At 46.0% G+C, this 70,315-nt stretch overlaps 4 protein-coding genes across 5 annotated transcripts; 2 read left to right on the plus strand and 2 right to left on the minus strand.

The window, feature by feature from the left end:
- Positions 1-14,643: 14,643 nt before the first annotated feature.
- TMEM221 (transmembrane protein 221) lies at positions 14,644-24,071 on the plus strand. Its single transcript, XM_066636199.1, has 3 exons — positions 14,644-15,011; positions 20,881-20,966; positions 22,111-24,071. Exons 1-3 carry the CDS (start codon positions 14,719-14,721, stop codon positions 22,629-22,631), a joined length of 900 nt encoding a protein of 299 aa, XP_066492296.1. The 5' UTR covers positions 14,644-14,718; the 3' UTR covers positions 22,632-24,071.
- A 2,531-nt stretch (positions 24,072-26,602) lies between these two features.
- On the minus strand, positions 26,603-30,067 carry BORCS8 (BLOC-1 related complex subunit 8). Its single transcript, XM_066635439.1, has 4 exons — positions 29,944-30,067; positions 28,453-28,565; positions 27,360-27,424; positions 26,603-26,919 (listed from the first exon to the last, which is right to left on the minus strand). The coding sequence occupies exons 1-4, from the start codon at positions 29,978-29,980 to the stop codon at positions 26,814-26,816; spliced, it is 321 nt and encodes a 106-aa protein (XP_066491536.1). The 5' UTR covers positions 29,981-30,067; the 3' UTR covers positions 26,603-26,813.
- Positions 30,068-32,038: 1,971 nt separating this feature from the next.
- On the plus strand, positions 32,039-41,068 carry RFXANK (regulatory factor X associated ankyrin containing protein). 2 transcript variants are annotated; one of them, XM_066635437.1, is made up of 9 exons: positions 32,039-32,274; positions 33,821-34,051; positions 34,555-34,638; positions 35,561-35,626; positions 36,316-36,416; positions 36,507-36,632; positions 37,072-37,138; positions 37,868-37,948; positions 39,614-41,068. In XM_066635437.1, exons 2-9 carry the CDS (start codon positions 33,901-33,903, stop codon positions 39,670-39,672), a joined length of 735 nt encoding a protein of 244 aa, XP_066491534.1. In that variant the 5' UTR covers positions 32,039-32,274; positions 33,821-33,900; the 3' UTR covers positions 39,673-41,068. The 2 variants fall into 2 exon arrangements, with proteins under 2 accessions (XP_066491534.1, XP_066491535.1); XM_066635438.1 differs by having other exon boundaries at positions 33,821-34,027.
- NR2C2AP (nuclear receptor 2C2 associated protein) lies at positions 40,251-50,298 on the minus strand. The gene is made up of 6 exons (XM_066635440.1): positions 50,195-50,298; positions 48,119-48,259; positions 47,421-47,511; positions 46,410-46,515; positions 44,955-45,022; positions 40,251-41,537 (listed from the first exon to the last, which is right to left on the minus strand). The coding sequence occupies exons 2-6, from the start codon at positions 48,157-48,159 to the stop codon at positions 41,421-41,423; spliced, it is 423 nt and encodes a 140-aa protein (XP_066491537.1). The 5' UTR covers positions 48,160-48,259; positions 50,195-50,298; the 3' UTR covers positions 40,251-41,420.
- Positions 50,299-70,315: the final 20,017 nt, after the last annotated feature.

Below are 70,315 nucleotides of genomic sequence, written 5' to 3' on the forward strand. Positions count from 1 at the left end.
AGAGCTCTAGACCACCACTCCACATGTATTTTATTCTGTTCCCCTCTTCTTTTTCCAATTTAGGGAATTGGTTGAGCAAAGGTTGATGCTTTATCAGCTTTTGGGGGAGGGGGGAGAAGAATCAATTGGCACACTGCCTTAGGTACCAGGAAGTCTTGGGATGGCCCTAAGGCTTAATATTATTTTGTATAAAAAGATCACCAGGAACCTTCCAGCGCTTTCAAGACTAACAGATTTATGGATGCAGAATCTTCCATGGACTACAATCTACTTCAGGGCCAGCATGAGACCTCCTGGTGCCTGAGGCAGCCACCTCCATCCTTACTAGGTGATATGCCAGTCTCTGCTCCAGTGGTATAGTTAAGAGATCTGGCACCCAAGGGCACAAAATTTTTTAACACCCCTCTGGGCATTAACTCCCCTAAGGCCGGATGCCCATAGTACCCCTGGGGGGTATCTGGGAGGTGGTCTGAGGCACAGGGTGGCCATACATGGCATCACCATGCTTCAGAAGGACTCAGAAGTCCTCCTGGACTCAAAGTGCCTTTCTAAGGCCTCTAGAAGATGTGAGGATGCGGGGCAGCCACACACGGCTTCCCCACGCCTCGGACTACCCTCCAGACACCTGCTTGTCTTGGGATCTGCCATTGGAGGGTGCAGCTTGGGACCCTCTCAAGGCGTAGTACCCAGGGCAATTTACCCCTTCCCACCTTAGCTGTGCCACTGCTCTGCTTGCAAGTGGGGAGGGGAAAAGAGGTGGAGGCCCCCTGCCAACCTGCTGCCTAAGGCGACTGCTTGATTTGGCCTCATCAATGGGCCAGCCCCAAGCCACCATCTGATATCTCTCAATTGGCTCAAAGTGATTACTAACTCACTTTCTAACATTACCCTCTGATGCAGCACTGAACCGAAGAGTGTTCTAAAAAAGACCACCAAACCTGAGCTGGTAACAGGGCCCACATTTCGAATGATTCCACCTGAATGTAGCCACCCTGTTGAAGCCAAGCAAGTCTCAGGCTGCAATCCTAACCACACTTTCCTGAGACTAAGCCCCATTGAACAAAAGAGGGCTTACTTCTGAGTAGACCTGGTTAGGGTTTTGCCCTCGGTCTTGTTTGTGCGCCAGACCTCCTGGGAAACCCCATGTAAGCCACAATGAATTTGACAGAAGCAAGCAGGATACAAACGAAAATGCACACAATAAACAAACCTGCTTAAAACCAATCAGCGATTGGTAAGGTTCAGAAATGCCACTGGCTTCATGCTCTGGGTCTCAATTGATGTCATTTGGTGGCTGTGCAGGGAAGTGAAATTAACAAGACTTTAAAAACAGCATAGTGCTTTCGTGCAAGGGAGGCGGGTGCGCACCAGTGTGGAAAATGTGCTGTACCAGGTTAGCAGGTAGGAATGCTGGGCATTGTTTTTGCGACACTAACCAATTAGTTAATGGTTGGTTAGGAGTTTTAACAACTCCCTGATGGTCCTGAAGGGGAGTACTGTATCTATGAGGGGCACCACCAGCACTTAAGTACTGTATTTCAGCCTGAGAGGAGGGGCTGAGGTAATCCTCCCCTCATTAAATCAGTGAGCAAGACAAAGGACAGCCTAGCCTGGCAATTCTGGAAAAGGCTATGACTGAGATGGGATTTGATCTGAGAGAGGCTGCAGTGGAAGCCAAGCGAAGGAATTGACAGCCAGCAGCTGCAGACCTGCTTAGGTGGCCCATGTAGCAGGTCCATGTAGCAGATATCGTTTGCTAGAACAACTCCTGTAAACGATATCTGCTGCCTAACTCAATCCAAATGCTCAAACCTGTACATTTGTAAATAAAGCAAATATTGCCGACCCCATATGACTACAGGGGTTTTTCCCTCTAAAACAGGGGTCTCCAAACCCTGGCCCAGGGGCCAGATGCGGCCTGCAGAAAGCCTCTATCTGGCCTGCTGCCAGCCCCTGATCCCCTGAGTGGCTCTGGCCCAGTTGACCAAACACAACCAGAGCTGTGCTTGTGGGGTGGGGGAATGGGGGTCCATTTAAGTGTGTGCTTTATTTCTTGGGCTGTGTTGGTGCTTGGAAAAATTCTGGACATTGGAGTCCATTCATTCATTCATCTAAGTTCCATCTCTAACGTATTTAAATTTTATATTTAATATTTTTTCTGGCCCTTGACACTGTGCCAGATATTTGATGCAGCCCTTTGGCCAAAACGTTTAGAGACCTCTGCTCTAAAAGAAGCCCGAGCCCAACAAGGTGACCTTGGAATGTCTCGCCATTCAGGGAAGCGGGGCATGAGTGTGTTACAAAACCTTAAAAATACCTTTGAAAAAGCACATGCTCTGACATGGTGTCTTTACTGTTGTGAAGGGAGAAAGCACATTTTCTGATGCTCTGGAGGAGGGGGGTGACCTTTAAGGAGTTTGTGGTGCATCCTCAGGTGCCGCACCAAGAGAACACTCAGCTTCCTACAATTTAGGTCAAAATCCAACAACTTTTGAGCCATTTTTCAGTCTTGTTGATTTGAATAAAAGAGAAGCAAGCCTTTTCCTTCTCTTGTTTATGTCAATGGGAATTTAAAAGACTTAATTTGGGCTACACTGTGCATCCTGAATAAAAGGGAAACATAAAATTGGAGATCCGGGTGACAAGTCACATTTCTGTGTTACTCTCTCCTCAAACTCAGGATGGTAACTTTCATTTCCAGCATTTCCAGTGTTTCAAGAAATCTCCCTCGGGAATGGGCAGGGTGTCTAAGGCCAGAGGAAAATAATAGCAACAGCACAGTCCTGACCTGCAGGCTTCCAGTCTAACAGACAAGCATTATATCCTTATTTCGACAGATCTCTGAGAATGTGCAGAGTGCCTTGCTAGTGACAAAAAGAACAATTTCGTTCAGATGGCTGCAGACTTTCGCACTTTGTTCCTCTGGTTTTTCTGCAATGGTTTTGCTTCTTTCATTTTTGGATTGTACAATTTTAATCTTGCCTTTAGCCTGTGAGCCACTGTGACATTTTTGTGTGAACAGAATCCATTTTGAAATCATCATCCATGAATAAAAATTTATTTCATTTATTTAAAATATTTAAATATTTTTATAATAGAAAATGCTTAAAATATTGTCATTCATACAATAACACAAAGCAATAATGTCCCAACAATAATCATCACCATGAACAATGTTACCCCCTTCACTCACTCACTCACACACACACACACACACACACAGAGATCTTTTGGATAGACCTCTGAGTGACTGCTGGAGTCACATCCTTGGAGAATGAGACATTTGAATCCCCTGGAGAAAGGTTTGTGTTTACAGGAGCTGGAAGGGAAACTGATGCAACCCAGCGCCTCCGGTTACATGAGGGATGATGGCAGAGAACCAAGTGGGCTGGCGAAAGCCTAGCAGAGATGGACATGTCTCATTATCCGAGCCTGGGTGCCACCCGTCTTATTATGATGCCAGCTTCTTTAGATGGAGCATGGAGTTTGGCATACTACCTGCCTACTGAGATGGACGGATAGATATGCAAAAAAGGGGGCAGACAGGCGGTTAGCCAGGCAGATAAGTAGAAAGGAAGGAAGGAATTAACAGACAGGAAAATGAGGATAGGAATAGAAAATAACATAGAAAGTAAAATACCCTCTGACAATTGACAATAGGGCCAGCTAAACAAACTCCAATAATCAGCTAAGAGCCCAATCCTATGCTTGTCTACTCGGAAGTAAGTCCCATTAGAGTCAATGAGGGTTACTCCCAGGAAAGTGTAGATAGGATTGGGCTGTAAATGCCTAACAGTTTTGGAACCATATTACATTTTTTGTTGAGTCTTTCATATTATTTGCTGGATTCAGGTTTTAGAACCATGTCGGCTCGGTGCCACGGTGCCAAAACATTTCCAGCAGTGCAATCCATGCCTTGAATGCATTGTACTGTATTGCATGTCTCCATTGCATGATAATCCAGCAGTGGACTGCCTTTGTCCATGGAGGCTCCATTTTGCAATCAGAGATAATGGAATTTGATAAGAGTTCTCCTCCACAAGAAGAACTCTGCTGGTTCACAGTGAAAATTCACGGAGGCCAAAATTCTGTTTCCCATAGCTGGATGCTTCAATGAAGCCCACAACCAGGGTATGAACACAGCGGTGTAGTTAAGGGATCTCGCACCTGGGGGTAAAAAAAATTGCTAAACCCCCCTCCAAGGGGCCAGATGCCCAGAATACCCCCTGGGGACATCCGGGAGGTGGCCTGAGGCATGGGGGGGCCTCCCTGGGCTTCAGAAAGCATGCCAGGGACCTTAGAAAGGCACTTCCTGTTTTTGTGAAAATCACAGAAGGTGTGAAGTGCCTAAGGCCTTGAGCTGGCCTTCTAAAGTCTTCCAAGGAACTGGGAGGTCACATGTGGCCTCTTTGGGCCCCAGGAGGTCTCCAAAAGGGACCCCCCATGCGTGGTACCCATGGCAATTGACCTCCCCAGCCCTTGCTTAGCTACGCCACTGTATTCACACAATAGCTACTGTTTGTCCCCAGCATCTGGGCTCTGGAGCTTCCACTTGGCTTGTCATGACCAATATCCATGGATAGACCAATCTTCCAGAAATTGATCTAATCCCTTTTTAAACCCATCAATGCTAATTACTTTTTAAATAGACTTTTTCACAGTATCCATTTGGGTCTGTGGCACCTCCACCCCTGCAGAATTTCTCCCTACAGGAACAAACTATCAGGCTGCCATCGGGCCTTAGGAGGCCCTCCTCTTAGCAGTATGTCCTCCGACAAGACAAAGTCGCATCTTTCCTGGGACTGGGACTATGGATAAATCTTCCAATGTAGAGATGGCTGCATGGATGTGCAATTAACAGGGTGTTAATGAACTAATCCTAATTGCTTAATTGCTAATCTTGATTGCTCCCAGAGAGAGGGAGAAAGGCAAAGAACCACTTCTGGTGCATTTGTGGGCCATGATATGATAGAGTTATGAGCCCTTGGCACTTGTTCCAAACAATTCTATACTTCAGAATCAGAAGTTGATCTTTAGCTTCCATTTGCATTGCCAAAGAGGCTAGCAGTAACTCTAGTGGCCAGCATATACTGACCACAACAGTTACAGCTAGCCTCTTCAGCAAAAACAAAACAAAAACAAAGTACTGTATATTCAAAACAAAAACGCTCTAAACCCTTGAACCCCCTCTATGTCTTTAATCAAATCTTTAGCACCACACATACACTGTCCCAGCCTTGCTCATGCCCCCTTTTCAAGGAAACAGTTCTGAAGTTGCATTATACAATTTATTATTAAAGGAAAGCATCCCTGAGCATGTACAGAGTGCTTTCCCCTCCCCCCCAAGTATAAGAAAAGACCCAGACTAAAATGAGTTTATCCATTATTGAACTAGCCAGCCAGATGTCGCTTTGAAGGCCACGAGGAAAGCATAAATGAAACAGTCCTTTTCATTTGTCCTTCAGAACCTGGTATTCAGTAGACTGCCTCTGCACATGGAGGCTCCATCTAGCTACTATTTATGGATACACCTGTCTTTTCTGAATTAATATTATTTGTTTGTTGCATGGATGTTCTAGACTTCTTCCAAGGAGCTCAGCGTGCCTTATGTAGTTCATCTTTCTCTTTTTCCTCCCAGCGACAACATTGGGAATTACATCAGATTGAGAAGTAGTGACAGGTAGTGTGTCACCTAGTCACCTTCATGCTGAGGGAGGATTTGAACTTTGGTCTCCCAAGTGCTGCTCTTGTGCTCTAACGATTACACTCCACCAGCTCAACATTTGTCTTCTTCATATTCTGCCTTTCCTCCAAGGAGCTGAGGGCATGTGTGATTCTCTCCCACTCCCTATTTCATCTTCTGGGAGAGAGCTTTTTTACGACTGTTTTTTCCAACAGCACATGTGAGCATCATTAAATTAAAGAAAGAGAAAGAGGGGTACAAATCAGCTGGAAGAAAAATTCAGAAATGTACAAACAGAACAATGGTGGATCTTTAATGCTCTGGCAGAGCCATCCAAGCTGCTGACTGAGGGCCCAACCCTATCCAACTTTCCAGCACCAATGCAGCCGCAATGCAGCCCTGAGGTAAGGGAACAAATGTTCCCATATCTTGAGGATGCCTCTGTGATTGCCTCCCCACCACAGGATGCAGCGTACACCCCATTGGCACGGCTGCGCTGGCATTGGAAAATTGGATAGGACTGGGCCCTGAAAGCCCAATCCTGTGCATGTCTACTCAGAAGTTAGTCCCATTATAGTCAATGAGGCTTACTCCCAGGTAAGTGTGAATAGGATTGCTGCCTGAGGTGAGTAGACTGACAGGGCACCCACCTTCCCCAGCTGCTCCTCCTCCCACCCCCTAGAGTGGAAAAGGAAGAGGGAGCAGAATGCAAGAGGGAGTGATATAGGCTATAGCAAGACTCTCTAGCCCACTACTCTCCTCTCTTCCACACTTCCTCTTCATCTCCATTCCCCTTTATCTTTCCTAATTCAGGGAGTAGGAGGGGGGAGATGGGCGCATCACCAGGTAAGAGGGACATCATTTGACATGCTACTTCAGGTGTAGCAACAATACAACAGAGATGAACGAGATGCTGAATGAGCTGAATAAAGTAAGCAAAGCTATTGGCTTGGAGATGAATATGAAGAAAACTCAGACGATGACCAACCAATGGTGTGACAACGGCAGTGTGCAACTCTGTGGTGCCGCCCTGAATAAAGTTGACAGCCACATCTACTTGAGACATGAAGTGAACATGGCCAATGATCTAATGATTGAGATCGGGAGATGAAGGAAAGCTGCATGGGCTGTCATGGGATCAATCCGAGAAGTCACCAGTCAGATCCAGGATCCGCAACTGAGAGCCTACCTGTTTGACTCCATAGTACTTCTGGCTTTTTGCTATGCCACAGAAACGTGGGCCGATAACAAGACCATAGTTACTGCCATGCGAACCACCCACCGGGCACTTGAAAGATGCCTCCTCAGGATGAACCACCGAAACCGCTGATGACCAATGGCAACATGGTCTCAGAAATCAAGGCATCCGGCAAGAATCCAAGATCCGTGAGCCGCTCAAGTACCTGGCTTCTGCAAAGCACAGATGGTCATGACATGTCATCCACCGAACAGACAACCGATGGAGCACCAGAATCACGCACTGGATCCCATACCATGTCAAAAGAACCTGTGGCCGACCAGCTACTCACTGTTCAGATACCTTTTCCAGGTCATTTAAACAACAGGGACTGCTGCACTGGACAACAGTCGCACTAGACCAAAAAACATGGAGCGAGTGTGGGCCACATTGGAAAGATTGCCAATGAGGATGGACCATCAATGTATCCATGTATGTACTTCAGGTGTCAGGAGGAACTTGGGGCATCCTGTGCACTGGTTCCATTACAGAAACAAGACCAAGTAATCTGGAACTCCAAAATCCTGGAAAGGAATTTGGAGGAGGATTTCAGAAGCATCCCCATAATTAAAAGCATCATTTTGCCACTGATTCCCTGGCCTTGCTGCACTTTTAATGCATTTCACTGCGGTAGGAGGTCTGTTTGCTGCCAGTGTCTGTTGTTGAGAGCTCAGGAAAAGGTCTGGCTCCCTCTTGAGGCTATTTCAATCCCGCATCATTGAACTAAATGACTGCAAGAATCCCACACCTGGGATCAGAGTAATTTGTTCTATTTAACGCAGTGGTGAAAATTAGCAGGCATTGTCAAGTAGAGAAAACCATGTCACTGGAGTGTGATGTATTCTGCTACAATCCAAACACCAAGGAACAGGTGGACAGTTTGAAGATAATGTTGAATTACTTCACTCATACTTTTTGGCATGCAGGATATGACAGTGGAGTAATGCTTGGTCTCATTAGGAGATAAGGAAGCAGGTCCAGATCTACAAGATCAAGTGAGGTGATCCATTGCAAGCGAGAGGGCTTGGAGGTTCCCGGAACAGAGGCATTATGCAATCAGGACATATGAGGAGCCCTGCTGGATCAGACCAGAGGTCAATCTAATCCAGCCAGCACCCTTTTTCAACACTGGCCACAAGCAGGGCAGAAAGGGAATGGCCTTTTCCTGTTGTTCGTCACCAGGATGGTTAGCCCAGTCCTAAGCAGCCGTGGGCCATGTGGTATAGCAGTGCCATAAATGGCCACTACTGTATCTTGCAAGGCCAGAGCAGCTGCCAGAGGCTACTCAGGAAAAGGGAACATTGGTTGCCTTACCCCGTGTAGAACTCTGCTGGCCCTAATGGGTCTCCTACACCAGCTCTTGAGTGTAGGTCCAAGGCCTACACTTGAGCCTGTGTAGGGCTCCATGGCTCTTGAGTGGGCAAGGGATTTGATGGCAGCCTCCACTTCCACTCCGCCCCCCTCCTGGGCCTGATCTGCCATCTAGCCCTCGCACCACCCAGTTTCATCCCCTTCCTCAACCCTCCCCTGCCCTGAAAAGCCTTCCCACTGCCCAGCAGGGGAACTCACCACCTGGCGCTCCTCACCTACATCCTCCCAGCGCAGTGCTGACTGGCGTGGGCTTCTCTGCCTGCACTGGGTGACTTCCACCGGAGTCAGAGTGCCTTACGGCACTATTGTGACACCCATTGCCTGCATTGGGGCTGGAGTGCTGGTGCTATGCCCAATAGGATTGGGCTCTTAGTAGCCAGTGGTAGACTGCTTCTGAACATGGAGGTTCCATTCTAATGTCATGGCTGTCAATATCCTCCATGAATTTTGTCTTGGTCATTTGTTAAATGGTCACCACCAGAGCCTTTGTAACATCACATCACATCATTTTGTGACAGGGTGTTCCATAAATACTGACATACTGACATGTTTTATGATGAAGTATACAGTATTATTTTGTCCACCGCCAATTCATTGATGAACTGTTTCATTGGGCAACCCTTTTAAAACAGTGGGTAACACATCCCTCATATGTTATGTATATGTATTTTATGCCCCTTATGTTCATCCATACAGTTTTTATCACTTAAAATCTGCTGGCGCTTTTATTTCATTTGCCATTTGATGTTATAGTTTCCAAATTTAAAAATCATGATTAAAAAAAACACAATGTTGCTATATCCATTCTGTCAATAATAAATAAATAAATAAATAAATAAATAAATAAATAAATAAAATGCTTTTACCACTGGTAAAAAGGTGGATTTCTGAGCTCATCCACCAAAAACTCCTTTGCAAGGATTTGGGAGTAAAAGTAATTTCACAACACCTCAGTTGGGGTCTAGGAAGAGAAAGAATAAATTTTGCAGAATGTTGAAGGTGACGTAAGAGAAGCATCGTTGACCTTGGAATGTAAACTCATCCCACTATTTTCTTTGGTCAAATAGCCTTTGCAGGTTTTACACAAACTCACTACACCTGTTTGACCAGATACAGGATGAAAGAAATGTATGCTTATATCCAATGCTGCCTCTCCCAAGCCACTTTCAGCTTTCAGATGTCTGGAAACCACATCCCAGTGATATGGGAACTGCCAGTCCCACGAGGCTAGATGGCATCAGGATCCCAGACGGAAGAACTTGCCAAAGAAAACATTCCTCTTCAAAATTAGACCCTTACTCTTGGTTTTCCTTGGGCTGCAGCGGAAAGAGACTGACTGGCAGCACCCACACAAAAGTCACTGCAGGCATCTACTGGTCACTGGTTGCTGGTCACTGGGAGGTCACTGGCTCTCACAGGGGTGTGGGGGGGAAGGCTGTTGTGATGCCAGCCCGGTGACAGCAATGCTTTATGGGAGACAGTCACCACAGATGTCTTCTTCAATCTGAACTGAAGACATGATACTTTTGTTAGTCATCCCTCAGGATCAGCACCCTGGAGAATTGGTCCACTCATCTAAAGAACAAATTGGGCATGCACATGGTGCTATCCACATACTCTAGAACAGCGATTTTCAACCATTGTGCCATGGCACACTGATGCGCCACAGATGGTCCGCAGGTCTGTCACAGGGCTTTGCGGAAGGTCATTTATTAATAGGGCAATTGCAGGATTTGAGCTCCCTACCAGCAGCATGGTGTGCATTGTCAATGGTCAAAAACTGACGGTGTGCCCTGACCTTTTCCATGTCTTGTCAGTGTGCCATGAGATGAAAAAAATTGAAAATCACTGCTCTAGAAAGGCAGTGTGTTCTAGTGGTTAGAGTGTCAGAGTGGGTAACCTTGAACCAGTTGCTCCCTCTCAGGTTTGTTGTGAGCATAAAAGGGGGGAAGATCACGTATGCCACCCTGTGCTCCTTGAAAAAAGGTGGCATTTTAGTATAAACAACAATTAATTTACTTCCTGATAAATTGGCAGTTGTCATTCCCAGAAATGAGTTTCGCCCCCATCCTCTGAATAAAAAGGACTAGATTAAATGGTTGCATAGAAAAATTTTAAAGTGGGGAGGTGACTTCCTGAAGCCATTGCATTTATATAGCACGTTCCCAATGCTCAAAACAATTTCACATTGATTATTATATATTGTAATTGTCTTATAAAAGTGTATTATCTTGTAATATAGTACTTACAACAACTCTATAAGAAACAATTATTATTCTGGACATAATGCCAGCAGGATGAAGACACAGGACTGAGATTGTAGGGGAGTGTCTTGCCAATCCTGTGGCACAGGCAAGGGCATTTTTCTAGTCTACCCATTAATGTAAACATTACTGGCCGTCCTTGCAGGGTTGTTGTGAAGACTTCGGAAGGTGCTGATGCCGCTTGGTGGTTAGCAGGCCTGAGTGACGCACTGGAAGTTGTCATGACAAATCTCAACTTTGTTCTCAGCATGGCAGGAAGAGACTCTAGTTCAGCCATCAGCTTTCATCTTCAAATTGTAACATGCAGTGAATCACACTGGTCTCCCTTATAGGGGTGTTATAAAGGTTGCCAAAGTAACATCAGTGCCTCAAGCCCTTTAACAAACCGTTAAATACTAGACACAATATTAATGATAGTAAAGTATTACAAATGATTAACCCTGGGCTTTGGTTGTTTCCTGAGATCTGCCACTAAAAGGAATGTGTGGTACTTATCTCTGCTGCCCTCTTGCTCGCAGCCACTGGGCAATGGGAATCTGGTGTTCATGGAGTCAAAGAGCATTAATGAACCTCCTCTCCTCTCTCAGGAGGCACCAAAGCACATTCGGGTCAGTGTTGCTGGAGTGGTGTTTCTGAAGGTAACGGCTGGTTCTACCTCTAAATGACACAGGTGAAAACAGTGATTAATTCATAGCGGATCTCAGCCTGACAGGCTTTGGACACGTCGCGGTTAAGACTGTGAAAATTGGTTTTGTTATTAACGCCCCAGGCAGTTGGGAGCCAAGCTGAACAGAGGGAGGCAGGAGAAACGGTGAGAATGCTAAAGCCAAGAACCCTGCACAGGCCTGCACAAACATCTGTATAGTACATGCACCGATTGGTATGACTGTGCGTTTAGGCATCTACTGGATACAGAGCTGGCCCATCCATGAGGCCAACTAAGGGCCCAATCCTATCCAACTTTCCAGCACCGGTGCAACTGCAATACAGCCCCGAGGTAAGGGAACAAATGTTCCCATACCTTGAGGAGGCCTCTGAGACTGCCACCCCACCACAAGATGCAGTGCATGTCCCATTGTCACAGCCCTGCACATGCTGGATCTTGTCTGATCTCAGAAGCTAAGCAGGGTCAGACCTGGTTAGTACTTGGATGGGAGACCGTGTGGGAATACCAGGTGCTGTAGGCTTATACCATAGTCTTTCGAGACTGAAGGCTGCCAACCACTGGCACTAGAGAATTGGATAGGACTGGGCCCTAAAGCAGTTGCCATAGGAGGCCAATTCGTGGGGGGCTCCGGTCTCTGTCCAGTGACCTGCCTCCAGTGCTCTTCCTCCTTCTTGGACTCAAAAAGGGGTAGAAAGAGGAAGAGGAGATGCAGAGGGAGGATAGTGCTGAGCTAGAACACTGGTGTCTTGGAGAGCAGAGGCTGGTACATCAACAAGTAAAGGGGGTTAGCATTTGACCTCCACTGAGTAAGGGATTTCAGCATTCCATTAGCATGGGGTTCAGTATTTGACTCTGATCAGTACGGGGGGGGGGGGGGGTCAGCACACTGCCTCAGATGTCAGGTGGTTTTAGGCTGGCCCTGACTGGATGTTTTAGACATTCTTCTTAACCAGATGTATTGCTGGAGCCTGCAATTCAGACACCCCTGCTCTTCTTCCCAAACTGAATGGATGCATTTTGAATCCCCTATTGTTTTATTTCCCAGTTTGGTACACAGCACTGCCTATGTGGCATTTGCCACTGATTTCAATTCCTTCTGTTTATTTGTACCTTTCCCCACTCCTTTACATCACTAATGCATGCCCCCCCCCCCGAAATCTTGAGGCGATTGTACATTTGGTTGAAACAAGATTCTTTTTGTGTTGTATTTAACCCAAGCGCAGAAGCTCATGCACACATCGCGAAAGCACATCAGGCTCTATAAGAACCTTGGTAAAGACATGATACAGTTGCATCAAGATTTCTTGATACACCATTTTCTTGTGTATGTGTACACTGATGAGACTGCACATCAATTGGTACACTGCTCACCCCCAAGTTGGATCCAATCCTTGCATTAACCTGATTCATAGCAGTTTTTCAAACACCAGTTGTGGGTAAGGACACCAAATCCAGCCACTATTGTACTGGTCCATCTGTAAAACCATGTTTAGCTAGGAAACTGCCATTTGGAAATGCTAGTAAGTTCATCTCAGGCACCATCCCTTGTTATTTGGCCACAACGGATTGTCTAAGTAAACAGTGCAAGACTAGGCATGTCTACTCAGAGGTAAGCTGCATTGTGTCCAATGGGGCTTTTTTCCAGGCAATTGTGTACAGGTATACGATTGCAGTCGGTCTTGAGCAGATTTCCCTGGAAAGGCATGCAGGAATATTTTCATAATATAAATGCATATAAATATAAATGGTCATGCTGTCTCTAATGACCTCTCTGTGGAACTGGGCTGGCCCATCCATGAGGCCCATCCAAGCCTGCCTCTATCTCTCTTCCTGCTCCCTAGATCTGAAAAGGAAGGAGGGAAAGGTGGGAAAGGAAAGGAGAGTAGTGGGTTAGGGCAGGGGCGTAAAACTCATTCATATAGAGCAGAGGTCTCCAAATGTTTAAGCCAGAGGGCCACATAAAATATCTGGCATGGTGTTGAGGGTTGGAAAAATAAATAAATTTTAAATATAAATTTAAATAAATACATTAGAAAGCCTAAGGTCTTCAGATTGCCCCAAAACATCACTTCTGATTTTTCAGGAAAGCCAGGAAGTGATGTTTTTAGGCCTTTAGAAGGCATTCTGAGGGGAGGCACATGGCCTCCCTGGCCCTCAGAACACCCTCCAGATACAACTGGAACACAGCTCTGGTCACATTTGGTTGAGCGGGCCAGATGCTTGCAGGGACCAGAGGCTTGCTGCGGGCTGCATAGAGGCTTGTCACAGGCCACATCTGGCCCCGGGCCTGGGTTTGGAGACCCCTGATATAGAGGGCTGAATGGGATTCAGAGTGCCTGCTGAGGACTGGGAGTGATGTCATTAAGCAGGGAGTGATGCCATCAAACAAGTGATGACCAGAAATAAGCACTTTGATTCTCACCTAGTAACTCATGATTAGCCGCAAATGTCAACGGAGAAAATATGTAAATCTTGATCATATTTTTGAGATGTGGCAGAGCCCGATTATCACGTGGGCCAGAAAATGAGCTTCTGCGGGCCTGACATCTTACATATCCCTGGGTGCGGGCATTCGAGTTTTAGTCCTACCGTTTAGGACTACCGCCGTCTACCGATTCACTGCAGATTTGCTGATTACATTTGTGATTTATTTTGCACAATCGTTTCCGTCGCATTTTTGTAAGCTGCCTAGGATGTTATTTGAACAACAGAAAAGGGAGGGGGGCAGACATGTGGATAAAAAAAAAGAAAGGCTTGTCAGTGACCTTGTCAGTGTTTGAAGTTGTTGCTGTTGTTTAGTGGCACAGCTAGAGGAGGGGCAAAGCACTAAGTTTTGCAGGGAGCCTCACTGTGGCATGAAAGCAGCCCCCTTCCCTTTGAAACAGGGGCCATTCCGTTTTGCTCCCCTTGCCTGGAATGGCTCTGAGGGGGAAGAGAAGGGGCTGCTTGCACGCTGCGATGAGACTCCCTGCAAAACTTAGCGCTTTGCCCCCCCCCCCCAGGTAGTCCACTGCTGTTTGGTGCTGAGTAGCTGGGGAAAAAAATGGTTGGCAACCTTCAGTCTCAAAAGACTGTGGTATAAGCCTAAAGCACCCAGTATTCCCAGGCGGTCTCCCATCCAAGTACTAACCAGGCCTGATACTGCTTAGCTTTCAAGATCAGACGAGATCAGGCACATGCAGGGTAGCAGTTGCTATCAGCATCAGAGGGAAAGGCGGAATATAAACCAGTAAAAGAAAAAAAGAAAGAAAGCCAAGCCAAGTCAAGCCAGCCACTTGCTTCGGATCCCTCTTTAGGATGGGCAAGCAGAGAGGACCCAGAAGAGCAGGGGGGCGGACTCGCCCCCTCCCCACCAGCCCAGGCTCCCAGCCGGGTCCCTCCCACTCTCCGCCTCGCCATCTCCAAGGCAGCGCGCTCTGGGGCGAGTTTGGCCGGACTCTCCGCGGCGGCTGCTCAGCGCGGGCCCCGCTCGCCCCTCCTCTGCGCAGCAGCGACCATGCCCTCCTCGTACGGCCAGCGCGCCCTGGGCGCCCTGGTGCTGCTGGGCAGCGTGTCCGGCTTGATGGCCGTGCTGGCCTCCATGCTCATCTTCCAGGTCCAGGCGGGCAGCCGGGCAGGAGCGGCGGCGGGCGCGGCGGGAGGAGGGCTCCCCGAGGGGGCCGGCCGGGTGCTGCTGCCCGCCTCGGCCGTGCTGGCTTCCCTCTGCCTGGTGCTCAGCCTCAGCTGCCTCCTGTTGAGTCTGCTGCACGGCTACTGTGGCGCGGAGAGGTGCGCTCCGGGGCCAGACAGGTGGGTACTGGGGGCCCCTGCAGGCCGGGAGGGAGGCACACCTGCGGGGGAGGTGCGTGGTCTATACCACCACCAACCCCCACAGTGGCGTAGCCGGGGGGTGCAAAGCACTAACAAACCCCACTGCAAAACAAAGGCTGCAATCCTAACCACACTTTCCTGAGAGTCAGCCCCATTGAACCAAATACGACTTCCTTCTGTGTAGACCTGGTTAGGCTTGTGCCCTTAGTGCTTTGCACGCTGCGGTAAGGCTCTCTGCAAAACTTAGTGCTTTGCCCCCCTCTAGCTACGCCACTGCCCCCCATAAGAAGATTTAAAGTCGAAAAAGCCTACTTCTCCACGATCTCATTTCCTGTCACTATTTCACCTTTCCTCCAAGGAGCTCAAAGGGGCATAGTTGGATCCCCCCCCCATTTTATCCTCACAGCAACTCTGTAAGGGAGGGAGGGAGGTGAGGCCCTGACTCAGGGGGAAGAGCCTCTCTTTGGTCTGTGGAAGGTCCTACTAGGTTTGTTTCCTGGCACACTGAGTTGAAATGATCTCAGGAAAGACCCCTGAAGTGCTGCTACCAGCCAGAGCAGTCCGTCCAGGGCTATATGGACCAATAGTCTGGCTCGGCATTTAGCAGCGTCCTGTGCTTGGGGTCCTCCTGAGCTCAGAGGTGGAGCACCTGTTTTGCATCTGGAAGGTCCCCAGTTGCAAAACCGCGCAGGAAATACCCTTGAAGTCTTGGAGAGTTGGTGTAGGTGGAGAATGGTCTGACTCAGTGTAAATCTCAAGGGTCCAGAGCTCAGTGGGGCTTCAGAGATTTTCTCAAAGGTCCAGAGCTCAGTGGGGGGGAGATCTGCTTTGCATGCAGAAGGACCCAGGTTCAAAAAAGGAATCTCCCTGCACTCAGACATGCCCTCACATCCAGATTGCCTTTTTTTCCTTCTTACTGTGTTTATCCATGTGCATATATGCATGGGTAATGTGGGGGGAGAGGGCAAAGAGGTACACATGAATGGCAACAAGCAGTAAACACAGGTGGCAGGACCAGAAAAATATGTGACAGCGGCACAGATAAGGCAATGTGCAAACTTTTTAGTGGAGAGGACTTTGAAAGGAAAATAAGAGTGTACTGGACTGTATTTCACATTAATGTTTGTGGCCTGAACATGAACAGAAATGAGTCCAAGAGGAACTACCCTCTCCCTTTTTCTCAATGCTTGTGATGAATTAAGAAAAGTATTCTGAAGATGTGCAGAGTACCTTTCCTTACTATGGACATCCAGCTATGGGAGCAGAGGTGGCATCAGGGCTCTGTAAGGTAGTGCATTGATCAAGGGTCCATACACCTGGCTAGGTCAAACCATGAACCCACAGTACCAATGTGCCGTGGGGGGGGGGGTGTTTCAGGGCAGGGCCCTCACCTCAGGCCCTCAGCACTGAATGGTGCTGGCACTGAATAGGGGTGAGGGCAAGCAAAGTCTTTGTGGGAGCACTTAGCCCTTTGCTCTCTCTTGGGCTACCCATGGGTAAATGGGGCTTCCTGCAATTCCAGACTTGGGCTCCTTCCTATTCACACTTTCCTGAGAGTAAGTCCCATTGAAGGCAATGAGACTTACTTCTGAATAGACAAGCATAGACTTGTGCTCTTAGTTTTAGCAACTCTTTTCTTTGAGCCAGAAATGAGGATTGGAAAGTAGCGCAGAGCAAACCAGAGGAACAATAAAAGTATGGCATGGAGGAAATTGGCAGCCCAATCCTATCCACACTTTCTTGGGAGTAAGCCCCATTGACTCCAATGGGACTTACTCCTGAGTAGACATTCATAGGATTGGGCTGTAACTTACCACCACTAGCCAAACTGGGTTGGATTGTTCTTCTTTTGGATCATTTATAGCTAAGTCATATAGATGTGCTGGTGCCCTCTGGGTCAGCTATATATAAAAATCTTTTTTAAGTTCTTTTTTAAATGTATAAAAATGTAGATTGTTTTAAATAGTTTGTGCAACAAATTATGGTGTTGGTTTTTTTTAAATGAGGGGCTTTATATAGCTCAGCTTTATATAGCTAAGCTTATATATATAGCTTAGAACTTCACCAAGTCTAAAACCGGCACTGGGTCTGCAATGTGGGCATCCACCTTCAGCCAGGACCCTGGTCTCCAAATCATTAACAAATGCGATGCCCCGTTTCCTATGTGCAATGACCCACTGCATGCCTTTGCATCACTTGAAAACGCCACTTCCATGTACCAAGTGACAAATGGCTGAGCAGCTCCTGGTCTTGGTTAAGAGGAACACACTTTGGCAAATCTCAATCCCATTTTAGGCTGGCTCACAGAAGTGGAAAAGAAAAGCCCATGTGACTTCATGCCTGGAATGTCAACAAGACTTCCTGTCCAGTGCTTGTCACATGCCTCATCATAGTCACCTTTATAATGACCCTGTACTACAACCATCTGAGCTTGATGTCACCAGCAAGGTCAGAAGCAGCTTGCCTCTAATACCTGATGCCAGGGTTTATGTTGTAGGGCCATTAACAGAACCTCCAAGGTTAGGAGCAGCTTGCCTCCGAATACCACATGCTGGGCACAAGTAGTGGGAAAGCATCAGTAAAGGCAGTCTACCTTTGAATGTTAAGTGCTAGGGACAGATGAGAGAACAACCATTGCCTTCACATCTGAGTTTCCTAGAAGAATCTGGCTGGCCACAATTGAAAATAAAACTCCAGCAAGACTGTTCTTCACTCCAACTGTCCCTGTCCACAGGGGGCCATCCCTATTTTCCAGCTTTAAAGGCTACTTACCAAAACTTCATGAAGGAAGACTGGCCTTTCAGCAGCTAACAGTCACAAAAGCAAAAAGTGAAACTTCCATGGAAAGGGGTAGTCTGCCTTACAGAATGCAGAGGACAAATGACAGGGGAGGATTGTTGGCTACATGTCTGTGGGCTTCCCATGAGGCACCTATGTGGGTCAGGAGACTGGACTAGATGGATATTGTCTGATCCAACAAGGCAATTTCTTATGTTCACATAATACAGATTGATGGAGGATAGATCTGTCAGTGGTTACCAGTAATGATAGCTTCATGGAACATCCATGGTCAGAGGCAGTCTGCCTCCAAATGCTGTGTGCTGGGGACAAACAACAGAGGAGGGCTATTGCCTTCATGGCCCACTTGTGGGCATCCTGAAAGCATCCGGTGGACCCCTGCTGGCAACAGGGTGTTGAATTAGATCTACTTTGGATCTGATCTAACAGACCAGGGACAGCAATCTTTTTACTTCCTTTCATAGAACTCCAGTTCCTGTTATGGGAGAACTATTTTATTCATGTTTCATAGGCATTTTATTAGTAAAAGGAATAAATCCATTTCGGGCCCAAATCCTAACCCACTTTCCAGCACTGGCATAGCAGTGCCAATGGGACGTGTGCTGCATCCTGTAGCTGGCTGGCACTCACCAATGGTTGGTTGGCAACCTTCAGACTTGAAAGACTGGTATAAGCCTACAGCACCCAGTATAAAAGTCTCCTCAAAGTAAGGGAATGTTTGTTCCCTTACCTTGGAGTTGCATTGCCCTTATGCCGGTGCTGGAAAGTGGGTTAGGATTGTGCCCTAGATTGCTTCTCTTAATTCTAGTTTTCTTTTAATCCTGTTTTGCTAATCCCCATCTCACCAACCTGCACAGAAGCCTCTAGAATCAGTCTGAATACACTTAAGATTGTAAACTCCTTGGTGCGGTGATCTATCATTCCCCTCCCCTTTTATTCAGGGGTTAGTTTGCAGGAGGAGAAAAATTTGCAATCCCATATCGGGGCAATTCAAGGTCCTATGAAACTTGACCTTAGGCCAATTCACTCTTGCAGCTTTATCTACCTCATTGGGTTATTGTAAGGATAACACGGGAGAGAGAAAATAGTATACCCTGTACATGTACAATATACTATGCCTTGGAAGATGCATCTGACAAAATGCAACAAATAAAGTCATGCAGTTGAATCACATTTGCACCAGTGTTCTGACTTTACCTAATTTATTCCGAGTTCCTCATGGCCATGAACTGTCAGCCTCACTCACTGAAATACTTACTCTCTTAAGTGCTGAGCTTCAAGCTGGTGCTGCCCACACCCTTCCAAGCCTTTCTGCAGCCATAAGGTCTAGAACTGTTGGGTTACAGCCCAGACTCTCAGTTGCTTTGCATTTTGGACTTCACCACAGTCATCCAGTACTGCTAACATGCCGCTCCAAAGCTCTGTCAAAGTTCCTGTTATGATTTAAAATTCCTCGACCATGAGCAAGAGCAGAATCCAGCACTCTGGGTTTTGCTTTGTTTTTGGAGGGAGGATGAAGGCTCATTAACGCCCCATCTCACGTATTGCATCTTTCCCACGTTGTTGCTGTCATTCTGAATTACTGCTTCAATTCCCCTTTCCCCCTTTTCTCAAATGCTCTGAATTTTGGCAAACAAAGTTGGTGCTCACCCACTTTAATCCCCCCTCCCTCTCCCCCTCTTTTTGCAGTTGGCAAAACAAAGCCCCTTCTATTCTCGGGGACAATGAAAGGAAAAAGCAAAGCAGTGCATCCAAAAATTTCTCTGTGTGAGCTGGCAGCTCCCTGCGAAGATATTTTAAAAACACAGTTGAACCGCAGGCTAGCCTGCCCCGCTGCACCGAATGTCCCACATCACTGTCTGACCAAGATGTGGTGCTCGCTTGGTGCTTGAAGGAGAGCCAGGGTAAAAACTACTTTAGCCAAAGTACAGTTTTCAGGTTTATTAACACAGGTGGGCGTTATCATGAAGTAACGAACAACTCACCGTCATCTGTCTGGCCACTATTTATTTTGCTTTTTATTGGGGTTCTGCAGGGACTTGTTCACACATTAGTGTTCGTCCCTTGATTGCCTGCAAGATCATGTGAAGGTTTGCATGCATGAATAGGCTCTGACAGGTAAACACTGTTGAGAATATAAGTAGTGCCTGATATGCGAAGCTGATCAATAAGCACACATTTGGTGGCCTGGTTACCAACTACAGGCTAGGGATGAGGAGGCTGGCCCAATTCCATTTTTTAATTGATCTAGAACAGCAATTTTCAACCTTTTTCATCTCACAGCGCACTGACAAGGCTCTAAAATTGTCAAGGCACACTATGAATTTTTTGGCAGTTGGTAAGACACACCACACTGCCTGTAGGGGGCTCACATCCCCCAATGGCCCTACTAATAAACGACCCTCCCCCAAACTCTTGTGGCACACCTGTGAACCATTCACGGCACACCCATGTACCACAGCACACTGGCTGAAAACTGCGCATCTAGAAGTTCACTTAGCCCTGCTCCTGAATTTCAGTTTTAACAAGGAGAATTCCTAACATTAATTCTTTAATTGGAGCATGCAGATTGCCACAGCTTTCAGTGTCCTTCTCTTCACTATCTTCCCCTCTGCATTACCAATGCACATATAGAAGACACTGCAAATAATCAAATTTCATGTGGTCACATGTATGATTGTAAGGAGATCCTTTCTGTGTAGTGTTTCAGTGATCTGCACATGTGTTCCTGTGCCTTGCTGAAACACCACACAAAAGAATCCTGATGCAACCATTCATGTGAACTACTCTTGTTGAAAAGTAGTAGTAGTAGCAGTAGCAGTAGTAATACAGTCAAGATCATCATCATCCAGTCAATAATATTGGGGCATTTGGAACTCCAAAACCCAGGGGAAAATATGTGTAACATCAAATACTGCAATAAAAGAATGGAACAGGGCAATTTGCTCATCCTCCTAACACATATATTGATAATGTAGCATAAATAATGGCTCCTATATGTTCTGTTACTAGTACAACTAAGTAAGAACTTGCTTCTTTTGTATCCTAGAGCTGACTGGTTCCTGCTGGACAGCCGCAAGGTCCGGCATGTGGCTGTTGGTTTGTTCTGCTGTGGAGTCTCAGTCTACCTAGCAGGTATGGTGTTTTCCCCCAATGGTTCATTTCCTGTCTTTTAGAGATTAGCCATTCCAGCCACACTTCATCAAAATTATTTTGTATCTGAAAAATGTGTGCTTTGAATCAGCTCTCTCTTGCCCTCTGCTGGAACCGAAGTGGTGAACAGTGCAATCTTTTGCATGTCTACTCAGAAGTAAGTCCTGCTGCATCCCAGGATTGCAGCCAAAAGCAGCGCAAAAGTTTTTGGCTCAAAGTGTTGAATGATGAGTCTTTCAAACTTGCATATATTTTAAGAAATAAAGGAAGCTCTGCAACAAGAATGGGCGCTTTAAGAAAAGATGCCAACATTTCAGACCAACAGTTATTTTCACAACCAGACCAACAAGCAACCTCTGATTTCACAGGGCCCACTCCTATCCAACTTTCTAGCGCCAGTGCAGCTGCAACGCAGTCCAAGACAAGGGAACAAACATTCCCTTACCTTGTGGAGGCCTCCAAAACTACATTCCTACCACAGGATGCAGCACACATCCCATTGTCATGGCTGCACCAGGGCTGTAAAGTTGGATAGGATTTGGCCCAGTCTCCTAACTGGCAGTTAAGTCTACTAGAGCTAACTCATTAAGGCCCCAGTCCTAACCCGCTTTCTGGCACTGGCATAGCTGTGCTAGTGGGACATGTGCTGCATCCTGCAGTTGGGTGGCACTCACGGAGGCCTCCTCAAAGTAAGGGAATGCTTGTTCCCTTATCTCGGAGCTGCATTGCCCTTATGTCGGCACTGGAAAGTGGGTTAGGATTGCGCCCTTAGGCTGCAGTCCTAACCTCACTTTCCTTGGAGTAAGTCCCATTGAACACAATAGGACTTACTTCTGAGTAGACCTGCTTAGGATTGTGCCCTTACTTTCTCAGGGCCAATTTCTCACTTTGTGTTAAATGGGGCGGTTGGAGCTGTGGGTATGTGTGTTTTGCAACTTAAGTAGTATTTCAAGATTTATGGGAAAGAAAAAGGAGTCGTATAGAAGCATTCCTCTAGGACTGAAACCTGTTCATTATATCCTGGAATTGGAAAACGCCCAGGGGAAATGTTCTTTTTTTCTTGTGTATTATAATTTTTCATAAGATTTGTAAATAATATTAAAGTATGTCTCTGTCTCAATTGCAGCACTTTCCATGTATATGCTAGTTCTGTTTGAGATTGAAACCGGAATCACTAGTGCCTGCATTTTATCTTCCGGTATTGTTGTCCTGTTCATCACTGTGATCCATGTGCTTGTGCGGGCATCCAAGGCCTCACAGCATAGCCAATCAGAACTGTCCCACACCCTCTATGAAAATGACTCTGCCCGTGGCAGCGAGGCCCCTGCCACTCACCTCAACAACGTCAAGAACGTGGTTACTCCAAGGCCACGGCCAGAGATCCATCGGGAGTTCTCTTACCCACCATACATCGAGCAGAAGTCCCACCTCACCACCCCAGCCAGCAGCAATGTGACCTCCTCCGGGAGCACTGGGCCCACACCTGAGAAGGAGAGCTACAATGTGCCCAGAATGCATCGGACCCTTTCGGCAGAGTCGGACTTTTTGCAGGCCCACGGGAAACCTTGGAATGGAGTGACGCAAGAAATGAGGAATGTCCTCTCCCGGAAGCCAGCTGGTTCAGGGAAAGATTCAACTTTGGTGTGAACATAAAGTGGTCCGGAGTGTATCGGACCAAGGACTATCCAACCCAGCATCTGGTTTTCAACAGTGATCCACTAGATGCCTCTGAAAAGCCATCTTTTCAAGAAGGTGATGGCCTTCTGCTACTGTTTGCCCCCAGCACCTGGTATTTGGAGGTAGACTGCCTCTGTATGCAGAGGTTCCATTTAGGTACTGTGGTTAACAACTAGATAATCAGAAGAGCCCTGCTGGATCAGACCAAAGGTCCCGCTAGTCCAGCATCCTGTTTCCAACAGCAGCCAACCAGATACCTCCAGGAAGCCCATAAGCATGCCATGAGTGCAGCAAATCTTCCTTGTGGTTGGTCACCACTAACTGGCATTCAGAGGTTCACTGCCACTGAACACGGAGGTTCCATGTAGCCATCATCACCCAAAAGTGCCTGATGAACTTATCGGCCATGAACTTCTGTAATCTCTAGTTCAAGTCATTTTGGCTAGTGGCTATTAGCACATCTTGTGGCACTAACTTCAATAAGTTAATTCTGCATTGTATAAAGCAGTCAATTCTTCTGTGTGCTCTGAATGCATCAAAGATCAACTTCATGAGGTGACCTGCCTTCTAGTATTATGAGAGAGGAAGAAAATATTCTTTTCCATGTTCTCTAGATCACACATAATTTTATAAACTTCAGTACATAATTTCCCCCTGCTTAGTTGTCTTTCTCTCCCTCTCAAAACCCCAAACATGTTTCTTTGTGGGCAAGGTGCTCCAACCCCCTGATCATTTTGGTTGCCCTTCGTTTTCCACAGATTAATATTAGCACAAGTCATGGGCCACTGATAATATAGAGCCAAGTGGCTAGATGCACATAGACATTCATGCACGTACGGAGGAAAACGGAGCATCACACACACAAGATTTCCCCTGCAATCTCCCCTACTTGGGTAATGGTGAAATGGCAGCCCCTATTCGCAAAACCGTGGGTGCTATCCAGCATCTAGTTTTATCCTAAGAAGTGAGGGAAACAAGGATCAAGATGTTAACTTCAAGCCAGGAGGCAGGGCAAGAACTGGGTCCGCTATCAGCTCCCTGCCACCAATATGAACAATATGAAGAACATAAACACCATAACATAAACACCAAACAATATAAGAACAGCCTTGCTAGACTGAAGGCTCCATTTTGTCCAGCATTGTGTTTCCAGATCAGCCAGATACATCCAGGAAGTTCAACAAGGCATGAAGGTTACAACTATCCTGTGTTATCTGACCCCAAGCATGTGGTATTCATAGGCATGTTGCATCTGAACATGGCAGTTCCATTAAACTATTCTATCATTGTTGTTACTGTTTATATAGCGGCCCCCCACTTACAGAGCACTTTAGATACAGCAGGGGTCTCCAAACACTTCAGTATGAGGGCCACACTGTATATGATACACGTATTATTTTTTTTAAATAAAATAATGAATAAAACTTAAATGAATGAGTAAGTTGTACTTGGATCTTGTTGTAATCAGCATGATATGATTTTACAAATAGCAATCTTACCACCCCACCCCATACATACTGCTTCCTTCATGGGTGGACGCATCAGGTTGCTGGTATTTTGCTATCCAATGAGCTTGTTTTTTTTTTTTTGTTAAAGTGGGAAATAAAAGTATCAGGACATCTGTCCACAGTTTGATAATGATGAAGATAGTTGCCATGTAAGCTGCAACCCCACCCCCTTGCCAAATTTCACCTCACTGAGTGAGGCGGTGAAGCACCAACTATTCACTGCCACTTCCTACTGCTGCTGGGGCTGGGTTTTTTGCTCTGGGGACTGACAGCCCAATCCTATACATGTCTACTCAGAAGTAAGTCCCATTAGAGTCAATAGCACCTACTCCCAGGAAAGTATAGATAGGATTGGGCTATCAATAAGTGGCAGCACTTTGGCAGAACAGGGGCAAGCACCTGCCGGACTACGAGTAGGGGGCCCTGCTAGGAGGCCAGGTGGGTAGGTATGGTGGTGGGGAAGTGTTGAACATTCTGGCCTGCTACAACATGCTGACTCAGAGCCTTGAGCCAGGAAGAGGCATCCATGGAAGATCACCCCAGAAGGTTCTGAGCCTGTGGGGATAAGGGAATCCCCATAGGTACAGAGCTTTCTGGGGTGATCTTCTGTAGAAATATCTTCCTGGCTGAGGGCTCTGCAGTTACCTGGCATGTCAGTAGGTTGTTGTGGGCTGGAACATTAAGTCTTCCTCACCACTGTGCTATGGGCTGGGTAAAATCTTCTGGAGGGTAAAGACCTCTGAGATAGAGTTTTAAAAAAACAACACATCTAGGAATTGATAAAACAGACACAGAGACAACAGAGGGAGGGACAGGAGAAAATGTTCTCCTGTTTACATTGCCTCTATATGAGTGTTTCAAATATACACACATAATTTAGCTGCAGCTACAGAATAGGGAACCGGCAGCCCAATCCTGAGCTGCCTGGTACACAGAGCTGCCGCAGCACCGAAAATGGCTACCACGGCAGCCTGAGTGCAACTGACGCCTCAGGGGAAGGGAAAATTCATTCCCTTCCCCGAAGTAAAGAAAGTAGCCCTGCAATGGGGCTACTTGATTCTGCGGCAGCTCCAGAGCTGCCGCAAAATCAAAGAGTTTTGTGTAGGGCCATGTGGCTCGCTACAGAGCTCAGGATCTGGTGGAGCTGAGCTCCACTGGTCCCACCCTCCTCCTGACCCCTCCCTCCCCTGAAACGCCTCCTCCCTGCCTCCCACCCACCTACTTCTCAACCACATGGCGATTTGGGCAACCACAGAGAGGCAGAGCACCAACTATCCACCTGCGCTAGCCCAGCGCTGGCAGGCACTGAGCAAGCTCTGGCGCTTGGCCGGCACTAAGGGCTGGCAAACGTGCTTTACGGCACATTTGCAACTGTGCATGCCGGGGGTGACCTGGCGCATGCTGTTTAGGACTGGGTCCTAAGGTTGCAATCCTATACAAATTTACTGGTGACTAAGTCCCATTGAACTCAGTAGGTCTGAGTAGACTCACAAAGAATGGGGTTATAAGGCTTGGGGCACAATTCTGAAGTTCAGTTCGACTGGTGCATGTGCCTTGCACCAACCCAGGTGTGTCATGAATGTGCTGTAAAGCATGTTTGCACTTCCTTGAGAGTCAGCTGACCCAGTGCATGGCGACCAAATCCAGCCTCCACAATACTGAGGAAAGGCAAGTTTGCACCAGCTGAGGGCAGCTGGTGCAGAGGCTGGAGAAAGTGGTGGGTGGAACGGTGTTTTTTTTGGGGGGGGGGGTTTGGGGATGGGGGAAGACAGACTGGGGGCAGCCCAGGCCCAGGAGGGGGGTGGGAGCGGCCTAGACAACTTACGCCCCTCCTGGCCAGCCCAGCATTACACCAGGCTGCTGAGTAGCACCTGGGGGGGTAGGCTGCCATGTGACATGGGTTAGGAGGAAATAAATTCCCTTACTTCAAGTTGCACAGCAGCCATCTCCTACCCTGTGCTGGATACAGCGCAGGACAGTTGGCCTGCTTGTTCCAGCACAGGATAGGATTGGGCTTTTTGCATCCAAGCCTTCATAGAAAAGATTTGCAGAGGGGATTTGAAGGTTGCGAGTGAGGGAGGGGCTCCAAAAGTCAGCAAGGAAGAAGATAGCCATTGAGAGATCTGTCTTCCATTAATTTTAATCTAAAAAGATGAAATAAGTAGTGTTTTGTAAGAAGAAGAGTTGCTGGATTGGGCCAAATTGTTGGGCAACAGTCAGCCAGATGCCATTGGAAGGCCCACAAACCTGGTATGAAGGTCTACCCGGTTGTTTCGCAAGGACTTGATACCCAGCTATACTGCCTTTGAACATGGAGGATCCAGTTAGCTATTTCTTATCGGCCATAATAATCGTAACTACTCCATTAATTGTATAACAAGGGAAAAGAATTACAACATACCCCAAAAAATCCTTGCTTGAAGGAAATTAAAATAATTTTTTGTGACTTTATTTATTTGCAATAAGTATTACTTAAATATCAGCTCAAGATGTAAGCACAACAGTAATAATGTTAAAATAGAAATTTACACTTAGAGGCCAGCATACATCACTGTCTCTGCCGTGTGGCACAGCCAATGCTCCTCAGAATCTGGCACTCCTCTGCATATGGGGAGGGGCTCCAGCAGCTTCTGTACGCTCAGAACTACCTGCGGGTGGAATTCAGCTGATCTTTCACCATAATGGCATGCCGGAGTATACCTTCAATGCTCTTGAAATAGACAGAACTGTCCTTCATGTTCTTGATGGCACTGGAGTAGGAGAGAAAATGAGACTGGCTTGGTAGGAAGTGCATCAGAGACAACACGTTCACACGCATCCCCATACCCTGCAACTGATCAGACACATTCAAAAGGGACCTGCTGGATAAGACCAGTATCCCATTCCAACCATGGCCAGGCATTTGCCCCAGGCAAGGGCATGAAGTTAACAGCCCTCCTCCCACTGTTTGCATCTGATACACTGCCCTGAACATAGAGGTTCTCTTTTTCTATCATGGGTAAGAGCAGTCAATAGACTGAGCCTCTGGGAATTTGTCTAGTGCTTTTTTTTTTTTTAAAAGGCACACTTGGCTGAGCATGTGGGTAATGAAAACCAGAGCCTTTCTGTTTCTCCACTTCCACTGTCTGGGTTTTTAAGAAAAGAGAGCTGGCACTAGAGAACATATGATTTTGGAGGCTTTCTCCAGTACCTGCAGGCATACTCCACAGTGTAGATGGCTCCTTGGCTCTGTTCTTCCCAGCTCTGCATGTCAGCCTGAGAAACAGAAGTCAAGTGAATCTGGCTGGCATGGGAGAAGGAGAGATCTTCAATTACTTCCTCTTTTAGATCCTCCACCCCTCCCTCCCTTGCCCAGAAGTGACAATGCAAATAGAATGGTTGACTGAGGATCAATTTTGTTTGGCACTTTGCAATCCTTCAATCATCAACATGCACAGTTTTCCTGAAACTGGAGGTATATGTTTTCCAGTAGGTCAGTGCAAGAAAAAATTAGCTAAGACCATCCATGTGCCTCTGTGTGAGTTACTGCTCTGAGATTTTACTGACTCCTGCAGAATTTCAGCATGCATCGAGCTCTGCTTAGATGTATGCACATACTGCTCTTTTGTTTAACCATTTTACAACTTTGTTCCGGCATATTTATTCTATATCCTCCCCAACTATAAGGGTACAATATAGGAGCAAAATCAGAAAAAAAGGTGGTCAGGGGAGAAGAGAAAGGAAAAAGTGGATTTCAGAGGCATGATCTTTGTTCCAGTTGTAAGAGTTCTGCAAGAGGTATGGTGCTAGAATTCAGAATAACACTCCCATCCCAAATTCATTTACTCTGAAGCAAGCCCTACTCATTTTGATGGTGTTTCAAGTGAGTATGTTTAGGATCACAATGCTATTTAAACAATTCCATTTTATGCAATGAGGGGGATAGATGCAGGAAAGGCACTGGACTTCACAGTCAAGACAAGGGCTGCCTACGGTACTTTCAAACTGCAGCAGCATGAATAGTGGTTAACTTCTTCCAAGCTGTTTTGGGTATTAAATGAAAAACATAAAAACTTAATGAGAAACATGCTTGGGTCCCTCCTCTCCGCCCACCCCTCTCCAGTGACCCCTAAAACTTCACTGGTTTTTCCAATCTAACTTTGAAGATTTCTGATCATCTCTCTTGGCTGATGTTTAATAACCCAATCCAGCTAATGCTACACAAACCTAAATAAGACCAGAGGCTTTTCATAATTTGTAACCTAGCCCCACACTTCTTGATTCTAATTCAGAGCAAAACTTGCTTTGTGTTGAGCCAGTTCTGGGAGGGACCGCCGGACATGCTCCTGAAGTCGATATAAGGCGACAGATGGTTCGTTGGCCAAGACGTACATGCTCTCGGTAAACTTGTCTGTCACTGGAAAAGAAACAGAACAAACACATCACTTTTTTCATGCTGCAGAAACCCTCACTTGTAGAATTTCTACCTGCCAGGCAAATGTGGCAGAGCAAGGGGTTTGGGTCCAGGTCTCCTAGCCCTAGAAAATACATCACAGTGTTTAAATATCCAGGAGTAAAGTCAGTAAAAGAAGCAGCCGGCCCTATTACACCTTCTCAATACAACTGCCCCACCCCCCATCCATGTCATTGTTCACATTAATCCTTTTATGCCCAACCTACAGGTGATCCCTGTTGCTTATATGCAATGTTGGGCAGAAATGGCTTATTAATATCCTGCCTTTCTCCCAAGTAGCTCAGGGCAGCGTATGATGCTGCCCTATTTCATCCTCACAAAACCCTTAGAAGTAGGTTAAGCTGAGACATAGTGCCTGGTGCAGGGTCATCCAGTGAGCTCCATGGTTAAGCAGAAATTTGAATTCAGTTCTTGCAAGCCCAAGCATAACAAGAAAAGCCTGGTTGGATGCTTCAAGATAAGACAACAAGACACAACCTGCATCCTGGTGCCTTCCCTTGCATCTGACAATCTGAGGCAGCCCACCTCTATAACCAGGCGCTTGCACATACCTACTATGACTTGTAAGAACATAAGAACAGCCCTGCTGGATCAGGCCAAAGGCCCATCTAGTCCAGCTTCCTGTATCTCACAGTGGCCCAACAGATGCCCCAGGGAGCACACAAGGCAACAAGAGACCTGCACCCCTGTGCCCTCCCTTGCACCTGGCATTCTGAGGTAGCCTAATTCTGAAAACCAGGAGGTGGCACACACCATCATGGTTTGTAACCCATGACGAACTTTTCCTCCAGAGATTTGTCCAATTCCCTTTTAAAGGCATCCAGGCCAGATGCCATCACCACATCCTGTGGCAAGGAGTTCTGCAGACTAATTACATGTTGGGTCAAGAAACATTTTCTTTGGTCCGTCCTAACTCTCCCCAAACTCAATTTTAGTGGGCGTCCCCTGTTTCTGGAGTACACCATTCCGGACCACTGTGGCTCCAATTTCTCAGCGGACGACGCCTGTCACTGCTTCCCACGTATCTGCTTCTCAAATGAGAGGCACTGGGGCTGCAGAAGTGGATGACAACTTCTGACTGGAAAATGCACTCTGTACATGCCCAGAGGCACTCTTTATCCATGACATTTTTTTTCAAAAGGGTTCTAGCAACGAAAAGAGACCCAGTACGAGACCTGCTCCCTTGTGCGAGTGTCTCATTAACACCACCACCCAAAAAATTCTGTCCGCGCTGCATTCAGCGCCCTTTCCATTCCCGCCCGGACGTCTTTCAGTGACGCACAACCCGGAAGTATCTCCCCGCCATCATCGCTGCCGTTACCTTTCTTCACCTTCAGCTGCATCTCCGGCTCCTCCATGGTCCCCAGGCGAGCCCCAAACGGGCAGAAGGAAAGCGGACCGTGAATCCGAACCGGAAACCCAACCAGAAAGCCGTTTCCGGTAGACTGGTGCACCCCCAGAAAAGGGCCTGCTGGGAAACGTCACCAGGTGAGAAAGGTTCCTAAGCCTGGCAGTCCCTTCTGGCTGCGCCCCTCCTGGGGTTCAAATAAACCCCGAACTCTTTCTGCCTGCAGGGATCAGGCTGAAATGCCAAAGCCAGGGGCATGCACTGGGTTTCTTCCCAGCTAGGCTGCAGTCCTAGCCACACTTTCCTGGGAGTAAGCACCATTGACTATAATGGGACTTACTTCTGAGTAGACAGGCAAAGGATTGGGCTCTGGTGCTGCCATCCCATCCACACTTTCCTGGGAGTAAGCGCCATTGACTCTAATGGGATTTACTTCTGAGTAGATAGGTGTAGGATTGGGCTCTGAGGCTGCAATCCTAGCCACACTCTCCTGGAAGTAAGCTCCATTGATTTTAATGGGACTTACCTCTGAGCAGACAGGCATAGAATTAGGCTCCAAGGCTGCAATCCTATCCACACTTTCCTGGGAGTAAGCCCCATTGTCTCTACTGTGACTTACATCTGAGTAGACAGGCATAGGATACTTAGAAAGAGGCATTTTCAATGGGCAGAGGGTAGTGGGTGAAGCTGGATCTAGAAATAGATAGGAAAGAACAAAATGGGGAGAGAGAATGAGAGAAGAAAATAATTGTTTTACATTATTATTATTATTATTATTATTATTATTATTAACAGTATTTATATACTGCTTTTCAACAAAAAGTTCACAAAGCAGTTTACAGAAAAAAATCAAATAATTAATGGCTCCCTGTCCCAAAAGAGCTCACAGTCTAAAAAGATGCAACACCAGCAGACAGCCACTAGAAAAGACACTGCTGGGGTGAGGTGGGCATCAACAAAAAATGCCATACAGTACATCACACCCCACCCAAAAAAGTTCCCCAGCCTTTCTTGAGCAAATTAGATTTTATATACTATTTTAAAAGTAGAAGCTACTTCCAAAATAAATCCGGTTCCCTCTTCTCCATTAAAAGTCAGATGTTCCCCTGGGTTACAGGTCAGCAACTGGTCACACTCTTTGGGCCAGGGTGACCAGACACCATAACCACAGAAGAGGATCAGGTACCACACAATGTAGGACATCCATGAAAAATGTAGGACATGACAAAATCAAAACAAAAAACACTCATATATTGATTTCATGTGGTTAATTTAAACCATTACCTTTAAAACTATATTGCATATAATTTACTAAGTACAAGAAAGCTATGTGCTACCTGCAGGGGCCTGCTCACAGGGAAAAGGAAGACATTGACCGTAAATTCTTTTCCAGGACATGAAGCTGAAAAAGAGGACATGTCCTAGAAAAAGAAGACATATGGTCACCCTTCCATGGGTTGACTCTGACCCTTCTCTCATCTGGCCTTAGGGCCCTATCCTTTCCCACTTTCCAGCACTGATACAGCTGCAATGCAGTCCCAAGGTAAGGGAATAAAGGAGGCCTCTGTGACTGCTGTCCCATCCCCGTCCCCCCATTTGCAGTGCATGTTCCATTGGCACAGCTGCATCAACCCTGGAAGTTTGGATATGATTGGTCCCTGACTCCCTCTTCAAATGCTCCTTGAACAAGCTAGTGGCGGGCAGAGATCCAACTGATGATCACATCACTGCAGCCTCAAACCACAGAGAGATGAACCTGCCAGCTGTTCAGGATACACTGTGGAGAGGGGAACCCTTGAGCCTCTGTTGGAGGTACAGTACTATATGGAGGGGGTGGAATAAACAGAGCTGCTGGCCCTTTAAGAGTAGCTGCTCAATCGAAGCTCTTCCTACAGCTAGTGGAAGCTGATAGGAGCAGCGAGAGCAAGTCCCCAGCAGCTCATTCATAAATCAGGGGGCTTCTGCGACCTCCTTGAAGTTCTTAAAGGGGTAGCCCTCTGTGTGGGTGGGATTTCCCTGTTGCAAACGGGGAGTTGCCAGAGGTTCAGATGCATTGTGGGAAGAGAAAGTTACTTTCAGTTTTGCACCAAAGAGCAAGAGGAAGTGGAGGGGGAGAAGCTGCAGTGTGGAGGACCCCAGCCAGCAGCCCCTTCCCCAGACCGAGAAGCTGTGCCTTGATCCACAGTATCCATCATCCATCAGATGGGAGGCAGCTGGGTTTCCTAGTACTGGTGGGACTTGGCAAAGAAGAGCTGATTGCAAGAGGTTAAGGGGGGTGTGTGTGCAACTTCTCCAGGAAATGGGGTGAGTTAAAGATGGATGTGCTGCACAGATAGACTGCTCCTGCTCAGGGGGTGTCTTCCAAACAGTAGCTCATCTCTGCTTTTAATCCTCCTGGTTTCCCACTAACTAAGCAATATTGTGTGGCTGAATTTCCTTCACTGCATTAGGATACAATTTTAGCCACGCTTTTCTGGGAGTAGCCCCATTGACTTTAATGGGACTTCCTTCTGAGTAGATGTGCATAGAATTAGGCTGTTGGGCTGCAGGCACATGGGTGATTAAAAATTCTGCCTGGCATGCTGCCTTTACTAAGCCTCAGGGGGAACTGAGAGCTTGGTTTTATGTCAGTTGCTTTTAAAACTGTGCTTAATTGTTCAAGGGTGACAATGTGCTGGTGTTGCGGTGGAGAGGCTGGGCTGCAAATCTGTTTGAAACTTGCCTCTGCCATAAATCCTCAGCAGGTGCCTTACAGTGCAATCCTAGGTGTGTTTACTCAGAAATAAGTTCCATTGGGCCCAGTGGGGTTTACTCCCTAGTAAGTATGTTTAGGATCACAGTCTTAGACAAGCTGCTTTGCCTCAGCTCAGTATGGAGTTAATAATACTTGCTTTATTGGGTCATTGTAAGGAGTTCATCAAGACAATGTGAAATACTTTGAGCCCTCAGAAAGTACTATGTAGTTGCCAATTATTATTTATTATAATATTAAAGATTGTAATGTTTTCCTGTTTTCAATTTGTATATTTATGGAATCATTCAAAGGGGAGGGAAATGGGGAAGGTATAAATGGTGGAAGAAAATGCAATGGTTTTACTTACAGTTCAGTTTGCTTTTAGCCCCATTTCTGTCCATCCCACTGGTGTACACATTTGATCCATGTATATGCAACATTGTGCAGAAATGGCTTAACAGCTGTGCGTACAGGCAGAAACCCCCCTCACTGCATCACCTAAATTAATTGATTTAAAGCTGGATTTTTTTTGCATTTCAGGCGTCAGGTCTTTTTCCTTCCCAATGTTTCTACTGTTTTTTGATAAAAGTCAGACAAATGGTGAGACTTCCTAGATTTTAATTTTTCCCCCTTTGTGACTAATGGGTCAGATATTATATCATATGTAAAGTGGTGGGGTCTGAATGGACATTGACTGTGCAGTAAACAGTTCTTGAGGCCATAGTGGGTAGCTCATTGAAAATATCAAGGCAGCAAAACAATCACCTTCAAACCAGCCCTGTATTCAGATTCTATAGTGGCTTAGGATTTTTTTTTCTGAACCTTGTGAATGTGCCACAATAATCTCTCTTGTGTGAGATAGTGACCAGCCCAAGTCACACAGAAAGCTGTCTTGCTGTCTGGAGGATTTGAACCAAAATCTCTCTCTAGCTGCTGTGTGCCATTGGCTCAGTTCTCATTGACTTTCTGATGTTGATGATTAACAACAGTATTTATATACCACTTTTTAACGAAAAGATCACAAAGTGGTTTACAGAGAAAATAAAATAACTAATGGCTCCCTGTCCCAAATTCAACCTATCAATTGACTTTTTTCTGTTATCTCAAATCTTTCAGGATGTTGTGAACACACTAAGGACAATATCTTGGGGGCCATTGTGAGTTCCAGTACATCCCCAGAATATCACTTCACTGAAATGACCCAAACAACCTCCAAAAGAGACCCAGAGGTGTCTGCAAGCGATGGAGAGGATGAAGATGATGAAGCACCAGTAATCTTGCAGTTGTATCCTTACTCAGAGGAGAAAGACAATCCAATTCCAGGTCAGGACTTGCCCACCCCTAGTGGTAAGTTACTGAATGAGAGGGGGAAAATGGAAGCCTTTAATTATTGTATTATTTCAAATGCAAATTACTGTATTTGTGCCCTCCCTTCCAACAGACAACTTGCACATTTAAGTGTGCAATCCTAACCAACTTTCCAGCACCAGAGTAAGGGTAATGCAGCCTAAGGGTGCCTAAGAGCCCAATCCTATGCATATTCTACTCAGATGTAAGTCTTATTATAGTCTATGGGGCTTACTCCCAGGTGTGGGATACGATTGCAGCCTTAATAATGCTATCATGGATTGAAGGGGTTCAGTGTCTTACACAACCAGTTTAAATGGTTTTTTAAATGCAGAATTTATCTTGTTATGAATTATCAGTTTTGTAAAAGAACCAGAGGAAATGCTCCAGCCCAGAGTTGTTAGAGACAGATTGGGTTATGCGTGAAAAGACAGAATACTAAAATACAGAATATTTCGGAGAGAGGCTCCTTGCTCTGACATCTTTCTCATCCAAAAATGCAGATGGAGGGATTCTGAAGCACTCAACCACCTTGACAAATCGTCAACGAGGCAATGAGGTCTCTGCTTTGCCAGCCACTCTGGACAGTGAGTCAGGGCAGTGGTGTGGGCAGAACATGAAGTGTGTTTTAAATAGTCTGTATGTGAATCAACACGAGGAGCATCAGCCTTAGTCTTCCCTTTTTCCCTTCAAGAGGACCAGCTCCTTCAAACAAAGTTGCTTATTAAAGCTTTGTATGTCCTGTTCTGGGGCTTTTCTTGGAGGATCTATAATGATCTGTAGCTCTGCATCAGCAGGGTTGGGGTAGGATTTCTGTAGAATCAAATGTAAGCTCTATTATTATTATTATTATTAACAGTATTTATATACCGCTTTTCAACTAAAAGTTCACAAAGCGGTTTACAGAGAAAAATCAAATAACTAAATGGCTCCCTGTCCCAAGGGCTCACAATCTAAAAAAATGCAAATGAATACCAGCAGACAGCCACTAGAACAGACAGTGCTGGGGTGAGGTGGGCCAGTTACTCTCCCCCTGCTAAAAAAAAGGAGCACCCACTTGAAAAGCTTAAAAGCTCTTAAAAGCCACTTAAAAGCCACTTAAACGCTCTTAAAAGCCACTTAAAAGCTCTACAGTAGATGGATACAGATGACATTTTTGCCAAATGGAAATTCCTTGCCCTAAGGTATGATAATGGCAACTGGCTTAGTTGGCTTTAAAAGGGGATTAGCCAAATTCATGGAGGAGAGGTCTGTCAAATGGCAATTATTATAGCTGACTAGAACCTCCTTGTTCAGGGCATTCTACTTCTAGTAAACACTAGGGTTAGATGACAGGGAGAGCAATTGCCTTCACATTCTATTTGTGGGCTTCCTGAAGCCACCTTTGTTGGTTACTGCTGGAAGCAGAATGCTAGATGTGGTTGACCCTTGGTTAGTTCTAGCATAACCATTTTACATGTTTTTGTTTGAAGTGCTTCAGTTCTACACATTTCTCCTTTCGACTTCTAGCTCTGTCCATTCACCAGCTTGCAGCCCAGGGTGAACTTACCCTGCTGAAAGAAAATCTGCGCAAAGGTGAGCAATGATTACCCAGTTTTCTTGTCTCATGGCCCATAAGATCCAGACATGTTTGTTTACTGTCCATTTATTCAAATGTATACCCTGCCATTCCTCCCACAAAGATGTCCATGTTAATAAAATATATTAATACAGAATGTTAATAAATAGTATTATTATTAAGACTTATGTACCACTTTCCAACACGAGTAGTTAAAGCAGTTTACGTAGTTAAATAAATAAATCAATGGTTCCCTGTCTCCAGAGGGTTCACTAAAAAAAAAAAAATACAGAGGAGACACCAGCAGCAGCCACTGGAAAAGACATCATGCTGGGATGAATAGGGATGAGTGCTCTCCCCTGCTAAATATAAGAGGATACTACTTTGAAAGGTGCCTCTTTGCCCAGTTAGCAAGGATCATACAACTAATAATATCAATACAAAAGATATTCCATAATTACAACTTGGCAGATATACAAGACACAGGAGCTTCTAGAATCAATATCAAATCACCAGCAGGGAGGTAGTAGTAAATCTTGTCTCTCGACAACAATGAAGCCACCACCTTCAATTAAAAAAATGTAGCCATCCTGATCCTAAACCAATTGACTCCAAGTCGGTCCTGCAGACTTCCGCAGAACTTTGCTTCCCTGTAAGTTTCTGCCTTGGAGTTCCTTGCCACCAAACTGTTTCTTTCATTTTCCAGGCGAGAATCTGCTGAACAAACCTGACGAGAGAGGCTTTACTCCCTTGATGTGGGCCTCGGCGTTTGGAGAGATTGAAACAGTTCGTTGTATGCTGGAATGGGTGAGTGAGGTGGTGGAAGTGGGAGGGACCCTGTGGAATCTGGGAATCTGGTTTTGCAAGGCATGATTCTGATCTCCGTCCTCTCTGCAGGGTGCAGATCCCCACATCCTTGCCTGTGAGCGGGAGAGCGCCCTTTCTCTGGCAAGTACTGGTGGATACACAGACATCGTTGTCTTGCTGCTGGAGAAGAAAGTGGACATAAATACTTATGACTGGGTAAAGAATGGGTGCTAGCAGGGGACAGACTGTGCAGTGGCTTGAATGAAGTGGCCAATTTTTGTATCCTTGGGAACCATAATATTCTTCCAACTATAGCATGTGGGCTGGATCTGGGCTGCCAGGTCACTATCCTTGTGCTAGGTGGTTGGGAATCCTTCCACTACCAAGCTCCCTACTTTGTAGGGTTGTTGTGAGGCTAAGCAACACTTCTCTGAGGAGATCCACAAAAATGCTTACCTGTTTAAAATCCTGGCATTCTAGAGGTGCAGGATGGTGGACCAGGGAACACGTAAGTAGTGCCATTCACTGCAGGAGCAGCAGGTTACTCCTGCAAAGAAGGAGGCCTTGACCTCTTAACCTCAGGGTTCTACTTTTGCCCTGGGGGCTTATGGAAAATCAGGCACCAGCCCTTGATGCCTTTCAATTGCCTCTGCAGAATGGTGGGACCCCACTCCTGTATGCTGTTCGGGGCAATCACGTGAAATGTGTTGAAGCTTTGCTAGGTAAGTTGTTGCACCCAGTGACTGTTGGTTTAGAGGTGAACTGGGAAAAGGGGTTGTCAGTGCCTGAGTGATGAGTTGCTTGGTCTAAGGCAGGAGTGCCCAAACCCCAGTCCGGGGGCTACTTGCGGCCCTCAAGGCCTCTCAATGCGGCCCTCAGGAAGTCCCCAGTCTCCAATGAGCCTCTGGCCCTCCAGAAATTTGTTGAAGCCTGCACTGGCCCAACGCAAATTCTCTCAGCGTGAGGGCGACTGTTTAACCTCTTGTGTGAGCTGTGGGATGAGAGCTCCCTCCACTGCTTGCTCTTTCACATCTGTGATGCAGCAGTGGCAGCAAAGGAAAGGCCAGCCTTGCTTTGTGCAAGGCCTTTTATAGACCTTGAGCTGTTGCAAGACCTTCATTCATTCATATAAGTTCATCTTTAATATATCCATTTATGTAAACATGTAAATTTATACAAATTTTAAATGTAAATTAATTCCTTTTTTTGCCCGGTCCCCGACACAGTGTCAGAGAGCTGATGTGGCCCTCCTGCCAAAAACTTTGGACACCCCTGGTCAAAGGAGCCAAGGTAGCCAGTGGCTTTTTCTGCAACTGGTATAATATGGCTGCTCCTTTGGAATGTAGTGTAGTATACTACTACTAATAATAAAATGTTGCAGTTGTATTTTCACTAGTGAACTGCTTAGACTTTGGACTCACAGGAGCTAATAAACCTCTGTATTGTTTCAGCCCGAGGCGCTGATCTTACCACGGAAGCTGATTCTGGTTACACGCCGATGGACCTTGCTGTAGCTTTGGGTCACAAGAAAGGTACAGTTTGGCTAGGGAGAATGGGGTACTGTTCATAAGAACAGCCCTGCTGGATCAGAGCCGGGGCCTGTCTTAGCCCAGCATCCTGTTTTCAGTAGTGGGCAGCCATGTGACCACCAGTGGGGCATGATCACAACGGCTCTCCTTTGACTGGTATTTAGCTTACAAGGTTGTTAAGGAGAAAAGAAGGGAAGGAACTATGTGCACCACCCTGAGCTCCTTCAAGGGTGGTATAGAAATGTGAGTAATAAATTCAGAAGTAGACTGCCTCTGACATTGTTGGCTGTCAGATTCTACTAGCTCCATCTACCATGTATTAACCCTAATAAAATAAAAGAGGAGTCTACCTGGATCAGAACAGGAAGGTCCGCCTTGCTCCACCACCCTTTTTCTGACCCCAACCAGCAAGATGCTTCCAGGAAACCCACTAGCAGGGCACAAAGGCAACAGCCCTCCTAGAATCTGATACTCTGTGGCGGTAGACTGCCTTTTAACATGGAGGCTCCTTTTGGGGAGTGCAGAAAGGCATCCTGTCTAACTGCTTCAAAGCTGCAGCCTGTGCATTTTGGGGTGAGAGTGTCACAAAGTGTCATAGCCAAGTGTTGGGTTGCAATGGCTGAGTACCTGCTTCACATGCAGAAGATTCTGGATTCAGTCGTTAGCATCTAGGAGGGCAGAGAGAGAGACCCCTTCTTTGAAACCTGGGGTAGCTACTGCCAGTTAGGACAGACCCTTGAGCTAGTCTGGTCTGGTCTGAGTTAAGCTGATGTGTCTTCCTTAAGACGTTTACATTAAAGCTGGCTTTGAATGGGCTCAGGGATAGAGTTAACAACACGCCCAGTGGTTCCCAAATTGTGCGCTATGGTGCCCAACAGCACAACGAACTCACGGGTGCTGCAGGATGTCGCTGGCAGCCTCTTCTTACCACCTTTCCCCTGTGCTGCCTTCTTGAATCACAAAAGATATTGTGTGATCTCTTGCGATGCCTGGGAGAGCTGGGCAGTGGCACCACTGTGACAGGGCATTATGACCATGGCAATTTTGGGAACCACTGAACTATACTATTGTCCAGTTCCAGCCATTTTAAACGGAGTATGTCCAGCTGATTTTCAAAATACAGTATACTGGTTGAGTCACATTATTTGTGAGGGCTCCATTCCCAGAACTCATGTGGATGGCAAAAATCGCATTAAAGCAAATCCATTTAAAAAAATGTCCCTTTGCTATGCGATTTAAAAGCAGCCTTGCTGACCTTTGTGATGCAAGACAGAGTCATTAGGCAGATAACCCATAGATCAGTCTCTCTCTAGGTGCTTAGAAAGGCTTCACTCTGAGGCAGCAATCCCTCCCTTCACCAGTGCAAAATGATTATATCTTTCTTTCAGGTGCTTAGGGGGAAGAGGGGGGGGGGGTTGCTTGCCTTGGAGTGAAGCTGTTCTAAGTGCCTGGAGAGAGAATGATTGATGGATTGTTAGCTGGCTGCTCTCTCTAGCATTAATGAAGCTATTGTTAAATGACTTTTTCCTTTAATTTAAAGGGCCCTTATTGTGTTGAGATAAAACTGCAGGTGAAAAAACATCTGTGGATAATTAGGTTATACCTGTATATTTAATAAAACTCTACTTTCTCTTCCTTCCCTACCTGCCCTTGCTTCTCGGCTTCTAGTCCAGCAAGTGATTGAAAAGCATATTCTCAAGTTATTCCGGAACAAGGAAAATGAGTGAAAGACTTCTCTGATCAGATAGGGGCATGGAGGATGCCCCAGTGTTTCTCTGCTATCGTTATGAAGGTTGGAACAAGGACGCTGGATGGATTTGCAAGCATATGCACAGGGAAAGCTGGAGTTGGAAATTTAAGAAAACAGGAACTAAGGAAAAGATTGATTTTTGTTCCTGTGCAAGAGAGGATGGGAGTAGAAGAGAGTCACCCCCAGCTGCTACCCTTTTTGAAATCTATGGATTGCATGCCCCACAACATTTGCCATTTATGAGGCAACAAAAGGCAGGTGGCTCAAGCAAGCAATTCAAGTCGCAAGCACAGGAGGAGAGCCAGCAACATCCCCTTCCTTCAATTACCATCACGATTTGCAACCCAGGCCCAGATCAAAATGTGCACAAACTCACATGAAAATCAGCATTCCCCACAAATGCAGCACAGGTTCGGATACAAAACTTACCTGGGTTTCCATATACATGCATTTCCCCCCCCCCCCCATGGAATAAGCCAAGTACCTTTTTCCACTTCATATGTGAGTTCAAGGTTGACCAAGTGAGTTTTGAACATATTGTTAAACTCACGTGGTTGTCCAATATTTGCGATTTTGAGTCAGTGGAGATAAGAGGATAATTGATGGTGCTGGAGGAGGGGCTAAGTGTGGCTTTTTCCATGGCTAAACCCCTGACTGGAGTAAATGTGAGCTTGCAAATCTGAAGTGGGCCAATTTCCCACAGAATACTGCACATTTAGTCTGAGCTGTAATCTGACAAATGCCTCATTACCCATTCTCCTTTGGAGTTGCAACTTTATCCGCGTACTGCTCGGTTAAACACTTTCCTAAGAGCTAAACACACAATTACATTCCCAGAAGGGGAGTTCCAAGAGCTAGCAGGTTTGCTTAGCAGAATGTGCCTTTAATGCTGCCTTGTAAACAACAACTTGTTTGACCACCTAGGGTGAGTTGCAGTGGCCTACAAGTGAACAGACACATTGTAAACTTCATTCTGCTCTTTAAAAATAAACAACATCCAGGCTGGCACTGTGCTCAGATTGACAAACGTACATTACAGGTAGTCAGGCAGGTGTGGCTAGCAAAACTGTGTGTATGTTGGCAAGTTTTTGTAGAATTTGTTTGCACAACTGTTTGAACAAACCAATGCTGTCTTGTATTCTGTTTCCCAGGTTGTTTTATTTTATGCCCCTTGGCACCCACCCACCCTTGAAATTGTATGAACACCATCTCAAAATCACTACTCAAGTTTTCAGAATAAGAACCACAAGTTTGTGAGGAAAAATTAAAAATCAGTTTCCCTTTTCACATATTTGGATCTTCCAAAAACACTTGATCTTTTTTTTTTTTCAAAGCCAGCCTGAGATGTCATTTAATAAATTACAGTAAGTGAACAGGCTCTATTCCTGAACTAGAATCTATAAAGAGAGCCTATCAAAGAACAGTAGTTGTTTTTATATTAAAATTAGATATTATTTTGGATGGAGAAAAAACCCAATGCCCCTCTTTCCTTCAAGATCTTCAACTAAGGCACAAAGGGGAGAGTTTAACAGGTACACAGTTATCCTCAGTTTACCCATGTAGAAATGGAGTAGAGTTTTTTGGCCATCAGTACAGAAAATACTTCTGGGGAAGTTTGGAATCAGTTCAGAGCAATTGCCTCCATAAGACTCACGGCAAATTGGTGGATTGCTGTCAGAATACAGAGATTGCCGCCTCTGTTGGTATACTTTGTGTCCTTCTGCGTTAAAACTTCTCACCGAGAACACTGAAGCGGTAAACGATAATTCGTCCAAAAAAGTCTGTGCTGTTTTCAAAGTTGATTTTCAGCTTATCTAGTATTGTTTCTTGGAGGAGAAAGCTGTAGAAGTAGCAGTTAAGGAAAAGAAATTCCCCCCAGCGCAACAACCATGGGTTCCTCAACATTAAGGGGTCAACCACATTTAATTTTGGCCAAATCCAAGTGGCACAAATCACATCCCAAATATGTCTTGACGCCACCTTTATTGCACTGTCGTTATGGCAGTACAGCCCTCTGCAGAGGCTTTGGTGAATTATTACTTCATTAGCTTTTTCAAAATTGTATTGGCAATGTGGCGGTGAGGCCTCTGGCCTGATATGCTGAGGTGTGACACCAGCATAGAATGTTCCAGGAACAAAGCCATCAGAATGGCTGCAGTCCAGTTTCTGTGACAGACGAGGATATTGGCAACTTGGCTGTGAGGCTAAACATTCATGCAGAACCAGGGAGATCGCTTTGTGGGGTGGGACAAGGGCTGGAAAGAGGTCTCAGGTGGTAGGGGGCAAGGAGGCCAGAGGCAAAGTGGCTGAAGGAAGGTGCATAATAGGCAGTGGACTGAGAAAGAGGAACCTATGGGCAGAGTAGGTGGCTTGAGGAAAAGGGCAACAGATTTTAAAGGGATAATGAAAGCGATGGTGGCAGGGGCAGAATTTGAAACAACCAGTCCATTTTTTAAACTATGTGGTTCATATTAACCCACTTAAGGAGTATGGGGATTCCTCCCCCCATCCTGTGATATCCTCACATCTACCCTGTGAAGTTAGCTTAAGTGCATGGCTTGAGGTCACCCAGGGAAGCTTTCATGTCATTGTGTGATCTGAATTTTGGTAGGGTGGGAAACAACAAAAGATGTCCCTCTTGTTCACTTTCTGTGTTATTTTTTAAACCTCTAAGCCGGTAGTTCTCAAACTTTTAGCACCAAGACCCCCTTTTTAGAATGAGGATCTATCAGGAACCACCAGAAGTGATGTCATGACCAGAAGTGACATCATCAAGCATGAACAATCTTAGGTTGCAAACCTACCCACATGTACCCAGGAGTAAGTCCCATTGACTGTCATTATTAAAAGCATATACAGTATAGAAGTGGCGTCACTTGGATTCGTGTCACCTGGTTCGGAAGGCCTGCACGTCACCCCATGCAGCGGGTGGGGCAACGCCCCAGGTGGTAGGCATGGTGATGTGCCATCGCCCCGCCCCCACTGGTTTTTTGGCTGTACATTTTGTTAGAACACAGATATTTCAATGTAGTTTGTTTCATTGCATTCTGCATGAAATTGTGCATTGATTGATATATAACATGAGGGGATTATTCCTCCAAACTCTGATTTTAGTGATTTTGAAAATTTGTAGAGTCACACACCCCGTGTCAACTTACTAACACCTTATTGCAGCAGTTCTCAAACTTTTAGCACCAGGACCCACTTTTTAGAATGACAGTCTGTCCAGGACCCATTGGAAGTGATGTCATGGCCAGAAGTGACATCATCAAGAAATTAAAATAAATAATTATAAATTAAAATAAAAGAAATAATTAAATAAGGGGGAGCCAGTCCTGTTCCACCAAGTGAATCTACTCTGAAGTAAGTCCTATTGTGGTCAATGGAGCTTACTCTCAGGAAAATGTGGGTAGAATTGCAGCCTGTGAGCCCAAGCCTATGCATGTCTACTCTGAAGTAAGTCCCATAGTGGTCAATGGAGCTTACTCTGTAGCCTGCCTGCAATCACACCCCCCCCCAAAAATCAGTGAGATTTCCAGCCCCCCCAGTGCCCAGTTAAAAAGCCTCTTTTCTTTGTCCTTCTTAGTGTGGGGGGGGGCTGCCCTCTGCAGCATTTGTGCTCCGGCTCCATCGGATCGGGACCCTTCTGCTGTCCTCATTCCCTTTTGCCTGGCCTGACCAAAAGACAAGGCACGCCTGCCTACTCACGAGTAAATGCGACCATGTGGCTGAGTTTGCTTTCCATAGGGCTCAACAGATTGCAGGAAGGAGGGAGGGACTTCCTTCTCAGCTGTTTTGGGTGCTACATTCATTGGATCAGGACCATTCTGACTTCCTTGGAGTCCTCTCTTCCTGCCCTTTCCGACAGACTATGGCAAGTCCACCTACTTGCGAGTAAACACACGATATGGCTCACTTTCACTTTCCATAGGGATCCATGCATTTTTTCCTTCCAGTTTTTTGGCCATAACTTTTGAACAAAAGGCGCTATTTCAATTCTGGTTTTTGCATTGTGTTCTGCTGGACATCCAACGGTGTATGGCAAGACAGGGTAGCTCCTAACGCCGCAATGTTAGCACGTCCTCCTCCAGAGCGTGACACCCCCCTGCGCGTCACCCGGTATAGCCCACACCCCCCGCACTCCCCTAGCGACACCAGTGCAGTACAGAGGTTTCCAATAGCAGCAGTGGGTTCTGTTCCAAGCACTCATGTGGATGGCACTATAGCAAATCAATGTAAAAAACAAAGTTTCTTTGCTTGGGTGATTTAAAAACAGCCTTGCTGACCTTTTGACTCAGAGTCATTAAGAAGACAATCCATCAGTCATCCTCCAAGTGCTTCACTCAGTCCTTCCCTTTACCAATGCAAAGCTATCACCTTTCTTTCAGTGCTCAGGGGGAAGGGAGGGGTTCGATGGAAAGAAAAGGATTGATGGATTGTCAGCCAGCTGCCCTCTCCCTCTCTCTCTCATTAAGGAGGCTATTGTTAAAGGACTGTTCAGTTTTTTAAACTGATTTTAAAGGGATGCATTTTCCCCTTCTCCAGGGATCAGCACATTCCTTCTCATTTGCAGGGGTCATTCGTGTTGAGTCAAATCCATGTATAAAAAAATCTGTGTATAAATAGGTTGGACCTGTATATTGAAAACAAAATACTGAAATGAATAGGGACCCACCTGAAATTGGTTCACGACCCACCTGGTGGGTCCCGTCCCAAAGTTTGAGAAACACTGCTCTAATCATTTCCTCACCACTGGCTAGAATTTTTTGTTTCTAGGCAGGTACCCATGTTGTCACAGACTTAGGCCAGGAAGACACAGATTCAAACCCCCGCTCAGCCATGAAGTTCACTGGGTGACCATAGACCTGTCACTTTCCCTGATCCTCACGTACCTCGCAGGTTTGCTGGGAGGATAAAGGGTCAATGCAGCATATGTGTCACCTGTGCTTACACTGTTATGCTGGAGAAACAGTAAAATACCCCCCCCCCCCCATTATTTCTTTGTCCAAAAGTGTCTCTTAACATTTGAATGCCCTTTTCTGTACTTTTTCCAGCTGGGACACCCAGGTTTCAGGTCACAGTTAAAACTCTCCTCCCTGCCAAGCATGCAAGACATTTAAAAAAAAAACCACAATCTATAGATTTTTCATTTTGCATGTCACTTGTTTGGGAATCCTGATTTTGATTCCCAAAGCTCCCCTTTACTGTCATATTGAGCTTCCTGAACCATTTAGTCCTAGGCAAGGTGAAAAAGGATATCTGGAGAGAGTTGTTATCTTCAGGGAAAAATTCAGCCACGTGAAAAAGTTCTTCTCCTTTCCTGCCACCTGCAAACATTTAAAGGAAGGAGGAAGATTTAGTTCTGACAAGATTTGTCCACAGTGGGGACTCACGAATGGAGGTATGAAGAACATTTGTCCCCTTCTCCACTCTTTAGATCTTAGTAAAACTAACAAGAGGAAAAATGCTGGGGAGCTGGAGCTTTTCTTACAAGTTTCTAGCACATGCCAAAGAGGCAATCCATTTTTTTCTGACAATAGCAGCTTGCCTCTTTAGTGGTGTAAGTTGCTGCAGTGGAAATGTAGACTTTACTCAGAATGTAAGAATGGTCTTGCTGGATCAGACCAGAGTCCATATATTCCAGCATCCTTTTCCCAACACCTGCCAATCAGTGCCTCCAGGAAACCAACAATCAGGGCATAGTGGAGAAAGCTGTCACTTGTTGTTTGCCTCCAGCCCATTGTAATCAAAAGTATACTGCTTCTGAACAGATAGGTTCTATTTTAAGCTCACCTAGGAGTAGATATACAAAGGGCTAAGAACTGGCAGGCTTGATGAGATCAGAGGACCATTTAGTTCAGCCTCCTGTTTCGAAACAGTGACTAGTCAGATGCTTTCAAGAAATGTCCACGTGCAAGGCATGGCATGAAGGAGGCAGTTGAGTTACCTGCAAACCCAGGGAACTCCATCCTGGAATACTCCATGCAAAGCAATCTGGCACCTTTCCCAGGTATTTCCCAGCACCCAGGTATATAGTGATGGAGGTCAAGCAGGAACACCCAAACTAACCCTATGCCAAGCCCATCTGGGTTATCACAGATGCCACAGGAACTGTGGCCCTTTGTTCAGGTTGTGCTAGCAAAGGGAAGGGAGGCAGAACCTGTGCGGACTAGAATCAGAACTTTACAAGTCCAAGCCTATGATGGGATGGGGGCTGGTGAAAAGTAGGCAAGGATTTCTAGTGGAGGGCAGCCTACCTATCCTGTGAGGCTGCCCCGAGGAGGAGAAGGTCTTATACATGCGTTAACCAGTCTCCCTCCACCCTACTAGCACCATGTTGCTCTGAGGCTAATTCTCAAAGACCGCATGCCTATGACAGCTGTGCCAGCTTTGTCTCTTCCCCATTACTGACAGAAGATGAGCTTCCTGTCTCTGGATGCTCACCTTAAGGACACACAAGAACTACAACAGTCTTCCCTACTTGTTTGCCCTAGCATTTGGTACTTGATGTTAGACTGCACCTGACCAAGGAAATGGGAGGTGTTGTTATTCACTTGGGGTGTTTGATGTCATAAGCTGCACAAGTGAGCAGAGAACCTAGCTATTGTTTACTGCCCCAGACAATTTGCGCATCACCTTTTTCCAAGTTTAGCAATGCAGGATGAAGGATACTACATATCTGGCACCCCATTAATCTGCCTGTGGGTTCCTTACCTTGCAATGCACACTTCTGACTCCCAAATCCACCTTGGAACTGAATCTGGATTTGGGAGATCTTGACTGTCTGTGGAAACTCCAACATCAACCACTGGATGGAGCCCTAAAGCCAGCAAAAACAAGACAGGAATTCTGATTACATAGTATTAAGAACTTTGTTCAAGTAGCCCTGACTAAGGGTGCAAATCAATGGATGAGCTTTGGACAGATGAGGTTGTTTTACAGATCCTCCTATCTAGCTCAGTGTTACCTGCACTAACTGGTAGCAACTCTTCAAGGTTTTGGACAGGGGTCTTGTCCAAGCCTACCTGGATTTGCTGCCAGGGACTGAACCTGGGACTCTCTCCATGCAAAATAGCCAGTTGCATCACTGGGGGTACAGACTGCACTGGGTCACACCATGGGGAGTTGACACCAAAAGCTTACCCCCTTGCTCTGGAGCCCAGGTCTACCCAGACCCAAGCAGACCTGGACATAACCATAAGTCTCTGGAGTCCAGGTCTACCAGGTTCCCTGAGGTAGAGCACAGGTCTACCTGCCTGGAAGACCTGGTCTCCCGGTCTACCTGGTCTACCTCCATCTTTCACTCTCTGCGAGGCCAGGTCTACCAGGGAAGCAGACCTAGGCTCAGCCTTGGGAAGCCCGACAGATCTGGGCTCTGGAAACTTTTCTGGCTGTGGCTGGTACAGAAGGAGGTAAATGAGGGTGACACCAATCCTAGTGATGCCACTGAAAACAGGTGCTCCCCCACTGACCTATGGGCCCTTTTCCTAATTCAAGGAGTTGACTGTGACTGAAAACAGTTCTGAAACAGATGATGTTATATACATCTCAGCATTGCTTGACAGGCTTGCGGAAGCCTCTCTCTGCCTATTTTCTTGCTGTTCCCAACATCTGCTGACCCTGTGGGTTTATCAAAGTTCCCTACTGGCTATATCTGAGACAAGGAGTCTTCACCCCCAAAGTGTTGAATGATTATTTCCTCTCCTATGAATGCTTTTGGCTCACCTGGTCCGAGTTCCAGCAAGTCTCTTCATTCCCATCAAACATGTATTTCTTTCCAAACTGTTTTATGTCTCGATTGAGGACTGAGCTGACCCTGTGTATGCACAAAACAGGAAGCTGTGAGAGGCAATGCCAGCAGGTTGTACTGAAATACTAGGAGCAATGACCAAGGAGGTGCCATGGGATCTCAGTGTTACAAATTCATGATTCAACAAAGCTTCCTTATGCTTTTGGAGCAGAATTGCTTAGTCTCTCTTTGCTCTCTACCTTCTGTGTCTTTTATGTTTTCTGTTTGTGCTGCATATTGGGAAAAAATTTAACAGGCAAAAAAGAGAAAAAAATGTAAGCTCTGGAGATCTGGGTTCAAATCCTCACTTAGCCTTGAAGCTTACTGGGTGACTTTGGGCAAGTCTCTCTCTGCCTGGGCTGCCTTACATTGTAAGGATAAAATAGGATCATCCCAAAGGCATGCTGCCCTGAGCCCTTGAGAGGCAGGACAAATGTACATATTATGATTACAACATGGTTCATTAAAAAGGTGATCCCACACACACAATTTATATATATATATATATATATATATATATATATATATATATATATATATATATATATATATATATATATATATATTAATCAAAAGGCCAGGAACCCACATTGTGCCCTTAATTTGTTTATTTGGAAGAAGTCCAAACACTCACCTGCTCAGGGTCTCAGAGCAGATCAAGGACACTGCTGTCATTTTGATGTCAGCTAATCAGTGATCTGGCAACCCTTAAGCCCAGCCACACAGCTAGAAACAGGGCAGAGCTGGGGAAGGATCTGCACCAATTGGAAGCGACCTGTGATTGAAATAGAACTGGAATAACACCTGGGAGTAGCTGCTATTTAGTTTTCAGTCACAAATTATTTCACATCAGAACATTCCAGGCCTTCGCTCTAATTGTCATTTTGTGGACAAAAATGTTTGTTGTAATAGCAATGCAAAAAATTAAACCAAATTAAACCAAACCAAACTTAAGAAGTTAAGAGGACACCTGCTGGATCAGACCAAACATGTCTAGTCAAGCACCAAGTTGCCAATGGTGAACAGCTAGAAGCCCTTTAGGAAGCCCACATGTAGGGCATGAAGGTAACAGCTCTCCCCTGCTGTTGTCCCTCTAGTTACTAGTACTGTACTCACAGATATATTATTAATAAGTTGCTTCTGATCATAGAGGCTCCACCTCACCAACATGACAAACAGTCAGAGATAAACCTCTCCAATTTGGATTTGTCTATTACCCTTACGAACAGCCCAATCACATACATATTTACCCAGAAGTAAGTTCCACCATGTTCAATGGGGGCTTACTTCCAGGAAGGTATGCATAGAATTACAACCAAAGCCATGTACGTCAGTGGATATCACATCTCACGACAGTGAATAGCGTGAGTTAATTCTGCATTGTGTGAAGAGATAATTTTATCAAGCCTAACTGATTGCACTGCCCATTGATTGCACTGCCCATCAATTCGATTGGATGCCTCTAAGATTCAATATTGCGAGAAAGGGGAAAAACACGTTTTGTGCCTCTTTCTCCACACTTTGCATAATTTCGTAAACCTCTGTCATCTCTCCCCTCTACTCCTAGTCATCTTTTTCTCTGAACTACAAAGCCCCAAAAGGGCTCTACCCCCTTGATCATCTTGATGGTCCTTTTCTGTATCTTCCCCATCTCTGCACTGACCTTTTGGGAGATAGGAATGATCTGATTTGATGCATTCTACATATGTCCACACCAAAGATTGTTACAATGCTTGCGGTCTGTCAGTCCTCTTTATAATTCATAGCAAGGAGTTCACATTTTGCATAGGGTCAATGTTTTTGATAAGCTAGCCACTGAAAAGCTATCTATGTTTTTTAAAAGTAACCAAACAACCTGGCAAAAAAATGAGAGACTATTTTGCACTATTTAGTTAAGAGACTCTAATTCCAAGCAGCCCCCCAAATCTCCTGGCATTGGAGGAAAGGCTTCACAGAAGATTCCACCTCCAATGGGATGAGATCTTATTTAAAAGAAATTAAAGATCCTAAAGACAAAGGACCCCCCTCTCCATCCTATCAATCTGAGCCAAGAGGGGGTCCAAAGAGACAACGCCTTGTGTATAGACAGATAGATCTAAACCAGTGTTTCTCAACATTTGTCCTCCACTGTACCACTTCACATGGTAAACCTATTCAAACTACCACTGGAAGTAACTGGTGATGACATCATTGCCAGTTACTTCTGGATTGGGAGGCCAGATGAGACGTGACAAACATCAGTAAGAGGCTCAAGGTGGACGGGAGGGCTTTTATGAGATAGAAAAGCAAGCTTTAGAGCTCTTCCCACCAAGCCGAGCCTCCTACCATTGTTTGTTGTGTTGCATTCTTGGTCTCACTGCTTGACAGCAAGTGTCCAGGGGTCCCATGAGTACCACCAGGCACCACCTCAAGTACCACTGGTGGTTCCTGTACCACCGGTTGAGAAACACTGATCTAAACTGAAATGCAAAAGATAGACAAACAAACAACACTAACCAATAATCAAACTTCAGGTCTTGCACTTTAGCCATCTCAGGGCTCCAGTTTTCAGGTTGCCAAATGACTGGGTGGGGGGGGGGGCGGAACAGACTAGTCTGTATTTCTGCCTTTGAAGTGCAGCTTGGGATCTGCATTTCGTGGTAAGGAGTGTAACAATGTCCTCTTAAAAGGGAGAGGTGCAAATGTTGGCAACCCTGCTCCAAACACCTACCTGCAAAAGGTTGCAAGAGTGGTCCTCAAAGCACCTTGCTTAATGCACAGATCTTGACGTGCGACCCCTACAGCTCTCTGTCTTTCCCTTCCAAGAAGGCAGATCCTGCAGAGCCAGGAGGATGAAAAGGAAGAGGGTGCCATGTGTTACATCGTTTCCTGTTTCGGTGGACATTCTTAAAGCGACACGACCCAAAAAGTTGGACTGCTTCTGCTTAACACCAGGAAAAGTACGGCTTGCTCTAGGCTCTCCTTCGCCACCAGGTGGCGATGCAAGAGCGCAGTCTAGACAGAGATGGAAGGGAAAAGGCATTTTTGGACTCTGGGATGTTTCTAACTGCTGGAATTGGTACTTGGTACTGTTCAGAAGATAGACTGCATCTTGACCCCTAGACAATTCAGTATGGCAACATTCTCAATTCTGCCCGGAACAAGCTCTGTATGTGTGAAATATGCAAGCTAGTTAAAATGAAGGACTACAGAAAGCAGTCAGAACTGGCTAAGCTGGGACCAGTGCTAGTTAGAGGGTACTTGCTGAAATTATGTTGCAAGTAGGGTACAATGCTAACTGAACTATAGAATGAAACTGCCTATGAGTTCCTCACCCTATGGGGAGGGGGAACTACCTTTGATCAAAGAATACAGCTTTCCTTGTCAAATCCACCTTTCGACTCAGCCTTCTTTGTTTCCGCGCATCACTTGTGAATGTAAAGAAGGGGGAGTCTTCCCTCTTTCTGCAACAGGTACTAAGAGGAATTTAGTCTCTAAGACCTGTTGTTAGATGGGTCTGTTGGTGCTTATCAGCTGGGAGAGCAAGATGGAACCTCCAAGTACAGAGGCAGTCTACCTGTGACTATGGCAGGGCATAGCTGTCACTGTCATGCCCAGATTGCAAACTTGGCTACTGCTGGAAGCAGAATGCTGGACTAGGTGAACCTGGGGTCCAATCCAGCAATTGAGTTCTTATTTTCTTATCAAGGGGAAGTAAATTCACAGATGATGGGGTCTGTCGACAGCCATTGGCTGCTATAACCAGATGGAACTTCCATGTATATAGAGTGCTGTATACCCCTGAATACCAGAGGTGGGGAGGCCTATTGTCTTGCCTGTTGGCTTCCTGGAGACATCTGGCTGGGTGCTATTGGCAACAGGATGCTGAACTAGGTGGATTTTTGATCTGATCCCAAATGGCCTTTCTGATGTTCTTAAAGTACTTTGTATGTCTCAGGATCAAATCACGTAAATCAGTAATGGCTTAGACAAACAGGTCACGCTAGCCTAAAGATAGGAGAATCCATGCTCTGGGATCCAAATTCAGTCTCAGAGGCCTTCCACCTGCCCCCCTCCCAGCATAGAACCTGATCCCATGTATCCACATCATCCCTATGTGCATACTCAGAGGGAAGTGCTGTAGCTCAATGGCAAAGTACCTGCTTTGCTTGCAAAAGGCTCCCAGTTCAATTCCTGGCATTGGCAGGCAAAGTTTAGAAAGGCTTCTCTGTCTGAATCCTTGGAGGGGGAGAGCTGATTGTGCTCCATCTCCTCCATTCAGACGTACCAGTGATCTTCCTTAGTATAAGGCAGCTTCATATGTTCACATGCTTTCTATTATTTCATTTTCCCCCCACATCTTTATACCGTTTTTCCTCTAAGGAGCTCGGGGTAGCATACATGGTCCCTTCCCTCCTTTTGTTATCACAACAACCCTGTGAGGTAGGTGAGGCTGAGAGAGAGTGACTGGCCCAAAGTCACCCAGGAAGCTTCATGGCTTTGTGAAGATTTAAACCTGGATCTTCCAGGTCTAAGTTCATTCCTGAACCACTACACCACCCTAGATCTAATATATCTCAGAGCAGGTGTGGTATAGCAACAGACATTGGGCTAGCAAGTCCTGGGTTCAAATCACACTAGAGTCTCAAACTCACTAGATGACCCTAAGCAAGACACTGTTTTCACAGTGTTAGCCCTCCCTGTACTAGCAATACAAGGATTATATCAGCCTACCCCACAGGGTTGTTGTAAATATTTGGTAAGGCATTATATGCGAGCCCATACCTGGCCCCCAACATTTCACAGATAAACACACTACAAGACCCCTATTCTTAGTGAGTTTTCTTTAGGTTTACTTTTGTTTTGTTTTGCATTGATTTGTTTTCAAGTGGAAGGATTAATTGGATGTGTAGATATTGCCACTCACGTCAATTCCACAAAGAGAGAAGCAAGGTATAAACATCTAAAAATAAAAAAGAAATATTACCTTGTATTAGGAATTGCTGCCCAAACCTCCCTGACACATTGCTGAAAGCTGCCCTCCATCTGCTGTCTTTATTTCTTCTGCAATCACTTGACTTGCTTTGTTTTCAAAAGCCAGGGAGGTTGTTTGTTCCTTAGATGCGCTGGGAAGAACACAAATTGTCCTTCAATCTGTTATAATTATCCACAGTTCAACATGAGCCTTGTCGCTATGTGAAACAATTGGCTGCACATGGCAGGTTGCCTTTGTGTTCATGCATGTGCATTTCCATGTGCGTGTGCTAGAGACAAGGCACACCCATGCGCCTGTTCCAAGTGTTAATTTTGAGAGACCCGAAGGTGACAGTGGAACCCTGAAGATGGCACCAGCCACTCTTGCAAATGACATTTTAACAGGGCATCCCTGTAAAGCAAACACTGAGACAGTGATTTCCCCAAGAGAGGCGCCAGAAAGTAGTGGCTACCCTGAGGAATCAGGGCCTATTGGAGTCTGTGTTTGAGTTCTTTGTGGACTGCTGAACATTTTTCCAGGCTGGTTTCAGGCTCCAGTGCTTCTGGTAAGAACAATCCAATGCTGGGTTCAGCGATTTCATCCCCTACTGCCCTGAGTTGCCTGAATCTCTCAGCCCTTGCAGCATCCCGCCAGGGGCAGCTCACCCATAGCTGACCCAGATTAGCCTTTTGTCTTGCATCTTGCTGAATGCCAGCCTGGTAAGCAATACCCTTGCTTCTCCCGGCAGCAACAGTTGTGGCAGCCACCACCTGGGCGCGCAGGTTTCCATCTTGCTGTGTGCAGTGAGGACAGCACGTAACCTGAAGAGAACAATAGGTGAAGAAGGGGAAATTGTGCAGGGCAGATGGGAGGCTGGCGCTTATATATCCATTACGGCAAACATCAGAAAAGGCTTCAAGTGAGCTGGAGTCACTGCAAAAATATATATTTATTTTTCATGTCTGCTTTGGTGAAGTGAAAATGGTAAGACCATAAGACTTCTGCTGGATCAGGCCAAAGGTATGTAGGCCAGAGTCCTGTTTCCAACAGTGGCAATTGAGATGCCTGCATGCTACTCAGAAACAGAGCAAGATGGCAACAGCCCAGCAGCTGGTATTCTGCAGCTAAGCTGCATCTGAACAAGGAGGTTCGACTGACACATCAGGCCCAATAGCCAGTCGTAATCCTTTCCTCCATCATGCATTTATCTTCTCCCCCCTGAAAGCCATCTAAACCAGTGGCCATTGCCGCATCTTGCAACTGCAAATGCTTTTAATTAATTCCACACTGTGTGAAGGATTTGGTTTGCCTTGAATTAGCGGCTGCCAGTCAGTTTCATCTGATGACCCTGAGTGGCTTTGTTAATATGGAAGAGGGAGAAAAGTGTTTCTCGATCCACTGTTTCCACCCCAAGCCTAATTGTATCAACCTCTAGATTATGTTCCCCCTTGATTGTAAAAAGTCCAGAGGTCTCCGCCATCCTGATTACTTGGCCTCTCCTTTCTCTACCATTTCCATTTGGAGATGGGGCAATCAGCACTGGGCACTGTGGTCCAAGGATGGCCATAGGAAATTACCTTTTCCTGGATCAGCCCAATGGTCCAGTCAAGTCACTGTTGCCAACACAGGCAGGCAGCAGCTCTCCAAGGTTTCAGGCAGGAATTTGAGAGCGGGAGAAGCTGTCAGGGGTTGAATCTGGGACCTTGTGGGCAGGAGGTCTGGTCTAGAGGGTAGAGCCTCTGCCTGCCTGAAGATAACATCCACAAGGTCGCCAGTTCGAGGCCACCGGCACCGTGCGACCTTGAAGCAGCTGACAAGCTGAAGCCGAGCTATTCCATCTGCTCTGAGCGTGGGAGGATGGAGGCCAGAATGTGAAGCCAGATCGGAATGAAACACCTGAATGTAGTGGTTCTTGAAAGAAAGAACCTTCTTTCAAATTGTAAAAATCCCTATTTAATAAGGGATTTAAATAAAAAAAGCCTGCCTATGTAAACAGCCTTGAATAAAGTCTTGAAAAAGACCAAGAAAGGCGGTATATAAATACCTGTTGTTGTTGTTGTTGTTGTTATTTATTTGTGGATGCAAAGGAAGTGCTCTCCCGCTGAGCCCCTGCCCTTCTGTTGCCACAGCTGCACCACAGATCCATATAAAGAGAATCTGATACTGGGAAATTTATTTTCAGTCCTTCTCCTAATGATTCCTAGCATGGAATTTGTCTCTGTTACAGCTGCCGCCCACTGAGCTAATGCTTTCACTGAGCTCTCCTCTGCAACCCTGATCATTCTCAACACCCAGCAGAGTTGGGTGGATCCACAGGAGAGGTTGCATATTTTGGAGAGGGCACAGCACCTCAATACTGCTATCGTTCACATTTTGGCACATTTGAGAATCCTGGAGAATCCTCACTTTTGCATAGATTCGGGGAGACCAAAGGGTAACTGCTGAGGATGGTCTAGTTGCATTCTTACCTCTTCCAGGTTCAGCACACACTCTGGGGAAGCCATCTCTGGAGAACTACCCAACTCATGGAGTCTTATGGCCCAGTGCTATCCAGTTCCCCATGCAGCGATGCAGCAGCGCCAGCACAGCTTCTGCTGCATCCCGCAGGAGAGTTTTGGCTGCTTACCACCTCGTGGTAAGGTGACATTTCTCTCCTTGCTCCAAAGTAAGCCTCAGTGGCTGCTCAATCACTGGCACAAGTCTGTGTTGCCCCAGAAAGGTGGATCAGGCCTGGGAAGAGGGTCAGGGTTTGGCATGTGCTCCTCTCCTGGGCCTGATCCACTCTCCTCCCTGCCCATCACCACCCTGCTTTCCACCCCATTCCACCCACCCCCTGCCTTGTCCAAACCCTTCCCCACCTCCCTCTAACCACCTGTGCCAGTTTACCTCCTCCAGCAAACCTCCATAGATTCACTGGCATGCATGGAAAGCTCCAGCCTTCCCACAGGTGCTCTGGCACCTCACGCTGTTTTACTGCAACTGGTGCCAGCAGAACATGCACCTGTGGAACAAACCAAATATGATTGGTCTGTTAGAGAAGTAGTATTGGAATTTGGCTTAGCATTGTACTCCACTTCTCAATTCCAGATGAATTCGAAGAACTTCTGGAATTGGAGCATACACAGTTTGCCACAGTTCCTTCAGTTCATGGGCTTCATTTTTCCTCTCCACTGATGCTCACGCAGGTAAAACAATGCAACAAAGCAATCTTGAGGTGATTCTGTCTATGAGTGCATGGAGATTCCTTTTGTGCAGCCCTTCGCCAACATGCACATAGGCTCCACACAAAATGAATCTGGAGATAACTATGCATACGATCACACCTAGACTGCGGCCTTGTATTGTTTTGTCAGTGCATGTGTGCGCACTGAAGAGAAGAGAGGAAAAGCCATAAACAGACAGCTGAAATGGAAAGCTAGTATCGACCACACCTGTACAGCGCTTTGCAAAATCTGGAACGAAAAAAGGAAGAATGGAGAACTCCTATTGCCTTGATTTCTCTTTGACAAACAAAAATCAGTAATGCAGAACTTTGAAAATCCAGGGAGAGATTTGGTCGAGGCGATTTTCAGAAGCATCTCCACAGTAAATTGCTAATTGCTATCCCTCCAATTAGCAGATTCTCCACTTTCACTCTTCCCCACTGGCAGCTCTACAAAATAGGATGCCTGTTTTCTGCAGTTCCATCCCCCTCGCCCCTCCCTAAGCAGAGTGTTTAATATTATGATAATTAAAGGATCTGCTTTTCTATGTTGGTTTCTCTTGTTAATGTTTGCCCGGCCCTCATAAAAATAGAGTGCGGCTGTGAAGTTAAGTGACAGTGCAACAAAACAGAGGACAAAAGGATGCAGGCAATTCAAAAAAAGCAAAACAGGATGGGTTTCCATTGTTCATATTCAGTCATTTTCTCGGTTACTTCCACCAGCAGCTCAGAGGAATGAAGTTTCTTTATTCAAGAGGCTGTTGATTGGCTTCTCCTGGCATCCCGACAGATGCTTCCTCATAGGTTGAATTTTTGTGGCAATTAAGAATACAGTATGTCTTGTTAGGTGTCTTACAGCTTAAGCCTATGCAGGTCTACTCAGAGCTTGAAGTTATTTTTATTGGGTTCAGTGGGGCTTCCTCCTAGGAAAGGGGTACACAGAGCTGCAGCCTCAGCCAGATGAGATCTTGGAAGGAAATTCCCAATTACTTGGTCTTTGTGTGTGAAGCTGGCTCGCTACAGTGTTTAGCTCATTTAGCTCATTTGTACCTCTTCCCTCTTCTCTGTGTACATGTCATCCTGAAGGGGGGGGCAGGAAATCCATGGGGCCTGAGCTTCCAGGGGGTCAAGAACTTGGCAAAACAAACCATACAGCAGTGGTGTCACTAGGGCTTACATGATCCGGTGCAGGCGGCCAACACATCACCCCCCATGATGGACCCATGCAGTGGGCAGGGCAATTCCCCGGGCGGTGGATGTGGTGATGCATCATTGCCGCACCCCCTGCAGGTTTTTAGGCCATACTTTTTGATAGAATAGAGATATTTCAATGCAGTTTGTTTCATTGCATTCCACATGAAATTACACATCAAATGATTTATAACATGATGGTATTATTCAAAAATGCCAAGATTTTAAACATTTTGGCCAGCAGTGGTGTCACTCCCCTGTGCACATCACCCAGTACAGCCTGCACCCCCCGCACCTCTTAGTGACACCTCTGCCATACAATACCAAATAGTAAAGTACAAAAATTTAGGAAGGGGGACCCAATCAGGCATTTTCCTCTGGGTCCAATGCCATAAGAACAGCCGCGCTGGATCAGGCCATAGACCCATCTAGTTCAACTTCCTGTGTCTCACAGCCCACCAAATGCCCCAGGGAGCACACAAGGCAGCAAGAGACCTGCATCCTGGTGCCCTCCCTTGCACCTGTCATTCTGACATAACCCATTTCTAAAATCAGGAGGTTACAAGTACACATCATGGCTTGTAACCTGTGATGCCAGGTCTCAGTGGTCCTGTATAAGTACATTAATAACACACTGTGAAAAAGTAAAGATGTGATTGTATGTACAGTTGTATCAAGCTTCTTTTTGTGTGAGATTTAACCAAAGTCCTGAGAGCAAATTTTGCAAAACAGTCATCTTGATGTGTTTGCAGTTTTATCCATTTTTGTGTAGGGTTTTACCAATTCTCTAGAACAACCTTGAGGCAGTCACCCACGTGATCAAATCAGTACTGCTTTTTTGCAGGGCTTTACCAAGATTAGCAGCCCAATTCTAACCAGTGCTGGCGCAGTGGGGCCACTGTATTGGGAAGGAACAGGTTGGAGGTCTTCTCAAGGTAAGGGGACATTTGTCCCTTAACCTGGATAACGCCCCAGCTTGTGCAATGGGACTACTTGGATTAGCACCAGTTAAATCATTGGCACAAGTCCAAGCAGCCTTATGTTGGGCTCCCAAGCCCAGGAGGGGGAATAAGATTTCCTGTGTGGCAACACAGCCAATCCCACTCCCCTGGCCATCCGCCCCATCTCCACCCTCCCCCACCCCATTACAACCCTTCCTCCCCTCCCCTGCCTCTGCCTACCACCTGTCCCTGAACAGCCCAAAAGAACCTTGCCTGCCCTGTTGAGCACTCCTTCTGGGTCCATCACTGGTGGGGTGGCACAGGCTTTCCCACTGGCGCTGCTTACTCTCTGGGTGTTGCAACATGCTTTACAGCGTGCTTGTGGCATCCTAGTTAGGCACAATGTTGAGAATAAGATTGTGCCATGAGGGGGCATTGCTGACTTTCAATTCCTTAGTTCACTGGCAGCTCTCTACCTCTCTGTGCTATCCGCATGTCCTAAGAAAACATTGCAAGCAAGTCATCCAATGTACCATTCCATTTAGATCCTTTTTGTACAGTGTTTTACGGATGTGCACATGTGCTCCTGCACGTTGCTAAAACTACACACAAAAGGAATCTTTATAGAAATGTACATACAACAGCACCAGGATTGCTTTTCTGCAGTGTTATATCAAGTCAGCCATGCTCATCAGGAATGCAAAGGAGAGGGAAAGAACCAAATGAATGAAAGGCATTGAAAGCAAACAGTGTATGCTACTAGTTTAGAAGTTATCCAAGTTAAACTGGAATTTAATGGAAGTGGAACACAGTGCAAGGCAAATGACTTGAAACCATAGAAGACTGGAACATACAGCTTTGTCCTCTGAGCACTTGGAATATTCCGGAACATTCAATGCCATCAGAGCAGCACAGCACAGGTGTTGGAGGCTTCACCGCTATTACTGTAATACAAGGTGGATGGAATTCATAACATAGAATTCACCTTAAGGCATAACTGCTGTGGACCTTGCTGTGAAAACACATAGTGATCCTTAACCAAACCGTGTGCTCTAAAGACAGTCAGGTGCCCCATTCACTCAGCCATGACTCTGACCGCTCTCTGCCTCGCAATGGAAAGCCAGGGATGCCTCTGGCACTGCTGTCAAGGAAAAAGTGCTGATGAGCGCAACAGATGTTGAGGCTTCGCCTCCGGTGACAGGAGATTCAAGGCTGCTGAGAGCAAATGGAGAGAGAGGGAGAGAGAGAGAGGAGGGGCGCCCAAAGCTCCCTCCTTGCTGAGATTTGGATCTGGGCAGGCTTCCAGCTCCGTAATGAAGCGAGCCCTTTGCGGTTGTTCTCTGTAAACCGTCAGGAGGAAAGAAGGCCTAGCAGCCTGCTTAGGGTGTTTTAAGAGAGCCTAGGTTGAGTTGCCAGCAATGGTGGGGAACCTGCGTTCAAACCTCTATCCTGGCACATGACTCACCAAGTACCCATGGACAGCTCCCACTCTCTCAGCCTAGCCCACCTCAAAGGGCTGTTGTGAAGATCAAATGGGTTCTAACTTTCCCCATGTTGTCCTGAGTTCCATGGAAGAAGGGAAGAGGAGACAAAGCTGATTCATTAGAAAGAGGGATATAAGAGCTCCTTTTAAGGACACCTATGGCCATCATCACATTTGTCTGCCCTGAATCTCCAACAAAACCACTTCAGAGTTCTGGGGAAAGATATTATCTATCTATCTATCTATCTATCTATCTATCTATCTATCTATCTATCTATCTATCTATCTATCTATCTATCTATCTATCTATCTATCTATCTATCTATCTATCTATCTATCTATCTATCTATCTATCTATCTATCTATCTATCTATCTATCTATCTATCTATCTATCTATCTATCTATCTATCTATCTATCTATCTATCTATCTATCTATCTATCTATCTATCTATCTATCTATCTATCTATCTATCAATCAATCAATCAATCAATCAATCAATCAATCAATCAATCAATCAAGCCATGGAGGATAAGTGCATCAGCAGCTACAATCTACACAATGGAACCTCCATCTTTAGAGGCAGTATCTGAGTTGCTTGGAGGAAAAAAGAAGAGGAAGGTCTACTGTTGCCTTCGTGCCTGCTTGTGAGCTTCTCAGAGCTGTTTCCTCATTTTTATTCTGCTGTCTTATATGTGCAACTTTTATATTTTTGTACAACTGATTTTTTATTGTATTCCAACTATTGTATTTTATTTATTGTGAACCATTTTGGATGTCTTAGTTTTTAAGAGGAAAGGCACCATAACAATCTTTTGAATAAATACATAAATAAAATCTGGTTGGACAGTGTGGGAAGCAGGATGTTGATCCTGATGAATCCACCTGGATGGTCCTCATCTAACAGGGCACCTGAGTGAATGGAGAAGAAATCTGTCAAGAGCTAGTAGCAATATAGAACCTTCCTGTTCAGAAGCAGTCAACCTCTGAATAGCACTGGATGCTGGAGACAAAGCATACAGGGTGGCTGTTATCTTCAGGATCTGGTTGTAGGCTTTCCAGAAGCATTTGGAAGCCAGCTGCTGTACTAGATGGACCTTTGGCTCATTTGATCTCTTCTGGCCCATCCTTCAGTGAGCCAGATGCCCGTAACTAGAGCTAGACCTCCAAAACATCACACTTCACGACCTTTCCTATCACTGTTTTAATTTTCAGCTGCTGCTCTCAGGAGCTCAGTCTTCTGACAGGCTATCTTTCCTCCCTGACAACAGATTTGTGGTTAATTCAAGGCAGATTTGTTGCCTGCCTTGAAGCAGCCAGACCAAGACCGGACATGGGCACATCTCCTGATGCTTCTGCATGAACAGTGGGGAAGTTGTCTCGCATACGCTCAAGACAAGGCCCGCCTCTGTATTGTGTTCCATCTCCGCTCAGTCTCTGCCCGGAAATGGGAAATCAATTGCCGTAGCTAATTAACTCCAAGGGGGCACAAATATTCATTTCTTGTTTGGCAGCGTCTTGGCAAAGTGGTCGACGTGAGGGGCGCATTCAGAATGCACAAAGCGAGCTGATGTGCTTGCTGCCGGATGAATGAATCAGCCCATCAGCTCAGTGGCAGCTGGGGGAGGCCTTCTGAGTGGGTCCCCGGAAACATTCCCCCACCCCAGACCTAGCCAGATGGGGGAATAAGGCGGGTGCTGAGAGTCTATCAAGAGAATAGACCAGAAGATTATTCTCTACTTCTTTTTAAGAACCGGAAACTTATTCTCTGTGGTGAGGCGGTGAATCCAGGGGGGTAGTCTTGGTTGCATGAACACTCTTTTTGAAACAATTTATGCTTTGAATCATATTCAGCAACATTTCACCAATTCAAATAAGTCTGGATCACGCTTGTAAGAAAACACATCTACAGAGCATCTCAAGAAAATATACACATACTTGACAGTGTCAAATTTATTACACTGTAATTCACACATGTATTGCATACGGTGTACACTGAAGCAGTAGTGTGATCCAGTTAGTTAGTTAGTTAGTTAGTTAGTTAGTTAGTTAGTTAGTTAGTTAGTTAGTTAGTTAGACCAAGTGCTCAAAGTGTTCCCAATTGGCGTCCATACTCTGCTGACACCTCACACTGCTGACATTAGAGCTCATTAAAATGTATATATATATTTTTTTTTCTTGAAACACCTTGCATTATCATACAAAAGATCAGGGCCTCAGACCCCCATACACAATTACACACAGGGGGTGGGGTGGGGGGTGCATGTGTTCTTCCCCATCAGCTATGCGCTGTACTGATTTGTCCTGTGGGAGCAGTCCCTATCTTCTACTGAATGAAAAGCCAAGGAGATGGTTTTGGTAAAGATCATTTAGACACCCAGAGCACATTAACAACAGTTCAAAGTAGACAAGGTGTGTGTGAAATGGCAGATAGTGAACAATCCCAGACAACTTTCCAGCACCGGTGCAACTGCAGTGCAGCCCCAAGTTAAGGGAACAGTGTTCCCACACATTGAGGAAGCCTCTGTGACTGCCTCCCCACCACAGGATGCAGTGCATGCCCCACTGGCATGGCTACACCGGTCCTGGAAAATTGGATAGGATTGGGCCCACAACAGTCTTAGAGACAAACTCGAAGAAGACTAGTCTATCAATGACTATTAGTCATGATGGCTTTATGGAACTTCTATGTTCAGAAGCAGTGTACCACACATATCAATTTTACTGGGCAGCATCAGAGATAGAAGGGCTGTTGTCTTCATGTCCTGCTTGTGGGACATGGTCCGTAGGTCTCAGTCAGAAGGGTTTTTTAGGTGTTTTTATGACACCTAAGAATGGAATGTCCGTGTACCCAGGTAGTCTAGCATACAATATCAGGCAACAGGTTCAGGGTGGAGGACTGTTGCTTTCATGCTTTGCTTCCAGGAGGAATCTGGCTGGCCACTGTTGGAAGCAGGAACCTTCTTCTGTACATGAGGCCCCTACAGTTCCGTCATGGGTTTCCCCATGATACTTAAACTATCCTGTGGCACCCCTGTGAGTTCGCCGTGGTGCTCTCTGGCACTATTGGACACAGTGGCGTAGCTAAGGGGTGCAGGGGGTAGCAGTTGCACCAGGCATCAAGCTTTAGGGGGGGCAACAAGCTGAGCTTGACACTAGTGACCAAAATTGTGAAAATCTTGGTATGTATAAATAATACCATCATGTTATATATCATTGGAAAGGTAATTTGATGCAGAATGCAATGAAACAAACCGCACTAGAATATCTGTATTCTTTCAAAAGTTATGGCCAATTAACCAGAAAATGAAAACACAACTGCCTTGTGGAACAAAAAGTGGGTTTGCTTAACTCCAAACAGACCTATGAAACTGACTGTTCTGAGTGCCAATGAGATGTTATTATGATACAGCATGGAACCAATAACTTTTTATTTATGTACTAAATTAAATTTGATTTTGTCACTCAGAGGGGACTACAAAATCTTCTTTGACCCCAGGTAGCAGATATATGCCTTAGCTATGCCACTGACTGGGGGGAAGCAGCAGAGGAAGTGAGTTTTGAGCTGTTGGGTGGAGGAGGTGGGTTCCTCCCAATTTTTACTTTTTAAAAAGCATGGGCGTTATGTCACTTCCAGGTGTGACATCACTTCCAGGGCAACATTTTGAACTTGGCACCGGGCTACACGATCATTAGCTACGCCACTGATTGGACAGATTTTGGGAACCGTGAATAATAATAATAATAATAATAATAATAATAATAATAATAATAATAATAATAATAATAATAGTACAGCATTGGTTTGATCAAGCAAGACAGTTTCTTATGTTTACAGCTGACTCTGTCCTTTTCGGCTAGTTATGATAGCTAGTTGGAGCTTCCATTGGCAGAGGCATTCTACATCTGAACACAAGTCACTGGGTGACGGGGTGGGGACAAACTATAGGGGAGAACTATTGACTCCATGCCCAGCTTGTGGGCTTCCTAGGACAATCTGGCCAACTGCTGGTGGAAATGGACTGCTGGTAGATAGGACCTTTTGTATCTGATTCAGCAAGGGTCTTCTTTTATGCTTTAGCAATGCAGCACAAAAAGGATGAAAATCGAGGGGGTTTTAACCGCACAAAGGTAGCTTGAGTAGAAACATGAGATTCTGAGGCTAGAGTCTTCAGTGCCTTGATTCAGAATGAAAACTGTGCTCGGCATATCAAAAGTCGCACTGAAGCAACAACAATGCATGATTTATTATTTGTAAAATCTTCCTTAAATGCATTAACTAATCAAGGGAATTATGTAAATTGTTTACAACAGTTGTCTCTTTAGGAAAACGTGCTTTCATGGGAGAAAGCACTGATTAAAATCCAATTAAAAATCTCCATTTTAAACCTGTGATTTAATTCATTAGGCAATTAATAGGACTAGTTAAAGATTACAGTCCTAATTCTTCACAGTGTCCCTCTATACCATCTTATAATACCAACATTCTGGATGTATATTTGGTTGTCCTGTCCACTGTGAATGTGTCTAATTCTTGGAAGGCACAGTCATCAACAGTTATTGGCTGTTACAGTCAACAGTAGAATCTCCATGTTTGAAGGCAGTCTACCTCTACAACGCATGTGCTTGGGGAAAAACAAGGGAAGGCCATTGTGTCCTGCTTCTGGACTTCCTAGAAACATCCGATTGGCTACTGTTAAAGACAGAGCTTGTGTTAAAACAATTATTTTGTTTTCTATAATTATTGATTTTATTTTTTTTAATTCTAGGCTTCTTTACTTAACCATAGTAATCCAAAGGAGCTCAGAAAACTCAATAAAATAATGCAATCTCTTAGTAGAGCTGCAGACAATCGACAAAAACAAACAATAATCAATATACAATGAAAATGAATAAGACATCTATAACTAAAACTCATTGAAAAAGCCAAGTTTTTAATGCAGAGACTGAAAGTTTGGAATCGGGGACAGCAGGGCTTCTATGGAAAGGACATTACATAAAATCAGTGCCACCAATAAGAAGGCCCTGCAGGACCCACTTGCTGCACCATAAACAGCAACAGTACCTGAAGTAAAAGATGATGATCAGAGCATGTGGTGTGGCCAAACAGGCCATGAGTCATATTCTAGTTTGAGCAAACAAGGACATGGAGGGCATGGTTTAAGATGGCAAGTGCTTTGAACTGCATTTAGCCCCTCCTGAAGCTCAGACTAAGGGGCAAACCTAGACAAGTCAATGTAGAGCCAGCAGGGACTCTATTGGCTCCCTAAATCATGTAATACTTTGGGGGCTTGGCAGACTGTTGTTCCTCTTCCTGCCATCACAGGCGCTGTGGAACACAAGTCTCGGGTCAGACAGTTTTACCCGTGAGCTACCTCAGTGATACCTGAGCCTGCAATTTGATGTGCTTGACACCCTACAACAGCAATTTTCAACCTTTTTCATCTCATGGCTCACAGACAAGGCACTAAAATTGTCATGGCACACCATCGGTTTTTTGACAATTGACAAGGCACACTGCACTGACATCAGGGGCTCACATCCCCCACTGGACCTACTAACAAATTATTCTCCTCCAAACTCTTGCGGCACACCTGCACATTATCCGCGGCACATCAGTGTGCTGCAGCCCAGTGGTTGAAAATGGCTGCCCTACAGGCACAGATGGGTGATGATGGTCCTTAAGATACTCAGGCCCCAAACCACTGAAATGCTATGACTTGAGTTCAGAAACAAACTGGGAGTCAAACTAACTCACACAAAGCTAGGTGGGTGTGCTCCTGCTAGAAGGGTGGCTGAAGTTTAAAAATGGATGTTTCCTGGCACTTCTCAAGGGTAACCCAGAACAGAGTGTGCCGCAGTCATTCAGATCACCAGGAAGTGTGGAGAGGAGGCTCAATCTTGGGTTTAAGGTCTGGCTGTCACCTGAAAGACACCAAGGCCCAACCGTGCAACACTCAGAAGCACCAATGCTGGCATTTCAACATTCCGCAACTTCTTTCAAGGCTCTCCCCTGCTCAGTTCTTCTGCGTTGAGAAGAAATAGCCAAAGGCCTCCATAGATCGCCGGCTGGTGCCTTTGATGCACCCCCTCAGGTGGTTCAGTCAGTTCTTGGTTCTCCAACTCGCTTGTAGCTCGATGGAAGGAGGCACTGCTGCTAACCGGCGGCTGAAGAAATTGATTTGACTCCTGTGCAGAAAGAGCTTCACACCAAGAGGGAGGGGGGAGAGAAGGGCCAAAAATGAATTGATTTTCTTTTTTTCATCACCATGGCAACCCATGCCTTCTCTGATGGATTAGGTGGAGGTGTTTTCTTTCTGCTCTCACAAGGCTGATGGTTTGGGGACAATTTTTTTTTTTTTTGCCCCTCTCTTAGACAAGGCTTGGGTCAGCCAGTCACTATCTTACTGGTATATGCTTATTCCTATAATGTCACTGGTCTGAGCCTGCAGGGCTCTGGAGAATTGAGTGGAGCCTCCATGTTATAAGGCAGTCTAGCTCTGAATACCATTTGCTCAGAACTCACCACCCGGAATGCTATTGCCTTCTGGTCCTGCTTGTGGGCTTTCTCGATGCATCAGGCTGACCACGGTTGGAAATAGGACACTGGGCTGGATAGAGCTCTCAGTCAAAACTATAGCCCATTTAGAAATGGGCTGTGTCAGAATGCCAGATACAAGGGAGGGTACCAGGATGCAGGTCTCCTGTTTTCTGGTGTGCTCCCTGGGGCATTTGGTGGGCCGCTGTGAGATACAGGAAGCTGGACTAGATGGGCCTATGGCCTGATCCAGTGGGGCTGTTCTTATGTTCTCATGGGATTGCAAAGGGAAGGGAAGATTCAACCAAGTGGTCCTCAGCAGCACCACTGAGTGTAGAGGGGGTGGGGGGCAGCCCCCTCTAGATGGATGGGAAGCAGTGGAAGATTTGAAAAGGCCAAGGGTCACGCCAGAGTGACTGATATTGTCTGCCAACCTTGCCTGATTGTTCATTCGGGGGTGTCCATTAGGGACAGTGAGGCTCACCGAATTGACAGCCACAGATGCTGAAATTAACTCCAGGAGAGAAGCGGTCAGGGACTGAGGGAGACGACACAGCAATTGAAAGTCTGAGCACTCTCTGTGAGGGCGTCTGTTAGGGCAGGAGTCACCTTATGGTATGTAAAGATGTAACTTAGAGACATCCAGCCAAGGAAGAAACTAAATTTTTAACTGGGGCCATGCATTGTTAATGTTGCAAGTCTGAACAGCCAACCGTGTTGATTCCCTCCCAACTTACTCCCACGCAGGAAAAGGTCTCAGTAACGCTTTCTACCCCAGTGCGAACAGAGAGGGACCATGGCGGAGACCCCCATTTAAGCTCCTCGGTAGCTCAGGATCACAATCTGGTTATACTGATACAAATGTCACACAGTGATTTTATCATGGGAATGAGTCAGGGGGCTTAGAGGTGGACTCCTGTGGTAGAACAGGAAAGAAATATTATGACACAGCACAGTGAAACAATCCCAAATATCATCTGAGTTATCAGTTCACCATACAGTGAATGTATTGTTTAGACTGCATCTGAGGGCCTGATCCTATCCAACGTTCCGGTTCCAATGCAGCCCTGAGGTAAGGAAAAAGACATGCCCTTACATTGAAGAGGCCTTTGTGACTGCTCCCCCCACCACAGGGTGCAGCACACACCCCATTGGCACAGCTGCATCAGTGCTGGAAAGTTGATTGGATTGGGCCTTTAGGAGTGAGCATGTGAGGTAAATCATGAGTGTAAGGGCACTGACTAAGCACCTCTTGCTGAGCATACTGAGTGTTAAGAGCCCTTGGCCCCAAGTGAAAGTCCCTCAGTGCAGGAGAGAGACATTAAAAGCTCTTTGCACCAAGATAAGACTGAAAGAACTCTTTCCCTCAGGACAGAGGATCCCAAACTTACCATGGACATGATGCCCTTCTTTCATGGCAGCCTCTTCTTCCAAGCTCTCCTGGGCACTGCCACATTGGATCACACAATCCAAGGTGGCAGCACCCAGAAGTGCCAGGAAGAAGAGGCTGTTGGGGTCATCCCGTGGCACCCCTGTGAGTTTGCCAATGTGTCCTCAGGCATCACAGCACATAGTATGGGAATCTCATCTCCTGGGGTTGATGAGTCCTTTGCCCTTTGAAGGGAGGGGGTAAAGAGGGTTTTGCCCTGTCTTTAATGGGAAGAAAATGGCTAATGTGCACATTTATGAGCAGAAGGTGTGGGCCTTTGGATAAGGGACTATGATTGGGTCAGATTTGGTCTCTGGTCTTTTAATTCACCTGCCCGTTTGATGGTCAAGAGGAAGATTGGCAGCTTCTTCCCTCCCCAACTCACTCTTATTCCAGAATAAAACAACACTAATCGTTGCCACCACTAAGGTTAAAACCAGAGGGGGACACCCTGGAGCTCCTCTCCCCCATGAAGTAAGAGGCCCAGATTTCCAGGAAGTCCCCCCAAAACAGATATGATAGGGTAGGTTTAACCGTCAAGGGGACGAGGCAGCAGGCCCTCCACAGAGTCAACCAAACCAGACAGATTAAAGCTCAACTATGTAAACGAGGTTGCTCAAAACAGGAGTAGCAGGATGAAAGAGGTAAAAGAAAGTTCAAGATGGCATATAAAAAAAGACTTAGGGTGCAATCCTGCCCGCTTTGGGCTGGCACAAGCCACAAGGCACATTTGCACCTCCTCAGGAGGAAGCCGGGCCAGCGTTCTGAGAAGCACCGGCTTGCGGAGGCTGATGGAAGCCTCTGCAGCAGCTTCCTTCCAGCGCCTTGCGTCAGCTTGGATGTGCCGACGCAAGGACGAAAGGTTGTCCGGGGGGGAAGTGGGAGGGAGGAGTTCCTGGGCAGGGGGAGGACGGGAGGCAGAGCTGGAATCTGGCAGTTATGCCAGATCCTAACCCCCATTCCTGGGGAGAACAGAGCGGCTCCAAGCCACTCTGCTCTCCTCGGACTTGCGCTACCTCAAGAGGTGGCACAAGTCTGAGGAGACCCATAAGCGCCAGTGGCCCTTACCCAGAGGTAAGGGGAAAAGTTTCCCCTTGCCTCTGGCTGAGCTACTTAAGGGCCCAATCCTATCCAACCTTCCAGCACCAGTGCAGCCGCAATGCAGCCCCAAGGTAAGAGAACAAATGTTCCCATACCTTGAGGAGCCCTCTCTGACTGCTTTCCCAACACAGGAAGCAGTACATACCCCATTGGCACAGCAGCAGCAGCACTGGAAGATTGGATAGGATTGGGCCCTAAGCCTCTTGGCTTGCCTGTTCCAGCGCAGGATAGGATTGCGCCCTTAGGCAATGGAGAACCCAGGCACAGTTCTGACGGAGCAGGGCCAGCTGAACCACAAAGCAATCTGATGAGGCTTGCAGCAGGGCAAGTGGCTGGAGGATAGGTGGATTTGGGATGCCCTTCAGCCTGTCTCCTGTCACCTCCCTCCAGCCCACAACAGATGCAAGCAAGAAACGGGTCTTCCGCTTTGCTGTCCTCTCCCCTCATTCCTGCCTTGAGTGGTCGGACCATATGAAGAAAGATCAAGCGAATTGAACTGGCTTGTTGCTGCCCACACCAAAGAAAACTGCACAGGCAGGACTGAGCACTTTGCTACCCCTTCCCTTCACTCCTCCCTTGCACAGTCCATTTAAACTTAAATTGACCACGCAAGGAAGAAGTGAGGGGAAGTGGCCTGGCTCCTTCCTTGCCATCCCTTTAATAAAACAGAAAGTGTAGTGCATGCTGGGAGTTCTCAGCATGACCTGCACTTCCTATTTTATCAAGGGGATTGCAAGGGAGGCGCTGAGGCAAGCAACAACTGCTTTGCGGGGAGGGGATAGGGGTGGGTGGCATAGGACAGTAGCATTGTTTTGTCCATTCCCTCATGGCAAGTAGGTCAAAAGCAAGCAGGGAAATAAAGAGAAATCTGATGCAATTTCCAAAATGTGATCACTGATTTTTCTTACTATGGATGGTTCCCACCCGCCATGGTGCTTCTTGTCCTGAAAAGAGACCTGGATCCCTGACGATGCACCAGTTGCTCAGACGGAGTCAAGGTCAAGAGCCAAGAGCATCCTTCAGTTTAACCTTAGATGGCCTTTGTTCAATTAAATCACCATTCTACCTCATTAGTCAAGTCGGGGTCACTTGGGCATCCATACCTGCCTTTGGACCCTAGTCAGCTGGGCTGAAGTGGCCAATCTGAAGGCATACTTGTGCAAGTAAGAGGGGCACACTAAATTGATGCTTTCTGGGATGGAGCTTATTCCTAAACAACTCATCACATGCCTGTCCCTAAAGGATTCATTAGCCCATTTTGAGGAACAGAAGGGGGTAATTCAGGGATTTTTCACCACGCCCTCCAACAGATTTGTAAGGACTCAGCAAGTCTTCTACAAACTGGCAGATCAGAATTTTAAAATGAAGGAAAGATGTCTGGGTGATTAGAAGGGAACGAGGTTACTCAATAACAATGAAATAATAAAGGATCCACATTGTGAATGTGAAATTCTTGGATTTAAAATTTAAAAAGGGAATTCTGAATGTGGAACATTAGCATTTCACAATTTCAGTGCTCTAGATTCATTTGCTTTGATCTTGGTAGGTACCAAATTAAGCTGCCAGCTGTCTCTTCCTGTCAGTGAATTCCTTTGCATCCCAACTATCAAAGTCAAATATTAAATATTGCCACAAAATCTCAAATAGAACTCCAATGCCATGGGATGTCAAAAGCACCAATCAAATATTTCATCTGCCTCCGTATTTTCTTAGAATATTATGTGGTTTTTAACATTCAAAATCAGGAATGCTTCCAAAATTCTCCTCAGTCAAATTCTGCCGTTCTGCATTCCCTGGTCTTATTTCTGGAATGGGACTGATGTATTAGGAAGCCTCCACTCTTCCATTTTAAAAAAAATTCCAAATTTGATATGAAGCCCTATGCATGCACAACTTCCTATAGGTTGCAGTTCCTTTTGGCTGAAATCCTATAACACTTTCCTGGAACTAAACCCTGTTGAACATAGTGGAACTTACAGCCCATTCCTGAAC

This window comes from Tiliqua scincoides, chromosome 8 (assembly GCF_035046505.1).
Source record: "Tiliqua scincoides isolate rTilSci1 chromosome 8, rTilSci1.hap2, whole genome shotgun sequence".
Taxonomy (NCBI): domain Eukaryota; kingdom Metazoa; phylum Chordata; class Lepidosauria; order Squamata; family Scincidae; genus Tiliqua; species Tiliqua scincoides.

Coding starts and splice junctions, on each gene's coding strand:
- RFXANK (XM_066635437.1), top strand. CDS start 33,901: ATGACCCAAACAACCTCCAAAAGAGACCCAGAGGTGTCTGCAAGCGAT. Junction 34,052..34,554: donor GGACTTGCCCACCCCTAGTG/GTAAGTTACTGA, acceptor CCAAAAATGCAG/ATGGAGGGATTCTGAAGCAC. Junction 36,633..37,071: donor ACATAAATACTTATGACTGG/GTAAAGAATGGG, acceptor TTGCCTCTGCAG/AATGGTGGGACCCCACTCCT.
- TMEM221 (XM_066636199.1), top strand. CDS start 14,719: ATGCCCTCCTCGTACGGCCAGCGCGCCCTGGGCGCCCTGGTGCTGCTG. Junction 15,012..20,880: donor TGCGCTCCGGGGCCAGACAG/GTGGGTACTGGG, acceptor TTTGTATCCTAG/AGCTGACTGGTTCCTGCTGG. Junction 20,967..22,110: donor AGTCTCAGTCTACCTAGCAG/GTATGGTGTTTT, acceptor TCTCAATTGCAG/CACTTTCCATGTATATGCTA.
- BORCS8 (XM_066635439.1), bottom strand. CDS start 29,980: ATGGAGGAGCCGGAGATGCAGCTGAAGGTGAAGAAAG. Junction 28,566..29,943: donor GCAGCTGAAGGTGAAGAAAG/GTAACGGCAGCG, acceptor TTTCTTTTCCAG/TGACAGACAAGTTTACCGAG. Junction 27,425..28,452: donor CAGAACTGGCTCAACACAAA/GCAAGTTTTGCT, acceptor TCTGTTTCTCAG/GCTGACATGCAGAGCTGGGA.
- NR2C2AP (XM_066635440.1), bottom strand. CDS start 48,159: ATGACAGCAGTGTCCTTGATCTGCTCTGAGACCCTGAGCAG. Junction 47,512..48,118: donor TGCTCTGAGACCCTGAGCAG/GTGAGTGTTTGG, acceptor GTGCATACACAG/GGTCAGCTCAGTCCTCAATC. Junction 45,023..46,409: donor TCAGAAGTGTGCATTGCAAG/GTAAGGAACCCA, acceptor AAATGTTTGCAG/GTGGCAGGAAAGGAGAAGAA.